Raw genomic sequence first — 72,089 nt, 5'->3', positions numbered from 1 at the left:
ACTGCTAACCCTAACGAGCCCTAAGTTAAGAATAGTGGCAAACGCTTTCTTTAACTAGGCCAAATCCCCCCTTTCCCACCATGGATTTTCTTCAAATCACTTGCAACCAAAATTACATATTCCCACGACTGCTCTAAGACCCCAGAACCCAGTTGCAAAAATCTAGAACACCCCCAAACACATGGAATACTGCTGCTAGTGCTAATCCTAACGAACCCTAAGTTACAAAAAGTGCCAAAAGGCTTTTCAACATGGATTTTCTCCAAACCACTTTTATCCGGTATTAGACCTTCCCAGCAATGCCCCAAGACCTGCCAACCCACCCACAAAAAGCACAACACCCCCAAACAGGCAAAAAGCACAAATGGAAAATCTCATAGTTACAATATTTTTCGGCCTTCTTTCAATTCTGTCCAAACGCGCTGTGCAGCTAGGCCCTAACTCCCCTTTTCCACCATGGATTTCCTGAAAAACAAATGCAATCAAAATTAGACTGTGCCAGCAGTGCTCCCAGACCCCAAAACTCACCCACAAACACCCAGAACCCCCCCAAACAGCACCTCAAAGACAAGCAAGTCAGCAAAAACGCTAAAAAAACTTCACCTCTGATTTTGTCCAAACCACTTTTATCCGGTATGAGACCTTCCCAGCAATGGCCCAAGAGCCGTCAACTCAGGCGGAAACTAGTAGAAGACCCCCAAACAGCCAAAAAGCAAAAGTACAAAAATGGGGACTTAGTAATTTTCAGGCCAATTTCCAAAATCACTCTGCTCGCGCTCTGCAGCTAGGCCTTAATTCCCCTTTGCCACCATGGATTTTCTTCAAACCACTTGCAATCAAAAGTATCCATACCCAGCAGTGCTCCCAGACCCCGAAACCCACCCACAAACTCCAGGAAGCCCCCCAAACAGGCCCCCGAAAACATGATAGTGAGCAAAAAGGTAAAAACGTTTTCAAGTCTGATTTTGTCCAAACCACTTTTATCCGATATTAGACCTTCCCAGCAATGCCCCAAGACCCGCCAACCCACCCACAAAAAAGCACAACACCCCCAAACAGGCAAAAAGCAAAAATGGAAAATCTCATACTTACAATATATTTTGGCCTTCTGTCCAAACGCGCTGTGCAGCTAGGTCATAACTCCATTTTTCCACCATGGATGTCCTAGAAAACAAATGAAATCAACATTAGACTGTGCCAGCAGTGCTCCCAGACCCCGAAACCCACCCACAAACACCAGGAAGCCCCCCAAACAGGCCCCCAAAAACATGATAGTGAGCAAAAAGGCAAAAACTTTTTCAAGTCTGATTTTCGCTAAACCACTTTTATCTGGTATTAGACCTTCCCAGCAATGGCCCCTGATCTGTCAACTCACCCGCAAAGAAGTAGAACACCCCCACAAGTGCAGAGTCTTTCTTCATTGGGCGTAATCCAGCCCTCTGCTTTGAGGGAAATAGGAGTCTGGAGGAGGAGGATAGAGGAGCATGTTCTTTTGAACTTGTGAACCTGAGGAATGCAGACTGTGGCACCTTCAAATCAATAAGCAAATAAGTGAAGACAGTTCTGCTGATGGGCTTGTTTTTGTGATTAGGTGACATACACACAGGAATAAAAGTGAATAAAGACGAAAAAGAAAGTTATTGATTCATTTCCTCATTTTCAGGGCTCGGTGTCAGGGAAGAAGAGTTTGTCCTCATACTCTGCGAATTCAGGCGGGAGTAGGTCACCTAACAGAAAAGAAATTCCCTCATCGAAGTTGGTGTCCTCCTCGTCTTCTTCCTGCGTGCATTCTCGTACTTTGTAATCTGGTGGTATGAGGTGCTGATTCATCTTGATCATTGTTAACCTATCCACATTTTTGGGCAAGAGGCGGGTCCTTTTGCAAGTTAAAATGCCACCAGCAGCACTGAAAACACGTTCAGAAGACACGCTTGCGAGTGGGCAAGACAAGTAGTTTATAGCCAGGTTGGAGATCTCTGGCCACAATTCTTTACCTCTGTTGAGTCATTCAGATAGTCCTGCACCATCGACTCAAGGTTCTCCACAGTTCCTCCACTTTGCTTACTTTTTGCTGGGACCTTTTGAGAAGCAAACCCAAGCTGAGTTAGCCAATCCTCTTCTTCACACAATGTTACTGTTGTGTCTGGTGCAGATGATGATCCGGTTGCTGGTGTCTTTAACGGCTGAGAGGTCACTTCTGCCACAGCCACAGGTGCAGAAGTGGATTCTTTTGACTCCGGATGGCCTGCTGATGCTGATGTACTGCCTTTTCCTTCAATTTCCTGCCGTTCTCTTTCAAAACTCATGGCTGACATAGCTAGCCAACGTTTGTACTTTAAAACTTCTGCGTCACCAAAAGGAAAGAATGCTCTGCCTGCCAGTGCCTTTTTGTAGCGTGGATCCAGAATAGTAGCACAAATGTAATGCTGTTCTGTGTGGATCTTTTGAAGACGTTCATCGTAAAGTAGGCGCTGTAATAATTTCTCCACCAAATCAAAAGCTTCTTACTTTTCGTCATCTTTTTGAAACGTAGAAGACACCACCTTCAGTTGGTGCTCTAGCATGCGCAACAATGGGATATCTTTTCCCAAACTACAGTCCTCCCTGCTGACTGCATGCGTGAAGACCTCAAAAGGACGAAGCATGACTGTCAGGCTTTTAACTAAGGTTGGGCGTAGTGGGCGTAGTGGGGCTTCACGAAGCTACGTGAAGTGGGCAAAACACTACGCCCACCCACGCACTTCGCGTAGCCCCACTACGCATCACCCGCCTCCCTCCCGCCCTCCCTAAATGCTTACATTATATAAAAGATTTATAAAACCACTTACCTTGTCCTGCCGCGCCCCCGGGGCTCCCGCTTGTCATTGCGCCGCCGGCGCGCGCATCTTGGATGGTAATGCGCATGCGGGGCCACCGGCGCATGCCATTTCTCGTGAGAAATGCGCATGCGCGGCCGCCCGCGCATGTGCATTAGCATCCAAGACGCGCGCGCCGGCGGCGCAATGACGAGCGGGAGCCCCGGGGACGCGGCAGGACAAGGTAAGTGGTTTTATAAATCTTTTATATAATAATGTAAGCATTTAAGGAGGGTGGGAGCGAGGCAGGTGGCGAACAACTTCGCTACGCCCACGAAGTGGGCGTAGTGTTGCCTGCTTCGCCTACTTTGCAAAGGGCGAAGTAGGCAACACTACGCCCACTTCATGGGCGTAGCGAAGTTGCCCGCCCACCCTTACTTTTAACTAGCTTCCATTGCTCCCCATGTATCCTCAGGTCATTCATAGCTGTACCCAGTGTAAAGAAATACTGGTCGACTACCGTAAACTGCTCATACAGACGCTCAAGCATGTAGAAGGTTGAGTTCCAATGTGTTGCCACCTCCTGGATGAGTGCTTTCACTGGTGGTCGACGTTCATGTAGCAGGCCCCTCAGATGCTTCCGGGCCTTAAAATAATGGCTGAAATGTGAGCACATTCTTTGGCAGGTGGTCAGTAACTCGCACACTGGACTTTCTTCACTCAAGAATTTTTTAACAACCAGGTTTATACAGTGCGCCAAACACGGCACTCTGAAATAGTTACCCATATCCATGGCCTTAACTACATTGGCGCCATTATCCGTGGAAACATAACCAATCTTGCGTTTTTTTTAGAACATACATTGAAAGACCTTTGTGTTAAACTCCTGCAAAATGTTTTCTCCTGTATGGCTTGTCTCCATGCCAAACATGGCTAGTGTTACATGTTTCCGAGCAGCTTTATAAACGTTGTCCGGGTCAACACCTGCCCTTAGCTTTGCTGTAACTCCTAAAAAAGAGACCCAGTGTGCAGTGATGCACATGTAGTCAGTGCCTGCGCCACTGGTCCACATGTCTGTTGTCAGATGTGTTGTGTGAACAGCACTCTTCTGCAAAGCTGCCCCAATCACCTCCAGCACATCTGCATGTAGTGCTGGAACCGCAACTCTGGCAAAGTAGAACCGTCTAGGAACCTTCCATTTAGGGCAGAGCGTTGCCACTAATTCAAGAAAACCAACCCCTTCCACAAAAGAAAAAGGGAGAAGGTCCAGAGCTAGCATTTTAGCCAGCTTAGTGTTATACAGACGCATCATTGGGTGGTTGCGTTCAAATGGCGCTTCTGAAAACAACATGCTTCTAATGGTGGGCTGGACCATGATTTTACGGGATGATGATGATGACTTCTTTGACCCAGTTACGCTCGGTGATGATGAACTTTTTCGCATTGGTGCCTCACTCTCTCCCACACTCTTAGTGTGGCTCACAGGGGTGTGCTGCTGACAGGGGTACTGGGTGTAAGTGAAGAAATGTTTGATGCTTCTTCCTCCTCGTCATCATCAGATGAAACATCAACGGATACAGTTTGTTGACTTCCAATTCGGGCTTCCTTGATCTCCTTTAGGTGCGCATGCCATTGGACAGTGTGCTGTCTCTCAAGATGACCTCTCTGGCCTCCGGTACCATAATTGGTACCAATCTTACCACGACTAACTGCAAGCTTACAAATGCTACAAATGGCTATGTTTTCCCTTGTTGTGCAAACACTAAAGAAGTCCCAAACTGCGGACTTCAAATGTCTGTGGGAGGTGGAGGAGGCGATACCGGTTATGCTGCTAATGCCAGATGAAGTGGAGGATGTGTGTTGCCGAACTTTACTACGTTGTGCACTTGAACCACCACTAATTGAGGTCAAGGTGGATGGAGGTCCCTTCTGGCGAGAAAAAAATATGGAAGCGGTAGGTGGTGGTGTACTAGTTAACTCCAATGACTGTGGTCCCATTGCCTCCTCGTCGAAAACATCACGCTCAGCAGATTTTCGGGGCTAGGGTAAAAATGTCTGTTTGCTGCATGCCCGCTGAGGCAGGAGCGACGTGTATGATGACTGCGTCGTCGTCGTGAGAGTCTTCATCAGCAGGAGTAGTATACGCCACTTCTTCTTCAGCACCACACTCCATAAGTACGAGAGACCTTCCTATTACGCTTTGCTACCTTTGTCAGATCATGGTGTGCCTCACTCTCAGACGACAGTGGTGGTTCCCAAGTTTGATCCATATCATCAGATGGAAGGGGGCTTGAAGAAGATGTAGACAGCATCCTTGATCTTTTCCTTGCTAAGGATGTGGAAGACAATGAATGATCAGGAGGAGTGGCTTCCTCAAATGATACCTCAGCTTGAATGTCGATTTCCTGATGTGCCCCTACTTCGGGAGGAACAACTATTGTGGGCACCTGTGCCCCTCCATGCACCTCTGCTTGCGCATCTCCTTGCGCTGCCTCTCCTTCCACATGTACTTGGGCTTGTACTTGCACATGTGGTTGTTGTTGCGGCTGTGGTTTTTGAACACTCTTCAGATGAGTTAGAACAACCTGTGTTGATTGAGGGACATTGCTGCTACTTTCTTGCGATGAGCCAACATCACTGGTTGATGGTGATTGAACAACTAGACTAAGTGCCTCTGCATCACTCAAGGGCTTGGACTTAAGTTGGCGTGGTGGTGGTGGCACAGAGCCCAATGGAGCAGGGGTGCTGCTCCCAGCTTGGTCCCCAGCAGATCCCGCTGCTGCTGCGGGCGTACTTTATTTTTTATACCCAAAAAATGTGGCGGGCGGCACACCAGTCTCCTTGGTAACTTGCTTCTTCTGCTCCTTAATGGCAACTTTAGTGCTAGAGCAGCTACCGGGAACTTTTTTTGGGGCCATCTTCTTGAGATGTCAGAACAGCAGGCCGCAGTTGCAGAGTTGTCTTGTCTGTGGCCACACGTGACGTCGTGTGACGTTATGCTGCACACACCGCTGCAGGACTTCCTCCTGGCACTGGTGGTTCTCTTGTGCACCTAAAAGCAATGGAAGACAGAGGAACATCAGTTATACACCCCAAAAAGTCAAACAACACATAAAAATCACCACAATCCCATGCCATCCCCACAGAAAGTCTAGACCCATGCACCACTGAGTACCCCTGGGCATAATGGAAGAAAGCTAGGCAAAATGGGTGCAGGCCTGAGAACACTGCCTTCCTTCAAAATGGCCCCTTGCCCCCCAGCACATGGCCAGGGCCTGCCTGTACCAGCACTCAAAATGGCCCCCACCCACATGGTCAATCCCCAACAGCAGCCAAAAAAATCGAAAAACACACAAAAATCAGCACAATCCCATGCCATCCATGCCCTCCATGATGTTTACATTTAAGAGACCCCAAAGGAAGACTCAGTCCATGCACCACTCACTACCCCTGGGCAAAAGGCCCCAACATCAGCCAAAAAAATTGAAAAACACACACAAATCAGCACAATCCCATGCCATCCATGCCCTCAATGATGTTTAAATTCAAGACACCCCACAGAAAGACTAGGCCCATGCACCACTCACTACCCCTGGGCAAAAGGCCCCAACAGCAGCCAAAAAAATCGAAAAACAAACAAAAATCAGCACAATCCCATGCCATCTATGCCCTCAATGATGTTTAAATTCAAGACACCCCACAGAAAGACTAGGCCCATGCACCACTCACTACCCCTGGGCATAAAGGATGAAAGCTAGGCAAAATGGGTGCAGGCCTGAGAACACTGCCTGCCTTCAAAATGGCCCCTTGCCCCAGCACATGGCCAGGACCTGCCTGTACCAGCACTCAAAATGGCCCCCACCCACATGGCCAGTCCCCAACAGCAGCCCAAAAAATCGAAAAACACATAGAAATCAGTACAATCCCATGCCATCCATGCCCTCCATGATGTTTACATTAAAGAGACCCCACAGAAAGACTCAGTCCATGCACCACTCACTACCCCTGGGCAAAAGGCCCCAAAAGCAGGCAAAAAAATCGAAAAACACACACAAATCAGCACAATCCCATTGCATCCATGCCCTCCATGATGTTTAATTTAAAGAGACCCCACGGAAAGACTCAGTCCATGCACCACTCACTACCCCTGGGCAAAGGCCCCAACAACAGCCCAAAAATCGAAAATTCCCAAATTAGAGTTGCAGCAACTGTAATGCCCCAAACAAACTTACTTGTGAAATTTCTAATGCAAAAGTGATCCAAAGAAAGTCAAAAAGGCCTCAAATCCAAAAATCCAGCAGCATCCACAAAAAGTAATCCTTCCAGGTCAAGATCCAAATGAAAGTGACCAGCACATGAAGAAAGCACTGGGAGGAGCCTGCTGGACAGGAACAGGAAGTCCGAGACTGTGGGGCACTTCCGCCTTTTCAGAAGGTTTATGCTGCTTGCTGGTGGATTTCTTGTGCAGAATTGCAAATTTTACAATTTCGCGAGTGCGAGATTGTTGCTGCCTGCCGCATCTACGTGTTCGCAATTGCGAACTCTCGCGATGCGTGCTGTGCAAGGTGGCAAGCCGCAATGACGTAATCGCGGTTGCCAAACACCCGTGGGATCCCGAAGCAAGATCCAAAATGGTGCAGCACACGCAAAATATCGAGAAAAACAACTCTGCAAACGCTGAATGACGGTAAGTGAACGCCGCGCGACGCAATATTGTATCACCAAGCAAAAAAATCCACTGCGTGCGAATTTGCGGATTTTCAGCAAATTCGCGAGAGTTCGCATATTGCGAATTTACCGGAAATCCGCAAATTCCACAAGTGGAATGGATTTTACGCCCATGCTTAGTATATGTATGTATTTTAACTTTTTTTTAAATCTTGCTAGTGAAAAATAGGGGAAGGCATATATGGCATCTAAAAAATGTGTAATGTTTTTTCTAGTAAAGTAAAAAGCCACAGGAGTATAACCCATAGACCGGGTTGAGATTGGGGTGAAAATATGCGCCATAAATTGCACTGGTTGACGGTGTTTCAATCCTGGTGAATCAGGATCATCATCAGGATCGGGTAACCAAGATTGCGAGTGCTGAAGCTCATTAGGTATGGGTTCCAGGACTGGATCAGGAAGGTGTGAGGGTGCCGTGAGCACATTCAGCAAGTCACTTGGAGTATCCCCCCTTTTCTTGTTGTCCTTCTCGTAATGGCTTGTACATACATATCTAGAAACCAATATTGAATCTGGTTGAGACCTTGTTGTTAGCTTGCATAATGTTTTTTCCAAGCGTACTGAACATGACCACTAGTGGCAGGGCAGGCAACGCCAGCCAGGAGGAAGCAGTGGATGTGGCAGCTGCCACAGGGGTGGGTGAGCCAACAGCAGTGGTGGGTGGTGGTAAGTTATATTTATATTCCTTACTTATTGACAATAGTTACACACTCACTGTAAGGGTGTTGTGTAAGTTGAGAGAGACTAAGTTGCTGTGAACAACGGTTGAAGAAGACACCCTTTACTAAGCACTTGAGCAATAGCATTAGTGGTGGGAGTAGTTGAGTAACTAATGGCCTCTTCTATGTGACTTCAACTCAGCTGTGAAAGTTTTATGGAGTCAGATCATATGACCTGAATGGATGGGTTGAACGAAAAGAAAAAGAAGGATGGAAGGAGGAAGGATGGGCGAGATGTAATATATATGACTGGCAGAGAAAGGAGCCTGGGATGCATGCATAGGTGGCTGATAGGAATCAGATGCATGGGTGGTTGAAGGATGGGTTGAAGGTGAAAGAAAAGATGCCTGCATGGGTGGGTGAAACTGTATGGGTGGATAGCAAAAATCCTCCGGGGTGTTTCATGGGTCAAATTCACAGGCAAGAAAGGAAGGAAAGACGCATGGGTGGAGGTTTAAAAAAATGTTTGTTGTTGGTGAAACAAACTAAGGTTTGTTGAGCGATTAAGAAGAATGATAGACATGTTTACTTTGAATCGATTGATGCCTGGGTGATATTAATCATAGATAGCATAGGTGGAGACTGTCACTGGATGAAGATCTTTGAAGAGAATGTAAAATAAAAAGAAACTGCGCCAGAGTGTCGAAGCCAAGGAGAATAGAAGTAGTATTTTCAGAATACTCCCTTGACTCACAGTAGTTTGCAAGCGCAGCATATATATTGTGAATGTGTATGTTGTTATCAAGCGCCTCCCTCTGACTCTGAGGTCCACTCCCTCCCTATGTTAATTTATTTTTGACTGTGTCAGCCTGCCATGGGTAGCCTATCAGCAGCTTGGTTACACAATCAATCAAAACAAAGTACCTCATGTCGTCCCATATATAAGCAATGATCATTTGGATCAGATATCATCTGCCTTGTTGTAGTATAGTAGCCAGGGCAGGGTGAAAGTAAAATTAAGCAGTTGCCCTTAATGTAACAGAGTATGGCCAGTGTCACCCATAATAGAAAAATAAGATGATTGTGTCGTAGTCAGCTTCCGCACATGCAGATAGTAGTAAACAAAACTAACGTGAGTCTGCATCACAACGAGTATGTGTCTTGGGCTGACTGAGCTGGCATGCCGGCTACAACAAGGTTACTTAATTTAGCTTATCAAGAGAGACGAAGAATGCTGGTGTACTCGAGTGAGTCCATAGTGCTAGAATAATGCCTGAAACTCCCACAAATGTTAGAGGTAGAGAAAGTGGGAGGATAGATACCACAAATGTTATGTACTGTGCTTGCTAGTGGTACTGTGCCACTATGTTCAGAATTAATTTGTCTTACTGTTTTGCTATGAGTATATTGGTTACAATATTCTTTTTTCTTCTTGTTATAGCTACTCCTTCCGAACCAAAATCACCTAAACCGGACAGGAAGGATTTGACAGCAATGGCCCTGTGCTGGAAGCTAGAGTCCACCCGTACAGAATAACAGCGGCTGGTGGTTCTGGCAGAGGAGGAGTAGAATGACCTCCTCCATTGCCCCGGGCCCCAGCCGGGCCCCTCCCGAAGTACGGCGCTGAGGTCTGGCAGCCGCCCGCCGCACTTCATCAAAACTGCTGCCCCCGTGGATGCAATTGTTGATCTTTTAAGCGCTGCATGCTCCTCCAAATGGCACACCTAGAGGAAAGGAACTAAAGCAGGAGGTCCTAGTGGTTAACCAGCGACTGCGAGCCTGCTGATAGGGAGATCTCGTTTGATTGCCAATTTTTTATTCCTTTTTTTGGTGGGTGGATATTAGGCGCATGTTGGGGAATAGTTGGAGTTATATAGATAATTTTATATTTAACTGGACATTGGTTGGACTATTCTTTTTGGACATCGGTTGTCGTTAGGGAGAGGGGTGGGTCAGGTGTTGTGGGATTAATTTTTACATAGTTTATTTTTGTTAGGGGATTACATTATATTTATACTTAAACTTTACATATGATGTAAATGCTTTGTGGGGGTGGTTACTCTTTTACATTACACGGTTTTTCTTTGTTGCTGCAGGGTTGCAGCCAGTGTTTGATTTAAATGATTCAGAAAAGGGGGTGGTGATGAACAGAGTGTCTGAATTAAGCAGACCACTCTTACCCAGACCAAAGATCAGGGCTTGATCCATCACCGTTTTTTAGCTCACTGCACCATCCCAGCTCAGAACTTGGCTATATGCAAATTAGCCTGACCCTGGCCCAGTGCATCATGGGAACAGGGCAGACCAAACTACCAAGCCAATTCTTATACTGGGAAGGAAACAAGCTACCGGGGACCAGTTTCTGGCATTTCAGCCGTCTTTGGCCCGGCTTGCTTGAATCCTGATGGTGCAATGAGCTAGGGAATCACATCTGAGTATACCCTTCCACGCTTATGGTGGACAAAAATGATTCAGAAAAGGGGGTGGTGATGAACAGAGTGTCTGAATTAAGCAGACCACTCTTACCCAGTCCAAAGATCAGGGCTTGATCCGTCACCGTTTTTTAGCTCACTGCACCATCCCAGCTCAGAACTTGGCTATATGCAAATTAGCCTGACCCTGGCCCAGTGCATCATGGGAACAGGGCAGACCAAACTACCAAGCCAATTCTTATACTGGGAAGGAAACAAGCTACCGGGGACAGGTTTCTGGCATTTCAGCCGTCTTCGGCCCGCCTTGTTTGAATCCTGATGGTGCAATGAGCTAGGGACTCACATCTGAGTATACCCTTCCACGCTTATGGTGGACAAAAATGATTCAGAAAAGGGGGTGGTGATGAACAGAGTGTCTGAATTAAGCAGACCACTCTTACCCAGTCCAAAGATCAGGGCTTGATCCATCACCATTTTTTAGCTCACTGCACCATCCCAGCTCAGAACTTGGCTATATGCAAATTAGCCTGACCCTGGCCCAGTGCATCATGGGAACAGGGCAGACCAAACTACCAAGCCAATTCTTATACTGGCAAGGAAACAAGCTACCGGGGTCCAGTTTCTGGCATTTCAGTCGCCTTCGGCCCGGCTTGCTTGAATCCTGAGGGTGCAATGAGCTAGGGACTCACATCTGAGTGTACCCTTCCAAGCTTATGGTGGACAAAAATGATTCAGAAAAGGGGGTGGTGATGAACAGAGTGTCTGAATTAAGCAGAACACTCTTACCCAGTCCAAAGATCAGGGCTTGATCCATCACCGTTTTTAGCTCACTGCACCATCCCAGCTCAGAACTTGGCTATATGCAAATTAGCCTGACCCTGGCCCAGTGCATCATGGGAACAGGGCAGACCAAACTACCAAGCCAATTCTTATACTGGGAAGGAAACAAGCTACCGGGGACCGGTTTCTGGCATTTCAGCCGTCTTCGGCCCGGCTTGCTTGAATCCTGATGGTGCAATGAGCTAGGGACTCACATCTGAGTATACCCTTCCACGCTTATGGTGGACAAAAATGATTCAGAAAAGGTGGTGGTGATGAACAGAGTGTCTGAATTAAGCAGACCACTCTTACCCAGTCCAAAGATCAGGGCTTGATCCATCACCGTTTTTAGCTCACTGCACCATCCCAGCTCAGAACTTGGCTATAGGCAAATTAGCCTGACCCTGGCCCAGTGCATCATGGGAACAGGGCAGACCAAACTACCAAGCCAATTCTTATACTAGGAAGGAAACAAGCTACCGGGGACCAGTTTCTGGCATTTCAGCCGTCTTCGGCCCGGCTTGCTTGAATCCTGATGGTGCAATGAGCTAGGGACTCACATCTGAGTATACCCTTCCACGCTTATGGTGGACAAAACTGATTCAGAAAAGGGGGTGGTGATGAACGGAGTGTCTGAATTAAGCAGACCACTATTACCCAGTCCAAAGATCAGGGCTTGATCCATCACCGTTTTTTTAGCTCACTGCATCATCCCAGCTCAGAACTTGGCTATATGCAAATTAGCCTGACCCTGGCCCAGTGCATCATGGGAACAGGGCAGACCAAACTATCAAGCCAATTCTTATACTGGGAAGTAAACAAGCTACCGGGGACCGGTTTCTGGCATTTCAGCCGTCTTCGGCCCGGCTTGCTTGAATCCTGATGGTGCAATGAGCTAGGGACTCACATCTGAGTATACCCTTCCACGCTTATGGTGGACAAAAATGATTCAAAAAAGGGGGTGGTGATGAACAGAGTGTCTGAATTAAGCAGGCCACTCTTACCCAGTCCAAAGATCAGGGTTTGATCCATCATCGTTTTTTAGCTCACTGCACCATCCCAGCTCAGAACTTGGCTATATGCAAATTAGCCTGACCCTGGCCCAGTGCATCATGGGAACAGGGCAGACCAAACTACCAAGCCAATTCTTATACTGGGAAAGAAACAAGCTACCGGGGAGCGGTTTCTGGCATTTCAGCCGTCTTCGGCCCGGCTTGCTTGAATCCTGATGGTGCAATGAGCTAGGGACTCACATCTGAGTATACCCTTCCACGCTTATGGTGGACAAAAATGATTCAGAAAAGGGGGTGGGGATGAACAGAGTGTCTGAATTAAGCAGACCACTATTACCCAGTCCAAAGATCAGGGCTTGATCCATCACCGTTTTTTAGCTCACTGCACCATCCCAGCTCAGAACTTGGCTATATGCAAATTAGCCTGACCCTGGCCCAGTGCATCATGGGAACAGGGCAGACCAAACTACCAAGCCAATTCTTATACTAGGAAGGAAACAAGCTACCGGGGACCAGTTTCTGGCATTTCAGCCGTCTTCGGCCCGGCTTGCTTGAATCCTGATGGTGCAATGAGCTAGGGACTCACATCTGAGTATACCCTTCCACGCTTATGGTGGACAAAACTGATTCAGAAAAGGGGGTGGTGATGAACAGAGTGTCTGAATTAAGCAGACCACTATTACCCAGTCCAAAGATCAGGGCTTGATCCATCACCGTTTTTTTAGCTCACTGCATCATCCCAGCTCAGAACTTGGCTATATGCAAATTAGCCTGACCCTGGCCCAGTGCATCATGGGAACAGGGCAGACCAAACTATCAAGCCAATTCTTATACTGGGAAGTAAACAAGCTACCGGGGACCGGTTTCTGGCATTTCAGCCGTCTTCGGCCCGGCTTGCTTGAATCCTGATGGTGCAATGAGCTAGGGACTCACATCTGAGTATACCCTTCCACGCTTATGGTGGACAAAAATGATTCAAAAAAGGGGGTGGTGATGAACAGAGTGTCTGAATTAAGCAGGCCACTCTTACCCAGTCCAAAGATCAGGGCTTGATCCATCATCGTTTTTTAGCTCACTGCACCATCCCAGCTCAGAACTTGGCTATATGCAAATTAGCCTGACCCTGGCCCAGTGCATCATGGGAACAGGGCAGACCAAACTACCAAGCCAATTCTTATACTGGGAAAGAAACAAGCTACCGGGGAGCGGTTTCTGGCATTTCAGCCGTCTTCGGCCCGGCTTGCTTGAATCCTGATGGTGCAATGAGCTAGGGACTCACATCTGAGTATACCCTTCCACGCTTATGGTGGACAAAAATGATTCAGAAAAGGGGGTGGGGATGAACAGAGTGTCTGAATTAAGCAGACCACTATTACCCAGTCCAAAGATCAGGGCTTGATCCATCACCGTTTTTTAGCTCACTGCACCATCCCAGCTCAGAACTTGGCTATATGCAAATTAGCCTGACCCTGGCCCAGTGCATCATGGGAACAGGGCAGACCAAACTACCAAGCCAATTCTTATACTGGGAAGGATACAAGCTACCGGGGACCGGTTTCTGGCATTTCAGCCGTCTTCGGCCCGGCTTGCTTGAATCCTGATGGTGCAATGAGCTAGGGACCCACATCTGAGTATACCCCTCCACGCTTATGGTGGACAGAAATGATTCAGAAAAGGGGGTGGTGATGAACAGAGTGTCTGAATTAAGCTGACCACTCTTACCCAGTCCAAAGATCAGGGCTTGATCCATCACCGTTTTTTAGCTCACTGCACCATCCCAGCTCAGAACTTGGCTATATGCAAATTAGCCTGACCCTGGCCCAGTGCATCATGGGAACAGGGCAGACCAAACTACCAAGCCAATTCTTATACTGGGAAGGAAACAAGCTACCGGGGACCGGTTTCTGGCATTTCAGCCATCTTCGGCCCGGCTTGCTTGAATCCTGATGGTGCAATGAGCTAGAGACTCACATCTGAGTATACCCTTCCACGCTTATGGTGGACAAAAATGATTCGGAAAAGGGGGTGGTGATGAACAGAGTGTCTGAATTAAGCAGACCACTCTTACCCAGTCCAAAGATCAGGGCTTGATCCATCACCGTTTTTTAGCTCACTGCACCATCCCAGCTCAGAACTTGGCTATATGCAAATTAGCCTGACCCTGGCCCAGTCTCCTTTCTGGTGAAGAATTGGCTTGGTAGTTTAGTCTGCCCTGTTCCCATGATGCACTGGGCCAGGGACAGACTGATTTGCATATAGCCAGGTTCTGAGCAGGGATGGTGCAGTGAGATAAATAACGGTGATGGATCAAGCCCTGATCCTTGGACTGGGTAAGAGTGGTCTGCTTAATTCAGACACTCTGTTCATCACCACCCCCTTTTCTGAATAGTGTTTGATTTAAATCATCTGCCATTTTTTTGTAACACACAAGCAGATAGCTGCGGTTCCCTCACTGAGTGACTTATCCTACTTGTACTGTCAGTCTCTCCTCCTAGTCTATGCATTCTGCAACTGGACTCAAGGGTGTGGATGTGTGAATTAATGAATTAATTTTCATTATTAATTATGCCTCGCCCAAACTTCTTCTCTTACCTGTGATTCATGTTTAAACTTAAGCACAGCGATGGCAGCGATGGCTGAATGGTGATGATGGTTTGTTTTCCCAAGATGCCATGGTTGTGGTGATAGTAGTAGACACTGGCAGTAACATTAGCAAAAAAAGAAAATGAGATAGTCCGTTGTCTGAAAGAGACTCTGGAAGGAGTAGTAGAACGATCTACAGTACAGTACACATAAATACTGCAAAACAATAAACCCTAATAATGTTGATTAGCAATGCTAAAGTAAAATAAAACATAATGGTGGTGGGGATAGCCTAGTAGAACAAGTTACAAACTGTAGTTGTGTTGAGTTGCTCAACACAAACGTAACCTTTAGTGCTGTAAAAGGAGGATGATTAATCCACTCGATGCCAGCAATTAATTATGATGGATTATGTTCCTTTGGGAAAATTGGCTTGCCAATATACTGAGCATGGGTGGGCAAGCAAAAGAAGAAGATCCTCTCCCTGTCTTCAAATTGAATTAGTGTTTCTTTCACCACATCTGCCCCAGCAAGTGTCTGATCAACTATTGGTGTAAATTTAATTTAGTCACACCTCAATATAAATCACACAGCCTGGGGGAAGAGGGTTAGAGTTTGATGAATGGTTGGGAAGGGGTATTTGAGGTAAAGATTTGACAAAGACGAACAGTACACATGGACAACAACAACACACACACACAATCTTGGCAGACGACAATAATATTCATAAATCTGTGCAGGGAAAAAAAGTAAATGCATGCATGATGATGCCTTAATGGTAAATGATAAGTAGTACTTACTAACTAGACTAGTAGATAGTATAGCGTTACAAAAAGAGGGGTTAACCCATGCAGTCTAGGGGACCTGGGCGCTATATGATACATATGAGAGGGGGGTCCCCATAGGAAGGAGTTGTGTATTGTATATAACAAACACAGCAGATTACACAAAACATCAAGCAAAAATTGTCTGGACAGAATTCAAATTGGCATATGTTATTTAATGACCAATGCTTTATGATTAGTATCTACAATCAAAACATCAAGTGGATTAACGGCCCCTAAGGGGGGAGAAGGGAGAAAGGGAGGGGTAGTGCTCAAGGGAGTGTCGAGAGGTCATAGCATAGTATAAGAAAGTAACAATACAAATTTGCAAAGGTTATCCAAAGATAATCTGAATACACACGTCCCAAATTAGGACTATAAATTCAAGAACAAATATGAACATAGCAATTCCACGGTCACAACTAATTATTAGTCAATTCAAAAGTGTGCCGGAAAGACAAATTACAAAAGGAACTGTCGACGTTTCGACCCCTATCTATAGGCCGAATGGAGTCCTTTTACGGGGTCTTCATCAGGACATCAGAATGGGGAAGAGAGGGGGCCATTCTGTATAAAAAAATGAATGAACACGTATTTGACAACAGTCCATATGGAGGATGAAGAGCATCATCCTATCTAAAAAATTAGATGCAAGACATTAAATCTGATTTACCATGGTTGTGTTCTCACAAAGAGGGGAGGTTTCTATACATGTGCGGAGGATACCCGCTGAACGTCGAGGTAGGTATGGCGGTAATAGAACTCAACGCACCAGTGATCTGTAAAAAATAAAGAGATCTTACTTTGATATCCTCAGTTTTGAAAGGAAAGGATCATGACAGGTGGCCTGATAATGCGCTTTATCGACGCATTCTATGACAGGACCTGAGGATTAAGCTGATGGGAAATGATCTGGGCTACATGGAGCATCTTCCGATTACTGAAATACTTATAGGTCGGATGATTGAGACCTACCCAGCGCTGAAAGTCGGGTACTATACTTGGTAAAAACAGGGAGTAGGATCAGTTGCATGGGTGATAGACATCACGTGTAAATGGTCGCAGTAAAATGATTACTCACAATTAGAGGTGCTTAATTAGACCGTTCACAACTCAGATGAGGCTATGCATAGTATAGTTTCAAAAAGACAGTCAATTCGGAATGTTGTTAAACCTGGTAATAAGAGGGATATTGTTAGAAGGACAGGCATTCTGTTATAGTCATCGATCTTGGTGAAAAGAAAAGGAAAAGGTATTACTTGCAAAGGTACATGGGCTTGCAAGTTCAAAAAACCGGCAGTTTGCAATACGGCGTCTGTCCGTAGAAACTGGAAATTGTTGTGCAGCGTAATACATCAGTCACTTAGTCTGCGAGAGAGTAAGGATGATTTATTAAAAAGGAGGGACTTGGAGGTTATTAATCAGGGAGAGGTGTAATCGCATTGAAAATTACTTACTGGCTCTGGCATCCATGATGCCTGCTACTTGAGTGTCGAACATAAACTTCGTTCGATTAGGTGGGTCCGGTATTTTATCTAAAAGAATTCAAAAGAGTGTGCTGTAATAGCGGGACTCGTAGGTTACCAGAGTAAGCAAAACAGTCAAAATTGACTTGAGGAGGCACTTACTTGCTAAATTACGGCAAACGACCCTGCCTGCTGCTGAACACACGAACGGCAACTCCGCAGTCTGAGCTACGCGGAGTTAGGGGCGGAGCTAGACTTCGTGCCGGCTCGGGAAATGGAAGAGTTACTTCACTTAGTATTTTGGTGAAGTTAGATACGATGTTAATACAAAACTCAAGATTTTTAGAAAAAGAGGAAACACTGTGATTGACAAATAACAAATAACAACAAATGTGATAGAATTGCAAAATGTAGCGAAATAGTGCAGCTCTCATGCAAGAGGCTGAAGACTATTTACTAAATTGCTGCAACAAATGTTGAATGGATAATGTTAATACTGATTCCACGCGACCCTTGTTGCACGATGTCGTGAATGGTAGCAATTTACAAAGGTAAGGTAAGCAGGAACCGCAAGATTTAACATTATATCATTTTAAACTACGTACATATTTTAAAAAAACACAAGCAGCATTAGCACCTTATGTATAGAGCAAAGGTTAAAAGGGACCAAAAGATTAAACATTATATCACTTTAAACCACGCACATATTTTAAATCAGGCTGCATTGACACCCTTTGTATAGCCAAAGCTCATAAGATTCTGTAGCAAAAAGAGTGATAGGTTAGGCAAAAGACATTTCGACAAGGATTAGTTTATATTAACCCAATGCTGCCAATTGGGATAGACTACTGTCTTGTTCATTCAGCCCATTATTAATGGAGTCCACGAGGGTCATCCATTTCGATTCTCGAGTGTTAAGTACTGCGGGGAGGTTGCCCCCTCTTCTACCTAGGACTACTTTTTCAACAACAAACCAACGTAAGTCTGAAACGATGTGTCCTGCTGCCCCCCAATGTTCCACGAGGGGCGCACCTGCCACTTTACATCTCAATCTACTGGAATGTGAAGATATTCGGGCTTTAATTTTCTGCTGAGTTTGCCCTACGTATAGTTGGTTGCAGGGACACTGGATGATGTAGATTACTCCCATGGAGTTGCAATTCGTGAAATGTTTTAGGTTGTAAGTCCTGCCTCCGTGGATGAATGATTTTGTCTGGATAGTGGTGTCACATGCCGTGCATGCACCACATCTGTAGTGGCCGATTACCGCAGGTAAGTTCCAAAGAGTTGGTAAAGTCGGTTGGCTTGCGAGCCTGGTACAACCCACGAGATGTCCTCCTAAATCCAGAGACGATGCCCCGAACTACGGCTGATCGAATAATCTGCGTCACAACTTTCTCCACACGCAGTAATGATCTCAAGAAAATCATTAACCAAAACTGGCCTTTGGTGGCAGACGTGATCGCTCAAAAGGATTTACCTCTACACTCGTTCAAGCGAGCCAAAAACATCAGGGACATGGTTGTCCACTCTTATTTAGAGTCAGCAAGCCAACCGACTTTACCAACTCTTTGGAACTTACCTGCGGTAATCGGCCACTACAGCTGTGGTGCATGCACGGCATGTGACACCACTATCCAGACAAAATCATTCATCCACGGAGGCAGGACTTACAACCTAAAACATTTCACGAATTGCAACTCCATGGGAGTAATCTACATCATCCAGTGTCCCTGCAACCAACTATACGTAGGGCAAACTCAGCAGAAAATTAAAGCCCGAATATCTTCACATTCCAGTAGATTGAGATGTAAAGTGGCAGGTGCGCCCCTCGTGGAACATTGGGGGGCAGCAGGACACATCATTTCAGACTTACGTTGGTTTGTTGTTGAAAAAGTAGTCCTAGGTAGAAGAGGGGGCAACCTCCCCGCAGTACTTAACACTCGAGAATCGAAATGGATGACCCTCCTGGACTCCATTAATAATGGGCTGAATGAACAAGACAGTAGTCTATCCCAATTGGCAGCATTGGGTTAATATAAACTAATCCTTGTCGAAATGTCTTTTGCCTAACCTATCACTCTTTTTGCTACAGAATCTTATGAGCTTTGGCTATACAAAGGGTGTCAATGCAGCCTGATTTAAAATATGTGCGTGGTTTAAAGTGATATAATGTTTAATCTTTTGGTCCCTTTTAACCTTTGCTCTATACATAAGGTGCTAATGCTGCTTGTGTTTTTTTAAAATATGTACGTAGTTTAAAATGATATAATGTTAAATCTTGCGGCTCCTGCTTACCTTACCTTTGTAAATTGCTACCATTCACGACATCGTGCAACAAGGGTCGCGTGGAATCAGTATTAACATTATCCATTCAACATTTGTTGCAGCAATCTAGTAAATAGTCTTCAGCCTCTTGCATGAGAGCTGCACTATTTCGCTACATTTTGCAATTCTATCACATTTGTTGTTATTTGTTATTTGTCAATCACAGTGTTTCCTCTTTTTCTAAAAATCTTGAGTTTTGTATTAACATCGTATCTAACTTCACCAAAATACTAAGTGAAGTAACTCTTCCATTTCCCGAGCCGGCACGAAGTCTAGCTCTGCCCCTAACTCCGCGTAGCTCAGACTGCGGAGTTGCCGTTCGTGTGTTCAGCAGCAGGCAGGGTCGTTTGCCGTAATTTAGCAAGTAAGTGCCTCCTCAAGTCAATTTTGACTGTTTTGCTTACTCTGGTAACCTACGAGTCCCGCTATTACAGCACACTCTTTTGAATTCTTTTAGATAAAATACCGGACCCACCTAATCGAACGAAGTTTATGTTCGACACTCAAGTAGCAGGCATCATGGATGCCAGAGCCAGTAAGTAATTTTCAATGCGATTACACCTCTCCCTGATTAATAACCTCCAAGTCCCTCCTTTTTAATAAATCATCCTTACTCTCTCGCAGACTAAGTGACTGATGTATTATGCTGCACAACAATTTCCAGTTTCTACGGACAGACGCCGTATTGCAAACTGCCGTTTTTTTGAACTTGCAAGCCCATGTACCTTTGCAAGTAAGACCTTTTCCTTTTCTTTTCACCAAGATCGATGACTATAACAGAATGCCTGTCCTTCTAACAATATCCCTCTTATTACCAGGTTTAACAACATTCCGAATTGACTGTCCTTTTGAAACTATACTATGCATAGCCTCATCTGAGTTGTGAACGGTCTAATTAAGCACCTCTAATTGTGAGTAATCATTTTACTGCGACCATTTACACGTGATGTCTATCACCCATGCAACTGATCCTACTCCCTGTTTTTACCAAGTATAGTACCCGACTTTCAGCGCTGGGTAGGTCTCAATCATCCGACCTATAAGTATTTCAGTAATCGGAAGATGCTCCATGTAGCCCAGATCATTTCCCATCAGCTTAATCCTCAGGTCCTGTCATAGAATGCGTCGATAAAGCGCATTATCAGGCCACCTGTCATGATCCTTTCCTTTCAAAACTGAGGATATCAAAGTAAGATCTCTTTATTTTTTACAGATCACTGGTGCGTTGAGTTCTATTACCGCCATACCTACCTCGACGTTCAGCGGGTATCCTCCGCACATGTATAGAAACCTCCCCTCTTTGTGAGAACACAACCATGGTAAATCAGATTTAATGTCTTGCATCTAATTTTTTAGATAGGATGATGCTCTTCATCCTCCATATGGACTGTTGTCAAATACGTGTTCATTCATTTTTTTATACAGAATGGCCCCCTCTCTTCCCCATTCTGATGTCCTGATGAAGACCCCGTAAAAGGACTCCATTCGGCCTATAGATAGGGGTCGAAACGTCGACAGTTCCTTTTGTAATTTGTCTTTCCGGCACACTTTTGAATTGACTAATAATTAGTTGTGACCGTGGAATTGCTATGTTCATATTTGTTCTTGAATTTATAGTCCTAATTTGGGACGTGTGTATTCAGATTATCTTTGGATAACCTTTGCAAATTTGTATTGTTACTTTCTTATACTATGCTATGACCTCTCGACACTCCCTTGAGCACTACCCCTCCCTTTCTCCCTTCTCCCCCCTTAGGGGCCGTTAATCCACTTGATGTTTTGATTGTAGATACTAATCATAAAGCATTGGTCAAATCCATAGTAGATAGTATAGGGCAGCAGTTTATTATTAATTATTATTATGCTATCTGCTTTTACTCTTTGCCCTCATAGAGAGAGGCCCAAATTACATACAGTTGATATTCTGTTGTACTGGGCTTCCTTTTAAAGCTAGCAAAGAAAATTAAAAAATAGCTGTAGGGTTCAATAAGTAAAGAGTAACAATAACAACAACACACAGTCATAATGATTGAAGAGAAAAAAATAATCAAATTATTTTAAAGATGATGATACTAAAGATACTGTATGATCCTGGTCAAATTGGGGAGTTGCATCTCTGCATTACTTTTGGTCCTCCCTTCCATGGACGCTGTGTCCATCAAACTTGGGTGCCACTGCCTGCCCGCCGGATGCAGATTTGTAAGTGAGTGTGAGTTGTTTTACTCTGTTTAGCAGAGGGTAAGGTCAGCTTGTAAGTGTAGATGGCAAAGCAAAATGGATATTGAAAAATCAAGGAGGAATCAAGGAGGAAAAAAAGCATAAAATACGGAGGAGTGCAAAACCTTTCAGAGGCGGCATGGCTAAATCATGTCTACTCTGCTGTCTGTTTCCAGCATTAACCTACAACAGCAACAGGACAGAGCAGGCACACAGTGCCACCCAACCTCCACTTAGCCAGACAGAGCACAATTATACAGCAACATAGCATTTTCCAAAGTAAGTAACTAAATCAATCTACAGCTCTCAGTCATACCACTACTACAGTCATAAGACTCGTGACTAGACTCTACCATCACACAGACATGTAGGTCTGCTGTGGTTGTTTTTGACTTGTTTACCTTTTATGCCACATATGAAAAACACCCTGAGTTATTCCATCAATCATCTCCGATACTACTGACTAACTGCGAAGATACTATGTCACGGTTGTCCTCATGATGGCATCGTCCAACTCAGTCTACAGTGTACCGAGTGAATCTAGATTCCATATTCAAAAATGCACTGGATCAGCCTGCAGTAGAAGTACAATTTTGTTACTAAACAACAAGAAGGGAAACATTGACTGAGTCACTTTTAGTGTGTAGATTAAATACTAGTACACTTTGACTTCACTTTGACTTCACTTCATCCACAACAAACAACAACACAAACACTAATCACTCAGAGTCAACGTCCAATGCATACCATTCATTACCTGTTCATTCTCTTCTCAAGTTAAGTGGCAGTCTCTCTCGCCTCGGAAGGGAGGATAGCTATAGTAATCATGTTCCACTTCTTTTGGACTGACTCAACGAGGCAACTTGTACTATTCTCCATCCAATCATCTGGCTTGAGGAAAAAGGATTTAGGGCGAGTCAGGAGGAGGATGGAGCAGGACTCGGAGGAGTGGACTTAAATGCACACAACTCCAATATGGCAATAAAAAGAGAAGACAGCGGTGATGGATTTGTTGTGATTCGAACCAGAAAGACAGAGAAGCACACAAGGAATAAAAGTAAGTAAGTAAGTAAGAAAGTAACATGTTGAAAGCCTACTTGTCAGGGATATATAGCTCATCCTCAAACTCTGGTGGTTCAACCAGAAGTAGGTAATCATCTAACACACTACTTCTGTCACCAAAGTCGCTGTCCTCATCTTCCTGCTGTGATTCACATATTTTGTAATTTGGTGGTATAAAGTGCTGATTCATTTCGATCATGGTTAACCTGTCCACTTGTTTGGGCAAGAGACTTGGTCTTTTCACTGTTACAATGGCACCCCCAGCACTGAAAACACGGTCAGTAGAGAAGCTTGCGACAGGGCAAGCCAGATAGTTTATCGCTTGCCTGCTGACCACTGGCAAGTGGTGCATTTTCTAATACCAATACACAAATGTGTTGTGATCAATAAAGACCTCTGTTGAGTCATCCAGATAGGCCTGGCCCATCTGCTCAATGCTCAGGTGTGCTGGGCCTCTTTTGCCTTTGCATCATGACCGCTAAACCTAATATGCTCTTGCTATACATACCAATCCTGTGCCGATTTTACTGGGGCTGATGATCCTGTTCTTGCTGTTGTTGGTGACTGCTGTGAAGTTGAACTTGACGCTGGATGCCCTACTGCAGTACTCATTGTGGGTTGGAGTAGCAGGCCTTTAATAAACAGCTATTCATTTTCCAAGTCATTGGCTGCCTTAGCTATCCAAGTTGTGTACTGGTCAACATTCACTTCCGAAAAATAAATTAATGTCTTAGTGTTCAGTGCTGATTTGTACCGAATTATGGCACATATGTAATGTTTGTCTGACACAATGCTAGTTTGCACCCTTCTAATTTCAGCTAAGCTCTCCACACACTCATATGCTTATTTTTTTCCTCCACACCTTTGTAAGATTCAGACACCGCCTTCATCTGTTGCTCTAGCATGTGCAACAATGGGATAGCTAGGCCCATAGTACAGTTCTCCTTGCTGACTTCACGTGTGAAGAGCTCAAAAGGTAGCCGCATCTCTGTCAGGTATAAAACTAGCCTCCATTGGTCCATTTCAATGGTTATGCCTTTCACAGTAGACAAGCATCCCCTAGTCTTTGCATGACATAATCATTGATTGGTCTGTACTGATCAAACAGACAATCAAGCATGTAATAAGTTGAGTTCCAATGTGTGGCACCTCCTGGATGAGTGCCTTGACTGGCATTGTATGCTCATGTTGAATGATCCTCATCTGCTTCCGGGCTTTAAAAGAATGGCTGAAATGTGTGCATAGTCTTCTGCAGGTGGTCATTAAGTTGGGTGATCTCTCTTTGTTTTCAGAAAGACTTGAACAATGATGTTAATGCAGTGCGCCAAACACAGGACCCTGAAATAGCCACCAGTGCGCATGGCCTTAACTATATTACTGCCATTGTTCGTGGCAACAACACCAATGTTAAGGCCTCTTGGGTGCAGCCATTCAAATACCTTGCTGTTAAACTCTTCCAAAATGTTTGCAGCAGTATGAGATTTCTCCATGGCGAATATGGATACAGTTGCATGTTTAGGAGTGGCATTAAAAATCTCAGCAGTGTCAACAACGCCTGCTGCAGATATCTTTTCTCTAACCCCCTCAAAAGAGATCCAGTGTGCAGTGATGCACATGTAATCAGTGGCTTGCCAACTGGTCCACATGTCTGTTGCCAGGTGGATATTGTGAACGGCACTCTGCTGCAAAGCTTGTCCAAGCAATTACAGCACGTTGTGATGTAGTGCTGGGACAGCAACTCTGGTGAAATAGGACAGGCTGGGAACCTTCCATTTTGGGTGGATGGCTGTCCCAAATGCCAGAAACCCCACCCCTTCCACAAAAGAAAAAGGGAGAAGGTCCAGCACTAAAATTTTCACCACCTTCGCATTGTACAAACATGCCGTTGGGTGGTTGCGTTCGAACTGCCCCTCCGACCTAAGGATGCTGACAATGGAAAGCTGGATATTTTTACTTTCTGGTATCGCTGATGCAGGTGACTTCTTGACCCCAGTTAGGTTCAACAGCGCCCTTTTTTTATTGCAGTACTCTGTTGCCTTGGTGTCTCAGCCAAACTCTTACTACGGTGCCACTGAGATGTTGCTGAGGCTGATGAGGATGAGGGTGGTACCACTGCACTGCTGGGATCAGGGCTACTTTGTGTACCAGAGAAAATATCTCCCTCTTGTTTACCTTCCAGTGCGATCATATCTTCTTCTTCTTCTTCATCCCCACCAACAGCAATGGGTGCAGTTTCACTTTTTTGGCCACTAAGGTGCGCCTCCCACTGGATCAAGCAGTGGTTTTTCAGATGGGTTGTTTAGCTTCCGGTACTAATTTTGTACAAAGCTTACCCCGACTAGCACATTGTCGTCAAATTGAGCATATAGCAACATTCTCCTCCTTATTGCTAACTAAAAAGAAGTCCCAAACTGGTGAGGTAAACTTTCTTGCGCTGCTGGAGGTGCCTCTTGCAATGCCGGATAAACTGGAGGGTGTGCCTGGAATTTGACTCTGTGCAGTGCCAGTAACACTATGTATTGAGGTGGTGGTTGTGTTGGATGTAGGTCCCTGCTGGGTCTTTGAAAATGTAAATATGGAAGCTGGAGGTGGTGTTTGTGTTACCTGTGTTGGTGGTATTCGTGCCACATCCCTCAAAGCAACTTGGGATGGGGTAATAATGTTGGTCTCCATCTCCACTGGGGCGGGAGTGATGTCCATGATGACTGGCTCGTCATCATCCTCCTCTTCTACATCTACCTTCATAACTCTAAGGTTTTCTGGAATCTTCCTTTTTCCTAGCCTTGTCACGTGGCATGCCTTACTCTTAGACTAAGCTGGTGGCTTCCAAGTGGCATCTAGATTATCAGAAGGGGAGCTTGAAGACGAAGTTGATGGACTAACCCTCTTTTTCCTTGCTGGGATATGGAAGACAATGGATCTTCTGAAAGAGTGGCTTGCTGTACATCTTCCTCTGCAGGAAGCTCGATTTCCTGAACTTCCCCTACTTTGGGAGGTAAAACTACGATTGTGGACAGTGGTTGCAGTGGTCGTTGCAGCTGTTGTTGCCCTCTTATCTGCTGAGTTTCCTCCTGCATTGATTGAGTACTAATTTGCGATAACAATAAGTCAATTTCAACATCACAGCTAGCTGACGTTTGCACAATTACACTGGCTGCCTCTGCGACACTCATGGACTTGGGCCTAGGGTGGTGGGGTGGGCCCACTGATGCAGAGGTGGTGCTCCCAGCTTGGGCCCCAGGCACCTCTGCTGCAGGCATAATTTTTTGTTTCCCAAAAAACATTTTGGGTGGCATACCAGTCTTGGTAAGTGCCACTTCCTTCTTCTGTTCCTTCTTCTCACTGGCAACTTTCTCGGTACTGGAGTACCTGGTACCTTCTTTGGGGCCATTTCTTCAGATGTCAGCAGGATGCAGTTGCACAAGTTGGAGGGATGTCTGTGGTCACACGTCACGTGACATCGTGCGCAGAATAACTTCTGTCTTGCAGTAGAACGGGTGATGATGACACCTCCTCCTCAGTCTTTTGTGCACCTAAAAGCAAAGAAGCCAGAAGAACATCAGTGAAATGTTGCGTTTGTTGTTGTAGTTTAATTACTACTAGTACAAACAAACAAATATAATATATAACTTAGTGTGTAGTGGTGGTCACACTTGTCATATATTATAAAATGTAGCCATTGGTGAGACTTTGATAACAAGAGTACACTCAGGAAGGATAGGAAAGAAGAAGCACAAAAACCAAATTACAAATGAAATGGAAGTGGAACCTGATTGCCATTAATTTGTGCATCACGTCATTCAGGAGCTGCAGCTGGAAAAAGGGGATGGAACTAAGCAGTAAGCCAAGAGGAAAAAAGGAAATACATGCAGGCCTATATGGCAAAAGCAGCACACTACTAAACTACCACCACAAAATGGCCACCAGCCACATGATCACTCACAGTCACAACAAGCAGGAGGCCTGGAAAACAATAAACTCAAGCATGCCTAAATGGCCAGGCAAAGGAAGCATGCTAAACAACAACACAGCTTTAATGCAACAATGCAAAAAGGAAAATCCACAGGGCTAAACAAGGTTTGCAAGTTACACAACAACCACCACACCACCCACACACACACATCCAACAAAGACATTTATTTAACACACACCAAAAAAATGAAATATCCCCCAAAACTAATTTTGCAGTTCAATCCAATACCATCCATGCCCTAAATGATGTTTGAATTCAACAGACACCGCAGAGACAGTTTTTTTCATGCAACCATGAGTAGCTCTGGGCCTACTGGTTACCCACTATAAATTTAAAAAACTGATTAAAAGCACAATAAATTGTGGTTGCAACCTGCAATGCCCCAATGAAACAAAACAACACCAATTCTACAACTTACTTGTAAAATCTCAAATCCAAAAGTCCTCAAATTCATTGAGATATGTTGCAGCAGACACAAAGAAAGATCCTTCCAGCTCCAAATCCAAATGAAAAGTGAACAGGATATGGACAAAGCACTTGGAGGAGACTGCTGGACAGGAAAGGAAGTTGGGGACTCGGTGGCCCCTTAAAAAAATAAACAAAAAAAGAAAAAGGACTCCTTGCACAAAAAAGTACAGTCAAATGTCAATCTGAGGAGTGTTTTTCCTCCAAATCATCATTTTCAAGAAGGTTTTATGCTGCTCGAGAGATATTCTTCTCCAGATTGCAATTTCTGCATGTTCAGCATCGCAAGCTTCGTCGAACTTCCGCCGGATGTCAAATGGTGCATCCAAAAGATGTGTTTGCGATCGCACACTCTTGCGGGATCGCGCAGCAGGTACTAAAATCTTGTGGTCCACGCGACCGGATAAGAAATCTCATCGGAAAATGCAGGGATTACTGTAAGCCGCAAACGCGAAAACACATTTTGATAACGCGAACAAGAAAAAAACTCTGCTGCGCTGCGGAGTACGGCATTATCGGTAACTCTGCGTTCTAAACGGAACGCAGAGTTGCAAAAAATCTGTACACTCTGTTCTCCCGCATGAAGCCTCAACTCCCTGACGGGGCAGCCTTGCACTCCTCCTTGGAGCACAAGAGCAACCCCACACTGTCCTTAGTCAGTCTCTATTCAGGCTGATTGCCACATACAGAATGACAAAGGGTGAGTCTGGGCTTCAAAGCATGTGGTGGGCCTCCCCAAGCCTCCGTCTAGGGCAGGGGTCTGTCAGGAGGAAGAAATACGCAAAACCCCCAATGCTGCTAGGTGAGAATCCAGTTCAAGGAAAGGTGGTTAAAGATGGTAAAAAGAAGGGGTTAGAGTTCTTTCTGTCTCATCATTTTAAAACTGATGTATTTTCAATATTACATTCAAAAAAGCTATGGTATATTTTATGCAACTAACAACCATTGACAAAGCCAATAGTTCTGGCTTGTTATAGGTGTAACGTCACTTGTTGTGTTATGAATCTGGATACAATGACGGATGAGGCAAAATACCAGTAGGGTGGCACAGTATACTTAGCATAGATTTTTAGCTTAGGTGTTTTATGCCACGCCCTTTAGTACATCGAACATCCCCTTTTGAGAGCCCCCCAGTTTTTTCATCCCACTTAAAGCCCTGGAAACAACACCAAGTCACAGTCACCTCATGGCCTGGCACTGTGTATCATGCGTGACTCATGATTTCTACTTTTTCAGATTGCCTATGTGCAGCAGCATTGTAAACCCTACAGCCCACCCAACCGCTTGCTTTAGGAACTACAGCAAGGGTGAATTTATTGATGGGCCTCTCTGTCTGCAACTCTGCAGGCAAAGGCTCAGCTCATAATTAATATGAAAAGACGGTGAGTAAGTGAAGGGATGGGTGGATGGTTGGATGGATTAGTGAAAGGGTGAATGGACAAATGAAAGTGTGAATGGGTGGATAATGAGAGAAAGGATGAATGGATTGATGAGTGAGTGGAAGGATAGATGAGAGAAAAGATAAATAGATGTTGTCTGGGTGGAAGGGTAGATGGTTAGATAAAAGGAAGGATGGATGAGTGAAAGGATGATGGATGAGTGAAAGGGTGGATGATGGGCAAGTGAATGGGTGGATGGATGAGTGAAACGATGGATTTATTGATGAATTGATAAGTGAAAGGGTTAATGGATGGACAGGTGAGTGAAAGGGTCGATTTAACGATGGATGAGTGAGTAAAAGGGAGGGTGGATAGACAAAAGGATGGAGAGATGAGTGAAGGAGTGAAAGGGTGGATGGATGTTAAAAAAGGATGGCTGAGTAATAGTGTTAATGGATGGATTCATGAGTGGATGAGAAGATGGATGGGTGTGTGGATGGATGGAGGAAAGGATGGCTAAGTGAAAGAGTTGATGGAGTGAGAAAGGCAAGATGAATGGATGACTGAAAGGGTGAATCAGTGGAAGGATGAGTGACTGGGTGGATGGATGAGTAAGTAAATGGATGGTTGGATGAGTGAAAGGGTAAATGGCTGGTTAGGATGAGTGAATTTATGGATGGGTGAAAGAGTGGAGGGAGGAGTGTATGGATGGATAGGGTGAAAGGGTAGATGGATGGATGAGTGAAAGGGAGGATGGAGGATTGGATGAGTGAAATGATGGTTAGAAGGATACATGAGGGATAGGTCTGCAAATAGTGGAATATTTTTAAATATGGATGGGCTTACTTATATACTATTGTGCGACCTCCTATGATGTGTCTGTAAAACTTACATTTTGACCTATGGTTGTGACCTGAATTTTGACCTCCTGTCCTGAATTTTTGTCTTGAATATTGACCCATTGTCATGTCTTTTTACACTCACTGTCCTACAATTACACCCATGCCAGTTGGTCACCCTGCAAACTGCACTTCTAAAGTTACTACAGATAAAAAGGGAACCAGTGAACAATACCAATAGTAAATTCCTCCTGCTCAGAGTTGAATTTAGCCAAGTATTGCACATAGCCAACCACTGGTTTGACAACACCATATCACAGAACATAATTAAGGCATGGACTTGAAATAAAACCCTTTAGGAAATAATGTTATTAAAATTATTAAAATTATTCAAAATAGCTCAGTATATAAATATATATCATTTAATGTTTAAAAAGATCTAACATGTATACATGTTTAAAATGTAATTATAAATTATTTGAACAACCTGTTGAATTAATCTTTTTATGGATGATTAGATATTGGTAAAAAAAAATACAGGACTTTTAATTAATTGGATACGCCACATATTAAAGCATATTAGAACATTGGAATGTTGGTAGCTCCATTTAAAACAATGGAGTAGCTCCGGGCTTATAATGGCTGGTGTAAGCCCGGAGCTCCAACATTCCAATACTTCCTTGTGGCAGTGAACAAAGGCTTCAGGGAGCCTGAGGGGATTTCAATCCCCTCACACTCACTGAAGACTTTGTTTAATTTTTTTGAACATTCTGCCCTCTAGTGGTAGAATGTTCTAATAGCCTTATAGCCCTTCGTAGCAGGGCTATGCCGGCTATTAAAGTCCCGCTGCCTTGTTAAAGTCCCTTGCCTTCGCCTCAGGCATTTAAGGCTTTAATAGCCGGTATAGCCCTCTACGGTGGGCTATAAGTCTATATTAAAACATTGGGCGCTCCATTGAAAACAATGGAGTAGCTCCGGGCTTATAATGGCTGGTATAAGCAGGAGATCTAACATTGCAATGTTTCTTTGTTCACAGCCGTGGCTGTGAACAAAGGCTTCAGGGAGCCTGACGGGATTTCAATCCCCTAGCGCTCCCTGAAGCCTTTGTTTTATTTGTTCAAACATTCTGCCATCTAGTGGCAGAATGTTCTAATACCCTTAAAGCCCTTCGTAGCTGGGCTATACCAGCTATTAGAACATTGTAATGTGGAGCACTCCATTGAATATTCATGCTTCAATGATCCGTTTGAACAGAGGCCTCTCAGGCCTTTAACGCTGGAGCGGGCGTTTAATATCCGCTAGGGAGGGCTATAAGGCTATAATAAAAAACTATTTGTTTTACTTCTTCACTATTTTATTAGGAATTTTTATTTTAATGACATATTTTTAAATTGAAGATTTAAATTGAAATTAGGCTAATAGTGCTACTGCATTTTTGTCATCATTAAAAATAAATATATGAAAGTAATTCACTATAGTATTTTATGTTACTAATGTTTTCTAAGTTAGATACATTTTTTTAATTTTGCCATAATTTCTGGTAGGGAAACTCCACAGTCTGGTGGAGATCTCCTTATTGTGAATAATAGGCACTACTAATTTAATTTTGAATAACATTCTTAATTATTTATTTATTTTCAATTGAATTGACATTATTATTCTGATGTTTAAATAAGAAAATGATTTCCTCCTAATGTATTTTTTGTTATGTATTATTATTAAAGTGGTGTGTAGAATGAACTAAGCATAATTTAATTATATTCTCTTAAAAGTTAATCATCAATTAATTTTTACATTCGCAAAATGTTGTTAAACTATGTTATAATTAAAAAATATATATATTTCTTTTGATTTGTTTTAATATATTATATTTTCTGGAAACAACCTTTACAACACAGTCATTATATCGCAACATCCTTTACATTGCATGCAATTACAACGCAGCCATTACAATGCATGTCACTACAACGCATGCATTATATCGCATGCCATCACAACGCATTATATGATTTCATTGAAAATCATTGCCCAGTTCGTTTTATTTTAAGACTGTTCCTTTGTCTCTTGTTTTCTATAGGAGAGTGATGCCATAACAAGATTAGCCATGTGTGGACATACTGTTGTTTCATTTTGCAATAGTAGATTACAGAGATACGCTTAGCTCCCCCCCCTCTTTCAGGGGTAGAGATGGTTGAGTATTCACTTTTGAATATCTTTATACTCAGATTTTGGGAATAGCCAAAAGTAATACAGTTAAACAAAAGTGTAAGAGTAAACTTACATGTATAAATTATCCTCAACTATAAGTAATATTTTTTGTGAATAGCCACAAGAATGTTAATCTGTTGCAGTAGAACATAATACACTTGATTATAATCACAAGGCAATGTATGGGAAATAAACATGTTTTACTACAAATAAAAATCTTATATTTTAGTACACATTTCAATGTTTTTTGCAAATAAATGACAAGCTTTAGTTTGGAGTGAAGCTCACCCATCACAATAAATAGAGGAGCATAGTGATAAAAAATTCACAGAGAGCAGCATGGTGCAAGTAGGACAGTTTTTGTGCAGATATGCACACCTTCCTGTAAAAAAAAATCCCCTGAGGTATTTTCCTCTTTCTATGTGGGCTGCAAAATGCAGCCCACATAGAAAGAGGAAAAACTAGGAGAAATAAACATATTTCTCCTTGTTATGCCTCCCCAGGGGAAGTGAAGCATTTTGATGTATTCCCCCGTCTACCAATAATGTTAGATCTGATAATGCACACAAATCCATAGTTGGATGCGTGGAAAAACCCATGCTAAACCTTTGGAGTGCCTCCCGTCTCTTACTCTAGATTTATCAAGCCACTCAGTTCCACAAAAGGTGTCCTTGCATGGTGTGATGACTTTAACTTAAGAGTTGTGTCACTCTTGCGTCCTGTTGATTGGCACACAGCTGATGCAACTATTTGACAAATTTGCCCCAGAATGTATGTGAAAGCAATATGTGTGTGTTTTCAGAAAATGGCAAGTTGATGCTTGCAGGCTAAGGCATAGATAGATGTACAAATCTTTTTTTGCTCTTAAATGGAGCAATTTGCGGGATTGTGCTGTCTGCGAACGCGAAATATAATTTTTGGCTATTCTGAGAAACCATAGCCTTAATATGTTACACTGCTCAACAACTCTGGGTAGGCTATCAACTGAATTTCTGCAGGTGAAAATTGCACCCAAGAGGGAGGAATTTCTAGATCTAGTGCAGCCTCCTCTTGCGAGAAAATTATATACCCAATTGAGGCATGGCTGCTTGCCCATTAGGGTGCTGACCTCTAAATGGACTACCTCAAATGAGGGAACCCGCCCAGCCTGTAATAATAGCATAGAAGATATTGTGCATGTCCTGTTCTTCTGCCTGGCGCATAGCAAAATACGGAAATGCTGGTTGGCTCCACTGTGCAGAAACTTGGGACTCAGACAATGTGCACAGGCTTGTAGAGTTTTAACATATGATACCTCCCCTCCTATTGTTTTTGCAGTCTCCTGCTTCCTACATGGTATGTGGCATAGAAGGACCACCTTTCTGATAAGGATCTAACTGGAGCAATTCCCCTTTATTCCTTTTTTTCTCTACTTTTGATAACTTGCTGTTTAATAACTTTTTAACTGCTTGTATTTATGGATTTTATTACTGTGCTTGTATGTATTTTATCTGCACTTTTATGGTCAATGACCGAAATAAAGTTATGAAATGAATGAATTTTTTAATGTACAAGGAGTAAATTTGCAATTCAGTAACCTACACAGAGGCAATAGGATCCTATATGTAAATGCTATTTTTCATCTTTTATTTAACCCCTTCCCTGCTCATGACTAGCTCAGCTCGTCATGAGGCGCGGTTGAGCTGTGCTTATGTCGAGCTGAGCTTGTCATGAATAGAGGCAACTCTGTGATTCCAGCACTGGGGGTGAAAACACTTAGCAGCCAAGGTATTAAAACCCTTCTCCTACCATCCAGTGATTCCTGGTCTTGTGCAGGATTACGTGTCTGATGATTTCTAGGGTAGAAAGGGAATAGATCAGAGTTTCAGAATACCCACAAACATGCAAGTTTGTGGTTGTTCCCAAACTTTCAAGGAAACTAAAAATTGTAATGCACACTTTCTCACCCTATGAGTGGGATTTTCAACTGTAGTGATCTCCATGTTTGTGGCAGGGAACCCAGCATATGTAAATGGGTCAACACCTGCCAGAAATTCATTTGGGAATTACTGGAAGAGAAAAAAGAAGGTAAATGAACATATGCAAATTTACCATTGGAAACATGCATCCCAGAGGCTAATTCACAATGACATTTAACCTCATGCACGCTAGCGGAATTCCGCTCGTACGCTGAGATTTTTAAAAGTGCATGTTACGTGACGAGCTGGGCTCGTCATCAGGGTGCGAGGAGGCTACGCCATGACGAGCCCAGCTCGTCATCAGCGTGGAAGGGGTTAAGAGTTGTCTATGCTACTTCGTGTATTCCTAAATTCCTTTGTGAATTGGTCCCATATTCTTTAAACTAACCGTGAAGTGCTTCGGTTTTGATGCCTTCTGTTTTATTCTCTTTTGTCATACATGAATTCCATTTTCCTGACTCCTCTATATTTCACGTGTTGAGGACAATTCATAATGACATTTATGAGTGCAAGAAGTAGTAGTCTGTGCTACTTCACATATTCATACACATTTTTCCGAATTGGCCCCATAACCTATAAGCTAACACTGAGATGTTTTGGATTTGAGGCCTTTTGGCCTTAGCTCTTTTGCTGTACATGAATATCATTTTCCAGACTCCTCTATATTCAACATGAAGGGGCCTGTTCACAAAGGCATTTATAAGAACGTGAAGTAATACTACAATAGTGTTGCTTCACAGACTCAGAAATGATTTTGTGAATTGGCCCTCTAACTTCTATAAAGAATTTGAGAACAGAAAATTGAACAGGTGTTATCCTGTGTGCCCTGTGTACCCCCATTGTTTGCTGACTGGTACTAGTTCTAACTGACTCTGACTGTTCCTGAGCTCCATATAACCAGGCCCAGGGCCAGTGCTATGTTCCAAACACAGTGAAAATACACACATGCAGTAGGGTATTGTCATGCAATTCCTATAAACATATATAGGATCTGCGCGTTCAGACAACATAGGCTCTGGTATTGGTGTCCAGACTGATCCAGACACTCCCACCAGATATGATCACCTGTATACCAGCTAGCTCACAGTGCCACTGTAAACTACTCTTACCAAGTAGAGATTAGTTCTTGGCAGCTATTGAATATGACAACCCTGTCCCATCAGGGATCGTGGAAACAGTACAGTACTTTTTCGCACAGCCACTCAGGCTCACTTTGTCTCAGAGAGATACACAGAATAAACGGCGGGGACGTTTTTAATAAGCTTTTACTGAACTAGCATCATTCTGGTGTAAAATAGGTGTGCATAAACAACCATGAGACACAAACAAATATAAATGATCATAAGCACCAATAGAGTAAATGAATGGTAGAATCCTACCATAGCGATAAACAAAGAATCCAGGCAGGTATGTAAATACATGACAATAATAATGTGTGCTCCTATGATACAACCCTCACTAGATGTACCTAAGTGTACCTAGCATGTATGTAGGTGTAGAGCTAAGAATCCCCCTAGGCTGAACCCAAACCCATTCCCTGAAGTGAGAGCCTGTATGATCCCGTCTTAGTCATGAGCTGGACACTCCGCAAGGGATGTCAGACCACTGTGAGCTGGAGTCTCTGCGTGCCGGAACCTCAGTTTGTCAGCATGGAAGTCTTTACCCTCTGCCGGCCCCAGAAAAGATATGGTGTGTATATATACCCAAAAGGTACCCTCAGGGGTTCTACCTTGCTGTGTCATGTTGGCTGAGGACGACAGATAGGACAACCCTTATACATAGTTAATATGCAGAAGATGGTAATCCTGCTGTGATTCTGAGAATTCTCATGCATTATACATGAGGCTAGTTTTCTTGGAAAACCACACAGCATTTATGCAGCACCTAACTAGGTAAAAGGTCAATACCAAAAACCGTTATGTAGTACAAAAGCAAGGAAATGTAGGTGAAAGTTTATAACGAGGTACATTACAAAACTTACCAGTATGCTATGTATTAGTGTACGCTTACCATTGGCATGATCTACCCTACTAATCCCTAGTAGAGAATAGGGCATTGCACTTTAGAAGCCATCAACCCTTTCTGCACTTTCATGTGTGCACTGCTGAGCGTCTGAGTTACTTTTGAAAGCAGCCCTGCCTTGCTTTTTAAAAGTAAATTAACTGCAAATTCGACTTTGGAGGTCGGGGCACTTCAAAACTGATCATCTACAATATTTCTGCATGTCCAGTACCCCTAGGCTCTCTCCTAGGTGTCACAGGAGTGGGGGAGGGTCATATAATCATGAACAGGGTCTTTATAAAAGATGCTTATATGCCCAGGGGATAGAAAAATTGCACATCTCACTTTCTCCACTGCAGTAAAGTACCTCCCAAAATCGACGTTGGTACTATGAGCACTGTGGAGTCATAATCTACAATATATGTGCATGTTCAGTACCCCCAATATCTCTTCTTGGTGTTCCAGGAATGGGACATTGAAATAGTTTATGAAGGCATAAGTATTGCTAGGAATTGAATGAAATATCATTCAAAGACTTAGGCGAATGGAATTGATAAATCCAACAATATGCTATTGATGAATTTATCCTAACTTGTACAGAAAAGAAGGTATAAGACTTTCCTGTATGTAATCCACAATACAGCCTTCCTGTAGTCTTCCCTGGTTGGTCAAAGTTAACAGGATTAACCAGGCTGCTTTGATGAAGCAATTAGTGGCTCACCCATAGAGAGGCTATTTGCTGGAGAGACCTCTACTACACAGGGAGGGCAGAGCATGTGGAGAGGACATAAAGCATTAAGCTTCAAAAGAGGAATAGGACAGGAAGGGAATGCCAGGTCTATCTACCCCCATCCCTGCTGACCCTGCCAGATTGGAGTTTTAAGGAACCTAAAGATAATAGGGGTTGGTGAGCTATGGAAATGAGCCATACTGAGAATCAGTTTAGTTAGCTCTTCATGCTCTACTGAGATTTCAGCCATGGGTAATTTTGGAGAAATAGTGGTTTCTGGGAGAAGATTATGCCACACTTTGGGGGAAGTGGTCATGCTTTAGGGTGTTGCCTTGCACCCCAGTGGTCAGGAGTGATCTCCTGCTTGACCCCAGAAAACACTGAGTAAATATGTGAGAGGTGCAGAGCCTTTAAGATGTGTCTCTTGAAACTAAGAGAAGAAGAAGGATTGTCATGCTGGAAAGTTGATTTGCACCACCAGGCCCTGCATTCTGACTGACTGCATCTGCTTCACAATCTGGACTTATAGCTCTGTACCTTGCTTCAAAAGGATTAAAGAGGGGACTCCCTGCAAGCTATAGGTTAACAGAGCTTACCTGCATCAACTCCACCAAGTCCTCTCCCGGAGATCATCCCAAACTCTCAAGGACCGTCTTGGAGCTTCCCGACTTTTGGATTGTGCTTTGGACCCCTTGGACCCTCAAGAGAAACTTCAGTAAGAAGTTCCAGTAGTTTGGAGAAATTTGGAGGAACTTTTGAAAAAAGCCTCAAAAGGTGACTAAGGGGCACATGTATCAACCAAAATATTGGTCGCAAACGGGCCTTTGTGTCTGGTATTTTGGCATTTGGGATGCATCAACCCAAATGCAAATTTTCCAAATAGATCATCGCAAAATTTGCGATTACCTAAATTGCGACTGCATTTCGGGAAGCGCAAATAGCGATTCCCTATTTGGAATGCCACAAGCCTTTCCTAAATTTGACTTTGCATTTAGGAATGCTAATTACCATCAACTATTTGGTACTCGCGAATTGCACATGCAATTCCCATTCATTCCTACTGGCCTCTAGGCCCACAGGAATGAATGGGAAGCTATTTCTTAATTGTGAATCCCAATTTGCTAGTCACATTTAAGGAATATGTAGGAATCGCTAATATATTAGCAAAACCTACATGCATAGGCAATTGCGATTCCATAATAGCGATTCCTTAATAATCGCAATTATGGAATCGCAATTGCGTACCTTGATGCATGTGCCCCTTAGCGCTTTTAAGTGTTTATTCCTCAAAAATTAATATCTCTGGTTCCTTAGATTGGATGTTTGTCATTTTGGTGTTATTTTAAAGATAAAAAGAATTCAATTTTTTTTTAAAATTGGTATGGGATTTTTTATTTTGCGTTGTGTATGACTTATTTACTGAATTGATGTTTTCAAATGCTTTACATACCTGTCTCATAAGTTAAGCGTGGGAATAATTTTTTGAGACCTCTACTGGACCCAAGACTGGGTTTGTAGCCTAATTGCGAGTGGTGGGTGCCAATTTGCCCCTACCAATAACCCACCTTCCTACAATGGGCTAAAAAGTTTATTTTGCTTTTGTTGTGCATCGGTATCCCTAGACGATACATTGCTTATTTAAAAGAGAAGAATGTTTTATTCTGAAAAAATCAAATCACCCTAGTAGATGTACCATTTATGTATGCACTAACAACTGTGTCTGGGCAAAATACTGAATTACGTATTTGCAGTCTTGCATTTTTTATAAATCATCACAAATATATCGGTTGTGGCAGATTTTTTTGTCTGGAGGACGCTAAGCCATTTTGACATTAAATGAGTTCACTTATGGCCTTCTGCTAAATGTCTATTTTATGTCCTCCCTTCTGAGTATTAGTGCCTTGATAATACGTATTGCCATTAACGCCTAGCTATTTTATTTTGAGTATATTATGTATTGGCTGTCCTTAGCATCGAAATCGCAGATTGCATTTTATTGTGCACAACTGTCATTGCAATTAATTTGAATAGAATACAATTTGGGATGATGGCTTGCATGGTCTGTTGCTTGGGCATGAGGGACATTTCAATTTAAGCAACAAAGACAAATGCACAAAATAGTTAAAAACATTCCCAAAAAACGTAGATTAAAAATGCTGTCAAAGCCTGGGTATTCATTAGAACAAAATTAAGAATTCTACAATTTGTGGTCAAATGGAAAAAGAGATAACATTGCACGAATCAGTGGCCAGAGTAAATGCACAATTGTGAGCATTTTCGACAAGCATCTGCTATCTGTTGTTAAGTACCATAACTGAACCGCAAATTCAAACAATGGACTTGAGGGAGAAACATAGTAATTTAAAGGAATAATTCATATATGTAAAGGCAATGCACAAAGTCTATACATATGACGAAATGGCAATAAATTAAAGATACATTCAAGAAATACACTTGCTAGAATGTTGGGTGGTTCTATGAGGTAGTTCTCCTTATTTAGGAAGCTTTGAAAAAGTTAAAAACAATGTTTCCATCAGCATTAGTATGTTTCTAACGGCATTTGATACAGTACCCAGCAAAGCATAAATATAACATTTTTATCAAAGGAATACACCAAACTACAATTTATTTTTAATGAATCCGTGAATTCTGATGTACAAACACAGGCATATTTATAAAGAAATGACGGAGAGCAGAGCTGTGGGAAATTTGCAGCGCCATGCTCTGTCATTTACAAAACACAGGGATACACCCTATTTACAACGATACGGAGCACTTCTGTGTTTTTCCTAGCGCTAGCGCTAAAAAAAGCTCCCTAGCGCTAACACAGACACGCTTACGCCATAGTGCAAGGGTGCCTGCATTGCAGGGAATGATTGTTTATGTGCATGAAGGTGTCCCTTACTGCATATAAACAATCAATAATAAAAAAAGTTGCAAATCGTCATTATTTAATAATTGTTTATATGCAGGAAGGGACACCTACATGCACATAAACAATAATTTATGGCATTTTGCTCTTTCTATCTGTGCTGAGGTATACAGCACACATAAACAAAGCAAAAACGAGGAGAAATAAAAGTAGGTCTCCACATTTGATTTGATTTTTGAATATATAAAGCGCACGACTGCCCATGGGCGTCTTGGCGCTAAGTAGATGTAAAGCAGGATTCTACCGAGAATGATGTTCTAACAGGAGGTGAACAGCCAGGTTTTTACCTCTTTCCTGAATGCAAGCAGGAATGGGCTATTTTTGATTGGAATAAGGAGAAAATTCCAGGCCTTGGCTGCCTGTTGCAGGAAACATCCCATGAATGGCTTTATAAGACAAACAGCTGGACTTAAATCATTGCATCATTCTAATGCCTTTTATTGCATGGGATTCGTTGTTGGCACTGCCTCAGATTTACACCTCTTTGTAAATCAGGGGCAGCGTAAAAAATCAATGGGTTTTGCAGTGGAACGCCCAAGGCACCACCCATTGCATGTCCCTTTAAGACAGATACCTGTGTGAAAGGGTACCATATTTACAAAGTGGCGTTAAGCAGCAAAAAGTAGCTAAACCCCATTTTGTAAATATGGTACAAGGAACCGCACCAACGGAACATCGAAAAAAGTTATTCATCCTCTTGGCCAAGGCTAGCACCAAAAACACTGATGCCCATCTATCTAGTATAAAACAACCGGGTTTTGCAAAGGGGTCACCTGGATTTTTGGTCCAGAGCTCAGCAGTCATCTAGGGAAACCTATCAAACTCAGACAGTTCCGATAACTAGACACCCGGAGAAGTCCAGGAAGGTGTGGCTTCCATGGTTCCCCCAATGTTTTCCTACCCAGATTCCCCTGCGCACCTCACATTTAGCTAAAAACATCTACTTTTCCTCAATTTTCTGTGTGAGAAATGTATGGGATCACCGGGTTGCTACATATATCCTACCATCTAGTGTTTCTCCAGGTCTCCCGATAAAAATGGTACCTCACTTGTGTGAGTAAGCCTAGTGCCCATGACAAGGAAATGGCCCAAAAAGTGCATTGAAAACTTAAAAATTATAGATTGCAAAATTACCTGGTTTTGCGACTGAGTCACGGGCCTTCTAGGTCCCGGGCTAAGCGGCCATCCAGGGAAACCTACCAAACCTAGACATTTCTGAAAACGAAATACCCAGGGGAGTCCCAGGAGGTGCAGCTTACGTGGCTTTCCCAAACACTTTTCTACCCAGAATCCTTGCAAACCTCAATTATAATTAAAAACATCAAATTTTCCTCAACTTTCTGTGTGGGAAAATTGAGGGATCACTGGGCCGCTACAAATGTTCAACCATCCAGCGTTTCCCCAGGTCTTCTAATAAAAATGGTGCCTCACTTGTGTGGTTAGGCCTAGTGCCTGCGACAGGAAATGGGCCAAAACATACTGTGGAGATTTCAAAATTATCAATCAAAAGACTACCTGGTTTTGTGAGGGAGTCACCTGATTATTTGGTCCCGGGCTCAGCACCCATCTAAGGAAACCTACCAAACCCAGACATTTCTGAAAACTAGTCACACAGGGGAGTCCAGGGAGGTGGGACTTGCATGTATTTCCCAGCATTTTCCTGAGCCTAGGACCGAAGACGCATGTGACATCGATAATATTGAACTCTCCACAGTTTGCTTTGGGCCATTTCCTGTCTTGGGGCACTAGACCTACCCACACTAATATGGTACCATTTTTATTGGGAGACCTGGCAAAATGCTGGCTGGTAGGAAATTTGTGGCAGCCCAGTGTAATATTTTGTATTAACTGTTAGAGTATTTAAAATCATTACAGTTACACGAGCTAAGAAGCAAAACCATGATTTTTTTATTTATTTCTAAAATCCTTCTTAGTTTCCTTGTGGATAAAACCATCCTCGATTGATCTTGTGCATTTTCAAGTACGTTAAAAGCATTCAACTGAGACAAAGAGGGAAATATAAAATGCTTCAAGCAAGTAGGGAACTTATAAAGAGCAATTTCCCCTGTTTTGGTTTGTTAGCGCATTTTACAAAGACCAGGAAAGTAGTGTGAAGTGCTTCAGACAGGTATGATGGTAAATGGGTGTGAATGCCCCTATCTAATTTTTTAAGAGGTTTCTAGGGGTGTTACCTAACTGCTGAAATACATGATTTACCTCCCTATCGTTAGTATTCATCCCTCGACTTTTGTTAGTCTGTAGTGACTGGTAGCCCCAAATGGTGATACTAATTCCACTTGTAGGTTCTAGGTGCATTGCTAAATCTTATATATGTGCTTTGTCATGTTTTTTGGTATACACATCTAAATTAAAGTGCTTTGTGCTAGTTAGTCCATGCAGTGTCTTAGTCCATTCCCAAACTTATTAGGCCTGTGACTGCTTGTCAAGTGCCAGTCTAATTATGTGCATCAACGTTGCCATTCTTGCTAAGTTGGTTGTGTCAGTTTCTAAGAAATACTAATCCAAGGTCTCGTTGCAAGTTCTCAGTCCCTTGCCCTTGATGATTGGACCAAACACCCGTTGGTGATCCTCAGCCACGATAGTGCAGCAACACAGCAAATGCAATCACAATTCTTTTCTCTATAAGCATAACCTGAATGTATGAGGCACGTTCCCCCTTACGCACCCATGTTGGTTAAACTCTGTTGGGGCATATTACCAAGCAATAGCGATAATTATCGCTATTGCTTGGTTAGCGTGAAATATTTACAGCTGAGCTGCGGCGATTTTTATCGCAGATAAACCTTGGTATTACCAGGGTTCATCGCAAATGCGATCAAAATCGGCCGCAATGCATGAATATCGCTGAAAAGTCAGCGATATTCATGCATTACCGAGCTAATGCTCTTAGCCATGTTATCCACCTCCCATTGGATAACATGGCTAAGAACTGCTCAGGGCAGGTGTTCGCTTTTGGAGATATTCGCGCTTAGCGCAAATATCTCCAAAAGTTGGTAATAGGAGATAGCGATGTTAGCGACTGTTTCCAGTCGCTAACATCTTGGCACGCCCACTTTGCATGTCATTAGTGATAAATATTACTGACATGCAAAGAGGGGCCCAAGATGGTCGCTATCTCCTACTAGCTGTCGCTAACTGGTGTTAGCGACAGCTAGGTAATAGGGAGATAATTTTATCTCCGCTTTCTTGGCTTTTAAAGCCAAAAAAGCGGAGATAAACCCCTTGATAATATGCCCCGTTATTCTTAAAGCTATGAGCCACATGTAAATAATTTTCCTGCGTGCCTGACCTGACAACGCTTCACGTAAATTAGGCTGGGCTTTCCCTGGATTATATGATGTGTCCAGTGCTGCTGTGATGGGTTAAAACTGAGTTGTTCTCAAATCCATTTCAGGTGAGATGATCTTTAACTGAATCTTCACCACTTTTTTTCTACATGCTGATATCAGGATTGAAGATAAATGCAGGCTTTAAGCTTGTATCCTCAGGCTGCCAGTTGCTTGCTCCAGCTCGAGACGCCACAGCAATTTTTCTTCCTTAAAGATCGTTCTCAAGTGATGTTTGAGTGGGGTTTCTGGAGCTCTCGAAATTCTGATGTAAAACTTAATTAAATCCCCCTGGAGCTCCAACTGAGAGCTCCATAGGCCTTGCTCCAGTCTTAGTTTTGCTCTTCTGGGTTGCCGCAGGGCTTGCTTCACTAGTTTGTAGGCTTGAGTCTGTACTGCTGTTATAAGACTGTTCAGCACATCCAGAAAGGCCAGATGACCGTAGCTATTTGCAGGTGTAAGTTTAGCTTTCAAAACTGTCAGCATTGGATCAGCTGTTGGACATAGCAATCCTTGCCCATGTTGCCTTAATGAGCGGATGGTTTGGTCTGCCTTTCCCCTTAAGTATTTTAGATGAGTGCCAGCTCTTGCATTCTGGGAAAATCACACCCCAGGTATTTAGAAGCTGTGGTTGTCCCAATTTGATAATCACCCAGCTGCCAATGTGCAAGCTTCTTTTTGGGGGTATTTTTCAAACACAATTATCTTGGTTTTGTCTTCTGACTCGCAGGTAGTTTTCCTACTTAAAGCCATGGAGTGCACGAAAGGCTCCTCGGAGGCCCACCCTTGTATGATCCATTATTACCGTATCATCTGATTTGGAGTAACTAGACTGGCTCCTAGATGGTCACCCCCCCAGGTCTGGGGTGTATAGACTAAAGAGTAAGGGGGTCAAAACACAGCCCTGCTTTAGCCCATTCTTAGTGGCCTTCTGGAGCTTAGTTGGGATCCCCAGGATGATAATTACCACCAAAGTCTTCCTCGGTCCAGCCTGTCGAATGCAGTACTATAGTATATAATACAGCACTACAAGGGTAGTTTGTCTTTCATAACTGCTTGTTGGCAAAATATGCCAGGGCCATGATATTATCCATTGTAGAGCTATTTAGCCTAAATCCTGATTGATAAATTGGGAGGATTTATTTTTCTTTTGCCCATGTCTCCAACTCCTTTAGTAAAATACAGGCAAATACCTTAGCTTCTATGTCAAGCAGGGCTACCAGCCAATAATTAGCTGGCTTTGCTCGATCTCTTTTCTTATGTATGGGGTGTAAGATTCGGTGTGAAATATGCCTGAGCTGCGTTAAATATTGGAGCTTGGATCCCGTTAGGACATGGAGCACCATCATTCCTCAGTTTTTGGTAAGTTTCATGACTACGCCCTCAGTCATTTCTCTGTCTTCAGTGTTGGAGTTAGCTGCTCCCTCACAGCTGGTATTGGGGTCAGTTACTTTGCCTTCCATGATTTGAATGCCTTTGGCTGACATCCACTGGACTATTCCCATCAACGGGGCCCTCGTCCGGTTCTTTCGTATATAATTGTGTGACGTATCGTTCCCAGTCTTTTTCGGCGGCACCATTCTCCTTTGACCAACCGTATTTTTCTAGTCAAATTATATACCTCCACATTCTTGTGTTATTATTTTCTTTTAGTATGGAAAACACTTTCAACCATTCCCCTACCATGTATTCCCTTTTGTTCTCCCAAAATATTCTTTAGTATGCTGATCTTCCACCAGCTATAGAGAGCCCCTCTTTCACTTTACCTCTTTTTTTCTTTGCTCTAAATGCCTTTCTGAGGGCACATTTTCTCTGGACCAGGCCTTTATTTTGATGAGGCCCACGAAATATCATTTCCATGTTCTTTCTCTGGGTCTTGCGTTAAAATGTTCCCTGGTTCAGCTGCACTTCTGCAATCATGGCTTGCCATTCGCTTACTGCTGAAATTGGAGTGAATGGGTTTGGGCTCTTTTCCGCGTTTCTACCCACACCCTGAGGTTATTGCTGAGATTTGTTGCCCATTTAATCCTTTGGAGAACCTTTTGCCTCTCTTCACCCGTTGGGCCCCTATCACTTGGAGTGTGCCCCCTTGGCTTACTATTAATTGCAAGATGATACGCAATGGCCTGTGATCACTTTCGCCGCTATCATTTACTTCAAATTCAACAATCTGTCATCCCGCTGTTTACTGACTAATATGTAGTGATTGTGGATGTATCTTTAAATGTGGGTTTATGGCACTAAGTCAGAAAAACTATTGCATTCAATGTGTGGGTTGGAAATAACTTTTTGTTGGGTAAGAATGTGAGGACAAGTTTGGCCTTGTTCGTATAATTATACGTCTTGATTTTCCTTTCCAGACCCCTCATATTAAAGTCCCCAGAAACGAGCACTTGGAGTCTATTACATGCAGTTAGTCTTCCAATGTCTCTATGAATAATTCAATGAAATCTTTCCTGTGGGTCTGTACTGGGTTTATGTAGCAATTTATTTGCAAAATTCGGAGAGGTTGTTAATTCAGCCTTAGACCTTCTAGTCACATGGTTTGCATCTCTGGTGATTTGACTGAAATGTCATTGGCAACGAGCTTGCAGGCTGTGTTTAGAAGCTCATAATACACTGCCATGGGGGTTGGTGTCTGTGCCCAGGGTCCCTGTAGGCAAACTATGTCTTCGATGGCCAGATAAACCTGAACTAACTTTTTTCACGTAATTTTCCTGATGCCAGCTATATTCCAGGAAATTAATTTCAGTTGTTCTCGTTCTCAGGCCACTCCCCTTGGGCCCGTGCTATTGACCTGGATTTGCCTGTTGTTAGGTATATCGCCTTGGTGGCCTGTGACCCTCAGTATATGCAGTCTTGGTTTGGCTTTGGTGGGCTTCCCTTTGATTGTTGCTATAAGTGATCCATTTTTTCGTGGGAACACCTAATCTTAGTTGTTTTTTACTACCAATTGAGTTTTTGGTGCCCTCAAAACATTGATGGCCCCCTTTTCCTTATCAGTACTGAATGAATGAATTTATTGTATAGTTAATAAAAACCATTACAAAAATAAAAATGCATTAGTTTAAAATTGGTCAGTATACATGCCTGTTTTAAAAAAAACATTATATCAGTAGGAAGAGGCACATACGGATATTTCTTTGGCCGAAAGGGTTTAGCATCAATGCCTTAATCGGCTTGCTGCTGCCCCTCTTCCAGCACTGCAAGTTGTAAGCACTGTTGCCTGAATCCCCCCAAAGTTGAATCCCCATGGGTGTCACCCTGGACTTGTAGAAATCTGACCCACACCAGATTGTCCGTCTCAATTGTAGCTAGGGATGCAATATGCTTAAATAGTCGGAGGATGTTGCTCCTGTTCAGATGTCATGGGGGCCCTTGATATCATATCTTGGAAAGACCACTACTTCATAGATATGAAGAGTTTCCTCGTAGACCAATAGGGCTTATGGGCTCTGAGCATGCTTGATTTGAGGATTTTCATTGAAAGCCAATGGAGCTTCTGAGTCCTGAGCGTGTGTGTTGGAGTAGAGGCGTGAACTTGGTAGATCTTTTTCCATATTTCCATTGTGCTTTCACCAGTAACCCTTGCTCGTGATCATAGTTGACTCTCCTTCATCTATGGTTCCATCCGAGCCGATGGCCTTTGCGCCGCGGATACCAATTGGATTAGTATGATGGCCTATGTACTTGCATCCTCTTTAACTGTGCTTTTTATCCGGTCTTTTTTAGGTCAAATATCCGGTTCCAACTTATCAAGGGCCTAAGGGGCCCTGATGTTACTGGTAGATGGCAAGACCTCTGGTCCTTGGGATTTTCCTCCTCCTAATTCCCCTTGGCTCACCCTCTTTGCGGCTGTGAATATTGGGCAGAGGGTCCTGCTTTTAGTCCTATTTTCTATAACAGGCTTTTTATGAATGAGTTGCCGTACGGAGCCTCCTTTGGCTTTCGCTTTATTTTGTTGCTGCTTTAATTTCTTCTTGGCTCTCCTGGATAACCTTGGCAGGACCATATGGCCACTTCCCCTTCACGTTTATGGGTCTCCTTGAAGGGGCTAAACTCTGGTTAGCATGACAGGGGTAGGCAGTGGGTGTTGCGGTGGGCATTTCACTGCAACACCCATTAGTTTTGACGCTGGCTCCTATGTACAATGTCAGAGTACATAGGAGGCAGCCCCAAAATTAGCACCAGGGAAAACCTGGTCTTAACTTGGCGAAACAAAGAGAAATGCATTATTTCTCCTCGTATTTGGTTTTTCCATGTGTGCTGCCTTGTGCAGCACATATGGAAAAGGCAAACTTCCAAGGATTGCTTATGTACAGGAAAGTCCCCCTTCCTGCACATAAACAATCTGCAAGAAAAATGTCATTTTGTGACTTTCATGTGGGCTGCATAAAGCAGGACACATAAAAGTGACAAAATTGTATTTTAGGATTGTTTGTGTGCATGCAGACACCCTTACACTATGGTGCAAGGGTGCCTGCATTGGCGCCACACTGCTAAGTGTAGCGCCAGCACAAGGGGAAATTCAAGGCTGGAATATATCATTGGTTAATGTGGTGCAGCCTTGCGTTTCTGAAGTGGGGGAGTGAGGCGTTAAGCCATGACGGCTAATGCCTCATTCTGCCACTTCCTCATACAAATGCACCTATATTCATATGCAATTTCAGAAATACATAGGTTTCCTTGATACCTATTTTTCACTTTTTATATTTTACCTAATGAATTGCTATATCCCCGGTACACAATGAAAAACGATTGCAAGGCACAGCTCAGTTATTGGGTCTTGATAACTTGGGTTCTTGTTTCGCCTTCAATTCCTATATATACGTGCAACCAGAGTGTTCCAAGCAGACACAATAATACATTGCTTTAAGAAATTTGCCAGACTTCCAAGAAGTTAGAGGTGAAAACGTTGGCACAATTGACTGTTTTTTTCAACTCAATGATAATATTTTTTATTTCAACTGTTAGTTTTTATTGGAAACCCCTTCAAGGATCTACACAAATGACCCCTTGCTGAATTCAGAGTTTTATCTACTTTTCGGAAATTATTAGCTTTTTTTTTTGGACCCATTATTGCTTTCACACCCATTTCTACCTCTAACTGGAAGGTGGTTGAAAGCTCAAAATATATGAAAAATAGGCTATGTCCCAAATAAATGCCAAAACTGTGTAGAAAATATTGGTTTTCTGACAAAAGTTTGCTTGTTCCTGAAAGCTGGGAAGATGGTGATTTTAGCACCACAAACCCTTTGTTAATACCATTTGCAAGGAGAGAACCAGACTATTGATCTTACCTTATGTGGAGAAAACGTTAAGAGGTCCTAAATGCTAACTACTCTAAATAGCCAAAGAAAAAAAGGCTTAGCACGACTTAGCATGTGTGTTACACTTGCCAAGAGTTACTGCTAGTGTACAAGCACCAGCATTTTGCTATGAATGTGCTTTGTGCCAAGAATTACCTCCTAGTGCTAGTGTTTCACCATGTGTGTCTCATACGCCAAAAACTATTCTTGTCTGCCACCAAAAGCCTTGTGACATGGCTGCTTCTTTTGCCAGGAGTTACCTACGATATGCCAGAGTCAACATTTTGTCACTGGTGCACAGTATGCCAAGGATTACCTGTATTATGCCAGTTGCAGCATTTTGTCTTAGGTCAGCAGCAGACAACCAAGCTTATAATAGTGGTACACTGACTCACAGTCAATCGATCTTACTTTCATTCGCATACATTCATTCTGACTCACACTCACTCATTTATTATCAGGTACTTCCATGCATTCCCTCTCACATTTTTTCTCACTTTCACTCACACACTCTCATTCTCACTAATATCCTCACTATGCTCCCAAACACTCACTTTCAAGCTCTCATTCTCCATCACACTCATTCTCTCTCATTTAGTCTAACTTACTCTCACTCCATGCAGCTCTCACGTAGTGCCATTCTAACTTTTAGAATGTCTGTTAACTTTACTCATTCCTACTCACAGTTGCAAGCACAGCTATTCACTCTCTATCCCCCATGTATTCACTTGCTCTCAATCCCCTATGTTTTTACTTGCTCTCTTTCATTTGACTTTCGCCCACTCCAGCAAATGCAACAGTAGGAAAGCGGAGGGGAATAATTTAGTAATGCCACTCCTGCAAAATATTTAACAATAATTAAGAAATAATTAATTGGTCAAAAATAATTTACCTCCCACCATATTACCATATAAACAACACCACTAATATTGTAAAATAATACACAATTAATAACAATTAATTCATTATTTAATTATCAGCATAAAAACAAGCAATTTATAAACCATCAAAAATGTATTATATCACACAATTAACACTATAACATAACCTTTAATAAATATTATATAAAAAATGTATTAAAATTACATTTTTCCTACTCTACTCCCCTATCAACTCACAGCCCACTCCTAAAAAAATTACACAATTAACATATTTATCAATTCATTATTAATAATTAATATCCAATTTGTAACTAATTAATAGCATTTAATAACTCAATATAAAAGAATAACTACATAAATATTAATTAATACAATTTTCAATTAATTAATTACAATTAAATTGCATCCCACCCTACTCCCCTATCAACCTACAACCCACTCCTAAAAAAATTACACAATTAAAATATTTACCAATTAATTATTAATAATTCATATCCAATTAATAACTAAGTAATAACATGTGTTTAACACAATTAACAATATAAAATATTAACTACATAAATATTTAGGTATTATAATTATTAATTATTTAATTATAACTAAATTACTTCCCACCGTACTCCCCTATGAAACCACAACCCTCTCCTAAAACCATTACACAAATATCATAGTTACCAATTAATTATTAATAACCAATTAAAAAAATATTAATACACACACATGCTCACACATACACATACCTCTCACACAGAGCACAAATTATTACCCACATGCATTCAATCATTTGAGAGATGCTTTTTAAGTTGCCTTTTTCTGCCTGCAGGGGTATGCTTCAGGTCCACAGTTGCCGGGTGCCACATGGACCCAATTGGCAAGAACACAGCTTCCTCCCACGGCAAGCACTGAAGTAGGAAGCAGAAAGCTGAATCCTGCTCCTGATGTCATACCAAACTGGGATGAGAAGAAAGGGGTCGTGATGGCAGCTTAAATGATGTTGATCCCCAGGCAATAGAGGGCTAAACCTAAAGCTAACTTAACCGGTGATATTGCAATATAAAGAAGGCCCAATGCTTTTCAAACCTCAGAGGCGGGAGGGGGGGCGAAGGGGGACTTTGCCAGCCCTGGACAATCTGTCTAGTGGCTGGCTTTAGCACTTCTATTGGCCAAATCCAGACATTAGAACCTGCCTCACATTTGATGCCCTGCTCACTTTGGCACTTTTTTTTATTGTTCTAATAGTGTATAATGGTCTACTATGGACAGTTCATTATAAAAAGGGGTGAAAAACGAAGAGGTCAGACCCCAGATGCACAAAAGTATCAGCCTTCACTGCGTTGACCCACTTTTAACGGAAGTGACACCTAGTACTCCACAATCTATACATATTTGTGCTCACAACAAGACGTCCTTAGTAAGTTCTGCTGAGTACATGAATGTGGAAAAATAATGTTACTGACTTTAGTGGGTAAAATATTCTCATAATAATTATTCACCGTAAAAGAGTACATCTTTCTCTGCTCGGCAACACTGAATTTAATAATCCTGTTTGCAGTGTTGAAATTTATGGGCTGACACTCTGCAAAATTAGACGATGAAATTTCAATTCTACAAGACATATAAACACACATGCTTAAAATTGACGATGTCCAGCTGTAATGAGAAACCTCACAAAGTTTTTCAATCAAAGTAAAAGCCATAATCTTTTACACGTGTTTGAACTGCAAAAAATGCTTTAGTGAGCAACTTTGGTCTGAAAGCAAACCAGGGATGGTTGAGATCCTTTGCTGTGCCAAGTAGAGATTCCACAGAATGAATTCTTTCTCTGCCTTTTGTCCCGCTGCTGAGATATTTTCCTTACAAGCAAAGAATTGTTTAGATGATAATCATTCGAAAAGCATTGAGATTTGTCAATGTTCCTGCTGAAAATTGTAATGCAATACTCACCCGAAAGCCTTCTAAAATCATAGATTCTGGCTCGTCACTTTAGACTGATGACCGTGGGCTATCACCAAAATGGTCAGTCGTATGTGCTAAAAAATATAATACAGGGATGACAAAAAAAATAAAATATCTCATTTGTTTTTTTTAGGAATTTCAAAGGGGTTCATCAGTTCCCTCCACTTCAGTTTTATAGTCTTTTAAATATGTCATTTATATCGTTTTCGCAAATCACATTTGCATAGTGTTTAACAACAAGGTATGTATAGAATATAATTTCAATACGGAAATAGAGCATCAACAATTACATGTCTTCCACCTGCCTATTCGTCTCTAACATAAACGATAAATGGCACCATATGGCTTGCCCCTTTCCCCAGACGTAAAGCAAACAGAATTCGAAAGTTAACGTGAGCTTTTCTCTTCCAACAATTACCGATCGGTCCCCCGCATATTACATGCAAGACGGCAGAACGGTATTCCCAAAGTCTTTCATTGCATAGCGTCAATGTGTTAATCTGCCTAAGCACCATCCATCTCCGTGGTCGTTAACTAATGCTTTGTCTGTCTTAACATTTAGCCAAGATGACACATGCATTTCTGCGAACCAATCAATCATTATTTAAAAACCTTTCCACAATGTATAGAAAAAAATCATGATTTGTCATTTATTTTATAAACTAGCATCTCATGTACTGCCATTTTTGCTATGTCCCTCTACCATTCAGGTAGGACAACAGATTTCCACTTCCTGAAGTTATATAAACATTTTCTCTGCATCCACCGTCGACACGAAGAATCTGTGCCAATGCTTGTTTCTACTCCCATTCCCAGTAAATGCATGCATTACTAAGCCCTTATAAAGGAAAAGCCATTCCCCTACTTGTTTCCATTTCGGCATAAACGTTGTGCGCATGCCCATTGTATATATTAGATATCCGCATTCCCTTAATGTTGGCGACTCCACTCCAACACTTGAAATTAAATTAAATCGATATTCTATGATACTATAGTCTATGAGTAGTTTGATTGTGGGGCCTATTTAAATGCTGACACCTGCTTGCATGGATGATGAAAGCATAAGTCTGTTGTATTCCCCACCTGTAAATATTGGCGTGTAAAAACTGTCCAAATTCACCAGGTGAAAAATACCCATGAATACCCAGGAAAACCCGAATGGAAACCACAAAATATCCGCATGATATTCGAACTAGTTATTGGAAATATGTATATAATTCAAAAAAAGAGGATCCACGGGGTATTGTTAGTTGTCGGGTACGATACATGTCCTTCAAATAGCAAGTCACTCATATTAAGACTTGTATTGTCCAATGCATAAATAACTAAAAGTACCTTTGTCATGTAACTTATTAGAAATGTAACTTAAACATATGAATAATTATGCCTAGAATGCTATGATGTTCGGGTTGGCATTTTGTCATGGTAAAATATAGTTTCTGAACAGTATGGAAATAAGAGACAGGACAATTTATTAGTTCCAACATGATTTAACAAACTTCGAATGTGCGTTATGGTTTATAATACTTCGAACAAGCAATCAAAAGAAGCTTCAGATTACAAAATATTTGCATCCATGTACCAGCTTCTTAATCATTTACTTCATCATTTCTCTCAAGGCAAAAATATCAAAACAATCGTTTTTCTTTCAGAGTACCGGAGAGTTTGTTTCAGAAAAACTCATTGTCTAATGTAAACCTAAGCACTGGGATCTCAGAACACAAACAAGGACACTGCCAGACCAGCGCACACTGTCTGCACAACACTGTTGCACTGTCGGAGACGGAGCTGTGCCTTGTAAAGTAGAATGTAACCACAGCTGTGTTCTCTGTCTCTAACCCACGTTGTCTACGTGCAGTTGTTAGATAACTCAAATGGAGTAAACGGACTAAGAAAACGAGAACTATGGAAGCGCAGCATACACTAGATTATGCTAATTCCGGCAAATGTAAAATTCTTGCGGAAGAAAGATCGTTGTTCTTTAACATTTTAGCTGATGTTTGGGGCATGCTGGAGGGCTGACGCCAGGATCGAGGAAGCAATGTGGGCGGAGACCTTCACAGCCTACTGCAGACACAAAAATCCCAGAGCAAGAATTGAGACACCTGAAAGACTGAATCATTTAGATAAGAAAGGTAGCATGGTCCTGGGTATGTGCAGTATGAATCCCCAGTTTTCTTTGCCAACACACCCTATTCCCAATAAGTGGGAACTGTAGTAACTTCTGTTGGATTCTGCGTGAATACGATTGTAAGTTAATGTTTTTTGTAAATGGGCGACAGACACCTTCAGTGTTGGAGCATTGGGGAGTTTCGAACCCGCATCATGAGGTAATGAGGTGAAGTGTGTTGATGGGATTGCCGGCATGTAGCACTAAAAGGAATAAATACTTAAAAGGAGGACAGATCCAACACAAAGGGTAGAAGGGGTGCCTGGTTCAAAGCACTAGTAAGGTGCAACACAACAAACCTAGTGCATAGGCCTGAATACTTCGGAACATCAAAGGGCAGGTCCTCAAGATTAAATGAGGCATCGTACAAAAGTTCCTTTACAGACAAGACCCATAACTGATTTTATTACAAGAATGGCATTTAATGGGAAACAAATGTGCCTTCTTGGTTTGTGGTATTTATTAAGTATTGGTCCACTCGGGATTCGCCTGAGGCTATCGTGGTATGGGAATACTAGTGCGCATATGAATATCACTGACCACAACACAAAGATGGACGAGAGACAAAAATCCCAGAGCAGGAATTGAGACACCTGAGAAACCGAATCATTTGGACAACGAAGGTACCATGGTCCTGGGTATGTGCAGTATGAATCTTCCCAGCGGTGGGTAGCAAAAGCCCCCAGTTTTCTTAGCCAACACACCCTATTCCCAATAAGTGGGAAACTGTAGTAACTTCTGTTGGATTCTGCGTGAATATGATTGTAAGTTAATGTTTTTTGTAAATGGGCGACAGACGCCTTCAGTGTTTGGGCATTGGGGAGTTCGAACCCGCATCATGAGGTAGTGAGGTGAGGGGTGTTGACGGGATTGCCGGAATGTAGCACTAAAAGGCTGCTACACGGCCATACAGGAGGTCACTAATCAATCACAACAGTTTACAGTAGGGAACACTTGGACTTTGGCACTGAACAGCAGTGGTACAGTGTCCAAAGCATCTAGACTAGCAAAAACATGGCAAAAACATAGGAGGCAACAGCGAAAAAATGGAAGGGAGACCCATGCCAATGGTGTCAGGTCTAATAGTTCCTATGCTAGGGATGCAGCATCCCATGAGGGAAGCCCGGGGAGAGGCCAAAGACAGAGTTATAATCTTTACCGGGATGTATTATTGGCGATATGCACTCCCTTATCCCATTGAAGAAAGTGCATTGGGATAAGTTGACTGCGTGTTGTCAGAAAAAGGATGAGAGTGTGTCGGATTTCTTCACCAGATTCAATGGGGTGTTTCTCAACTTCAGTGGTCAGGATTTGTCACAAGAGGGTGGTGTCCATTTGTTTGTGAACAGAATTGTTGCTAACTTACTCCCTGAGGTTGCCACTAGGTTGCAGGCTTTGGAAAGTACTTGGACGACATCCTCCCCATCAGTAATATTGAGCAAGGCACAGTACTATGAGCATAGAGAGAACGAGGATAAAGAAAGGTTGGAAAAGAAGTCGAAAGATTTGAAAACAAGGGTGTTAATGTAGCAAGTTGCGAGAGGGTGAGGTAGAGGCCGAGGTTCGGGTTTGGGTCCACGGCCACCGCGAACATACAGGGGTGGTGCCTCAGGTGTTCCCGTGGGACCCAACCAATGTGTGTACTGTAAAAAGGGGGAACATTGGCCGAATGAGGGCTGAATGAGTGTCCAGAATTGTTGCAGAAAGGTGGGGATCTGAGAGGTCAGGGTTTTGGAGGCAGAGGGGGAGGAGGAGGCCGAGGGGGGATGCAGTCAGAGGACGAATCTTACAACAGGCAGAGCAGGAATTATTTTGACGACCCTCGGGGCAGACAGCATAATCACGATGAATATGGCATGGATGAAGTGCCGGGGTTGTCTCACAGCTAGGAGAGACAATTGTAGGGCGAGGGACCAGTTCCGGTGCCTGTGGATCAGCGTGGACCGTATGTTACTGCAGATTTTCAAGGTACCTCTGAGAAATTTCTAGTCGACACAGTGGCTATGAATAGCTCTGTGTCCTGTTCACTGGTCCCAGCTGCAGCTCTGTCTGGCCAAAACAATGTTTCAGTGGATTTCTCAGGGGTACAGGTTGTTAGCCCCTTTTCCAAGCCCCTTGCTTTGACTATTGGCCCCTTTAAAGTTGACTCACGATTCCTACTGACATCCAATTGTGGGGAGAACCTACTAGGACTGGATCTGTTTAAAAGATTGCATGCAACAATTTACTGTTTCCCAGACAGTGTTTACATTGTCTGTTGGCCCGCGAGTTGCCCATGCTAAGCAATGCTTTGCAAAGGATGATCCTCTCCCTCCCGAGTTCTGAGATGTGCAGCGCACATTATGGGCGACAGGAGATACAGATGTGGGGTTGCTTCAGATCCCACCAGTCTCAATACAGATAAAGGAGAATGCCAGGCTGCCCCAAATTCCCCAGTACAAGATATCCCAGGCAGGAGAGAAGGCCTTGTTGCAAATAATACAGAAATGGATTAAGGTAGGTGTGATTGAAGAGACAGCAGCGAATGTATGCAACAGCCCTATATCCCCTATTCTTAAAAAGGCACCTTTGGACTGTTCTGACGCCCACCCTGATGTTTACCGTTTTGTTATTGACCTCAGAGAGGTCAATAAAATTGTGGTTCCTCAATATCCTGTGGATCCTGACATTACCACGATCCAGAAATACGGAGCAATTCACCAGTGAGCGTCAAACTGGACATGAGCTAACATTATTTGCTCCGCACATTACCATCAAAAGATGCGCTACCTGGAACCCAGCCGCATTACTACCCCTCCCTTCAGAAAAAAAGGACATTGCTGTCCATGATTGCTTATTCCAGACCGAAGAGGAAACAAAGGGACGGGTAGACCTGACTGATGTTCCCTTATCTGACCCTCAAGGGTGTCAAATTGCCAGATGGCACTACCACTGCAGCCTATGCAATCACCATGCTATGCACTGTAGTTGAGGCATCGCACATTCCATACCAGTCAGTCCAAGCAGCAGAGTTAGTCACCCTTCTGAGAGCTTGTGAGTTGAGTGAGGGACTGGTTGTTAATGTTTACACTGACAGCCAGTATGTCTTCAGGGTGGCCCATAATTTTGGGTACCTCTGGGCAGAGAGAGTGTTCCTGACATCCCATGGGCAAAGGATACAGCACTGTCCCCTAATACTTAGGTTGTTGTCAGCATTGACACTTCCGGACAAGTTGGCTATAATCAAGTGCCATGCACACAAGGCTGTTGTGGATGATGTTGGAAGGGATAATGCCTTTGCTAACCAAACAGCTAAGGAGACAGCTCGATAAAAAATGAATAAAATGTTTGAGGCAGGTCCTGCTAGATGGGTTCCAGGCGATGAGATGATTGAGGATACAGTGGAAAGTAGAAAGGAAATACAAAGAGAGGCAACTGTAGACAACTGGAAATGTGTGAGGTGAGGACAGGATGTTTAGAAGAGGATGGGTGCTGGACTGATTTGTCAGAGAAGTAGAGATGGTTGTTGCCAAATGCATTCGCCTCCACATAGGCACCTTGGCTCATGGCCCCGCGCACATTAGTGCCAAAGGGATATGTAAACTCTTAGACCCAGTATAGCAGAACGAGAATATCCCTAATGTTGCTGCACATTTGGTTAAGCATTGTATTATTTGCCTAAAGCACAATCATGGGAAGGGCACCCCTTCACCTGCTGGTAACTTTGCACCACCTTCCTTCCCTTTCGTGGTCTCCAAATGGATTTCATTGATGTGGAACGAGTGAATAACCTAAAATATGATCTAGTGGTAGTTTGCGCATTCAGTGAGTGGATCAAGGTCTACCCAACCAAAGAGAATACAGCCATTGTCATGCGCTGACCTTGGACCGACAGTATTCACAGAGCCTACCTGGTTTTGGTAGCAATGCTCGGGACTACATCTCCCAGAAAGCCTGTCATAGTTCCAGTTCTCCTTGTCCCGGGTCTCACGCGGGTTGCGTGGAGGCTCCCCTTCCTTGAATCAGCTGAGCAGTGACCTTCGCCGGAGGTTTCCGAACGTGCTGTCTCAGCGCGTTTCCTTTCTGAAGAAACTCTTTCTACGTTCGCTGCGCTGAGCACTACTTAAGACTTGAAAGGAAGACAGTTCATTTGTTTTTCATACTTTCAGATTCTACTCTTCCTGAATTTGGCTAATAAACTTCGCGCTGAAGGAAGCGCTTATCGGGACTACAATTCTGTTCGGGGTTTCGCGTTGACGTAAACGAGCCCCGACCTTGCTCATTGTTTGTTTATTTGGTGCCACTCACTTCTGCGCTATTGGAAGCTCTTGTATTTCAAGGGACCCCAGCCTTTGAAGTCCTTCATTCGGTGGCCGGGAAAAGACTGTTTTCTATTCCCGTGGATCAATTGGAACTGTTTCCTTTTTGTCTCGCGCTGAAGAAAGTGCCTAAGTACTATTTGGTCTTTCCTTACACTGAGGATTATATTGCTCCGTACACTTGGACCTGAGTTTCTTATTTTGTTCCCACGTCTCTGTTTGGAGATCTGCTCGTCATTAGAGCCGCTTATTTCCTTTGGGTTTGTTTTTACATCCACTCTTGGAGAGGAAGGAGGGCCCTTTCTTTTGAGCTGTGTTCTGTTTACTCTTGAATGAATGTTTGCAGGTTATGTATGCTCATACATCTTTTTCCCATTCTTTAGAAAGCGTATGAATGTCAATTGATATATGTAATGTTGTGATTTGTCATTGTAGGAAGGCTTTGAAGTCAGAAGCTGAATTATCACATGATTTATGTAAAGACACAGAATCCCTCGGCCAGTGGACAGGTACTAGCAAGCTCTAGTGAGAATTTATGAGAGTAGGAAGTTTAACAGGATTTGTATTAAGAATCTAGGAAAACCAAGTTACTCAAGCACTCTCTAAGATGTTGAATTTTCAGCACCACAAATTTCATCCTAAACATCTCTCGGATGAATAAGACCCTCCCGACTATTACACCTGACAAGAAATTTTATTGCCTTGAAAAAGCCTCAGAGTAGGCGAAACACGTGTCGGCGGTGCAAAGCTGGAAAACTTTTAATGTGTTTGAAAATAAAGATTTTGAAGTAATTAGAGGAGTGGCCTTGACGCTGACAGAATTACACTCCCAAGAAATACTTGCTCCTCTGGTTTCTTGTCATACTCAAACATGGCGTCTTTAGATGATGTTCTGCAAGCACTCGTGCTAGTGCAACAAGACTTGGCGGCCTCCAAGGGTGAAACCGCTGCTCTTAGAGAGAAAGTTGATAGACAGGCTTGAAACCCATTTGATGTCACACAGGGGTCTTCACAGATACAGGTTAATGTACCCCCGCCCATTCCATTGGCCAGTCCAGAATGATTTACGGGAGATCCATCAAAGAAACAGACATTCCTTACTCAGATATTGTTGCACTTTTCCTGTAAGCCTGCTTCCTTCCCCACTAACCACTCCTGAGTAGCTTTCGCCATCTCATATATGACCGGGGATGCGGCCAATTGGGCAGTACCCTTGGTTAAATATGACGATCCTCTCCTGTCTGATTGGGACTCTTTTCGCAGGGAGTTTGAGAGAGTTTTCGATAGGCGTGCTACCACCATGTCTGCTGACAGAGAATTACTAGAGTTGAAACAAGGAAAACAGCACTTGGTCACCTATTTAACTAAATTCAATAGGTTGATCGCAGAACCCGCATGGCCCGAAGAGAAAAGAATGTCGTTGTATTATCAGGGTTTATGAGACGACATGAAGGATGTTCTAGCTCAAATAGATCCCCAACCTAGAACATACACAGATTTGATGAATCTTACTCTGCGTCTCGATCACAGATTAGCAGAAAGGAAGGGCAAAAGGGCGTTCGGTCAGGGGGAGAGGACAGAGAAAGAAATTAGACCCTCATCCTCCTCATCTGATCAGAAAGCTGAGCCTATGGAAATAGGAGCAGTCAGAGCCCCGTTGACCAGAGCCGAGAGAGAGAACTGCAGGACATTGGGGTTATGCATGTATTGCGGCAAGAAAGGCCATTTCGTGAGAGACTGCCCCACAAAACCCAAGAAGTCGGGCATGTCTTACTATAACAAGAAAGTGGCAGTTACTACTGTGCCTCCCCCGAGTTCGTATAGTTCCCAAACAATGACAGACTTAACCTCAGAACAGTCCACTGGGTTGCGAGTCCCGTCTTTGGCAGGTCAGAATGTTACTCCATCCGTTTCACACATCATCATGCAAATGTGTCTCACGGATAACAAGGGAGCTCATGACATAGAAGTTATGGTTGATTCAGGGGCTACCGGGAACTTTATTGATAGCGGGCTGGTTCAACGTCTGGAGTTAAATCGTGTTCCTAGGGGTACTCCTGAAAGAGTCTTGACTGTAGATGGGAAGCCTTTGAAATCAGGTCCCATAACAGAGGTAAAAGAAGAGGTAGAACTGACCAGAAAGGGGGAAGAAACCATGCATATAGAGAGGATTACCTTGAATATCATTGAAGCACCTCAATACGAGGTGATACTGGGAATGCCATGGCTATGGAAGCATAACCCCAGAATAGACTGCACCCAAAAGACCTTAAGTTTTGAGTCAGAACACTGCCTACAATCATGTGTCCACCCTTTAAGTACTCATGTAATCGCGTTGGCACAGCCATATCAAGTGGTTACTGCTGCTGAAAAAGAGACTACGTTACCCAGAGAGTATGCTGAGTTCAGAGAGGTATTCAGTGAGACTAAGGCAGAGTTATTACCCCCTCACAGGGATTATGATTGTCAAATCAATCTGATTCCTGGATCCATGTTGCCTTCCTGTAGGGTATACGCTTTATCAGGACCTGAGACACAACACTTACGAGAGTACCTTGAGGAAGAACACAGAGAGTTCGTCTACCACCGTACAAGTCAGAGGCCACCGAAGTCATCTGCGGCGTCCCTCAAGGATCCTCGCTGAGCCCCACCCTCTTCAACGTCTACATGAGCCCCCTCGCGGCCATCGCACGCCAACACAACCTCAACATCATCTCCTACGCTGACGACACCCAGCTGATCCTCTCCCTGACCAACGACCCCGCCGCCGCCAGAGCCAACCTTCACGAAGGGATGAAAGACGTAGCCGAGTGGATGACGACCAGCCGCCTGAAACTGAACTCAGACAAGACGGAAGTCCTCATCCTGGGCCCCTCGCCCTCCGCCTGGGACGACTCCTGGTGGCCCCCTCCCTGGGCACCATACCCAAACCGACAGACCACGCACGCAACCTGGGATTCATCCTGGACTCCTCCCTAACATGACCAGACAAGTCAACGCCGTCTCCTCGTCATGCTTCAACATCCTGCGCATGCTACAGAAGATCTTCTGGTGGATCCCCACCGAGACCAGGAAGACGGTCACCCAGGCCCTCGTCACCAGCCGACTGGACTACCGCAACGCCCTATACGCCGGAACCACCCCCAAGCTCCAGAAGAGACTCCAGCGGATCCAGAACGCCTCAGCCAGACTCATCCTCGAAATCCCATGACACAGCCACATCTCCGGACATCTGAGAGACCTGCACTGGCTCCCCGTCAACAAAAGAATCACCTTCCGTCTCCTCACCCACGCACACAAAGCCCTACACGATCAAGGCCCGAGCTACCTCAACAACCGCATCAACTTCTACGCTCCCAAACGCCATCTCCGATCAGCCAGTCACACCCTCGCCGCCGTCCCCCGCATCCGAAGAACGACAACAGGAGGAAGGTCCTTCTCCTACCTGGCCGCCAAGACCTGGATCTCCCTCCCGACCGACCTGTGCCTGACCCAAGACCACCTCTCCTTCAGAAGCTCAAGACCTGGCTGTTCGAGCAGTAGCAGCACCCCCCCCCAAGCGCCTTGAAAACCTCCGGGTAAGTAGTGCGCTCTATAAATGTCTTTGATTGATTGATTGATTATGTGGAGATAGGATTCATACGGCCTTCCCGTTCCCCAGCAGCCTCGCCTCTGTTTGTTATTAAAAAGTCTAATGGCGAGTTGAGAACGTGCCTTGATTATAGGGCTTTGAATAAGATCACTGTGCGTAATCGTTACCCTTTTCCACTCATCCCTGTCTTGTTGGACCAGGTGAGAGAAGCCGTCATTTACACTCGACTAGATCTGAGAGGTGCTTATCGCCTGGTCCGGATATGAGAGGGTGATGAGTGGAAGACGGCTTTCAAAACGCGATACGGCCTTCATGAATACCTAGTGATGCCGTTTGGGCTTTGTAATGCCCCTGCGGCTTTCTAGTTCTTCCTGAACTATGTGTTGAAGAGTTATGTTGACAAGTTCGTGGTCGTCTATATCGATGACATATTGATATACTCCCAAAACACAGAAAGTCACAGTGGTCAGGTCAAACAGGTTTTGCAGAAATTGAAAGAGAATGGTTTGTTTTGCAAGCTGAGTAAATGCGAGTTTCATGTGCAACAAGTGGAGTTTCTGGCCGTGATTCTGAGCCCCTCTGGGTTATGCATGGCAGAAAGGAAAGTTATGGCGGTACAAGAATGGCCCACCCCAAAGAATGTAAGAGATGTGCAGTGCTTTCTGGGGTTTTCGAACTATCATAGGAGATTCATTGCCTACTTCTCTCAACTAGTCTCCCCCTTAACACGTTTGTTAAGAAAGGGGCTTCCTTTCTGTTGGACTCAAGAAGCTATGAGCGCTTTCGAAATTCTAAAAAAGGCGTTCACAACGGCACCCATCCTTCAACATCCACAAATAGAGGTGCCTTTCGTGGTGGAAGCGGATGCTTCCAATATCGCTGTTGGAGCGGTGTTGTCCCAGCGTGATCGCCTTTCAGGACAGTTGCATCCAGTAGCTTTCCTGTCCAAAAAGTTGAGTCCGGCCGAGCTCAATTATACCGTGGCTGAAAAGGAGTTGTTGGTAAGTATGGGCGGAAAATCCGTTACGCTCGCGGATTTTGCGGATTTTCGGTAAATTCGCAATCCGCGAGATTTGCGAATTTCCCGCAAAATCCGTAAATTCGCACGCAGCAGATTTTTTTTTTCTTGCTGATACAATTTTGCGGCGCGCGGCGTTGGTGATACAATTTTTGCGGCGCGCGGCGTTTATCATCGTTTGCCGAGTTGTTTTTCTCGATATTTTGCGAGTGCCGCGCCATTTTGGATCTTGCTGTGTGATCCCGCGGGAATTTGGCGAGCGCGATTACGTCATCGCGGCTTGCCAACTTGCACAGCGAGAGTTTGTCAACGCGAGTACGGCGAGATCACGTCTCGCGGTACTTCGCAATTGCGAGATTTGAGATGCGGCGAGCAGCAACAATCTCGCACAAGCGAAAATATTAAATTTGCAATTCTGCACAAGAAATCCACCAGCAATCAGCATAAACCTTCTTGAAATGATGATTTGTATCTGAATAACTCCTTAGGTTGACATTTGCCTGCACTTTTTTAGCGAGGAGTCCATTTTGGGGAGGGGGGGAGGGGGGTGGGAGGAAGGAAGTGCCCCACAGTCTTCAACTTCCTGTTCCTGTCCAGCAGGCTCCTCCCAGTGCTTTGTCCATCTCCTGGTCACTTTTCATTTGGATCTGGAGCTGGAAGGATTACTTTTTGTGGATGCTGCTGGATATTTGGATTTGAGGCCTTTTTGACTTTCTTTGGATCACTGTTGGATTAGAAATTTTACAAGTAAGTTTGTTTGGGGCATTACAGTTGCTGCAACTACAATTTTGGAATTTTCGATTTTTGGGCTGTTTTGGGGCCTTTTTCCCAGGGGTACTCAGTGGTGGGTGGACTGAGTCTTTCTGTGGGTTGTCTTGAACTTAAACATCATGGAGGGCATGGATGGATTGGGATTGTGCTGATTTTTCAGTGATTTTCGTTTTTTGGGGCTGTACTTGTGGCCTTTTCACCAGGGGTATTGAGTCTAGCATGGGCCTAGTCTTTTTGTGGGGTGTCGTGAACTTAAACATCATGGAGGGCATGGATGGAATGGGATTGTGCTGATTTTTCAGTGATTTTCGATTTTTGGGGGTGTTCATGGGGAGGGACAGGCCATGTGGCTGGGGGCCATTTTGAGTGCTGCTACAGGCCCTGGCCATGTGCAGGGAGGCACGTGGCCATTTTGAATCTAGGCATTGTTGTTAGGCCTGCAACCATTTTGCCTACTTTTCAACCTTTATGCCCAGGGGTAGTGAGTCTTGCATGGGCCTAGTCTTTCTGTGGGTTGTCTTGAATTTAAACATCATGGAGGGCATGGATGGAATGGGATTGTGCTGATTTTTCAGTGATTTTCGTTTTTTGGGGCTGTACTTGTGGCCTTTTCACCAGGGGTATTGAGTCTTGCATGGGCCTAGTCTTTCTGTGTGGTGTCTTGAACTTAAACATCATGGAGGGCATGGATGGAATGGGATTGTGCTGATTTTGCAGTGTTTTTCGACTTTTGGGGGTGTTCATGGGGAGGGACAGGCCATGTGGCTGGGGGCCATTTTGAGTGCTGCTACAGGCCCTGGCCATGTGCTGGGAGGCAAGTGGCCATTTTGAATGCAGGCATTGTTGTTAGGCCTGCAACCATTTTGCCTACTTTTCAACCTTTATGCCCAGGGGTAGTGAGTCTTGCATGGGCCTAGTCTTTCTGTGGGTTGTCTTGAATTTAAACATCATGGAGGGCATGGATGGAATGGGATTGTGCTGACTTTTCAGTGATTTTCGTTTTTGGGGGCTGTACTTGTGGCCTTTTCACCAGGGGTATTTGAGTCTAGCATGGGCCTAGTCTTTCTGTGGGGTGTCTTGAACTTAAACATCATGGAGGGCATGGATGGAATGGGATTGTGCTGATTTTTCAGTGATTTTCGTTTTTTGGGGCTGTACTTGTGGCCTTTTCACCAGGGGTATTGAGTCTTGCATGGGCCTAGTCTTTCTGTGGGGTGTCTTGAACTTAAACATCATGGAGGGCATGGATGGAATGGGATTGTGCTGATTTTGCAGTGTTTTTCGATTTTTGGGGGTGTTCATGGGGAGGGACAGGCCTTGTGGCTGGGGGCCATTTTGAGTGCTGCTACAGGCCCTGGCCATGTGCTGGGAGGCAAGTGGCCATTTTGAATGTAGGCATTGTTGTTAGGCCTGCAACCATTTTGCCTACTTTTCAACCTTTATGCCCAGGGGTAGTGTGTCTTGCATGGGCCTAGTCTTTCTGTGGGTTGTCTTGAATTTAAACATCATGGAGGGCATGGATGGAATGGGATTGTGCAGATTTTTCAGTGATTTTCGTTTTTGGGGGCTGTACTTGTGGCCTTTTCACCAGGGGTATTTGAGTCTAGCATGGGCCTAGTCTTTCTGTGGGGTGTCTTGAACTTAAACATCATGGAGGGCATGGATGGAATGGGATTGTGCTGATTTGTCAGTGATTTTCGTTTTTTGGGGCTGTACTTGTGGCCTTTTCACCAGGGGTATTGAGTCTTGCATGGGCCTAGTCTTTCTGTGGGGTGTCTTGAACTTAAACATCATGGAGGGCATGGATGGAATGGGATTGTGCTGATTCTGCAGTGTTTTTCGATATTTGGGGGTGTTCATGGGGAGGGACAGGCCATGTGGCTGGGGGCCATTTTGAGTGCTGCTACAGGCCCTGGCCATGTGCTGGGAGGCAAGTGGCCATTTTGAATGCAGGCATTGTTGTTAGGCCTGCAACCATTTTGCCTACTTTTCAACCTTTATGCCCAGGGGTAGTGAGTCTTGCATGGGCCTAGTCTTTCTGTAGGTTGTCTTGAATTTAAACATCATGGAGGGCATGGATGGAATGGGATTGTGCTGATTTTTCAGTGATTTTCGTTTTTGGGGGCTGTACTTGTGGCCTTTTCACCAGGGGTATTTGAGTCTAGCATGGGCCTAGTCTTTCTGTGGGGTGTCTTGAACTTAAACATCATGGAGGGCATGGATGGAATGGGATTGTGCTGATTTTTCTGGGTTTTTTTCCGATTTTTTGGGTGTGTATAACTGAACTGATGTTCCTCTGTCTTCCATTGTTTTTAGGTGCACAAGACTCAAGAGAACCACCAGTGCCAGGAAGAAGTCCTGCAGCGGTGTGTGTGTGCAGCATAACGTCACGCGACGTCACGTCTGGCCTCAGACAACTCTACAATTCGTGCAACTGCGGCCTGCTGTCTGACCTGCTCTGAAGAAGATGGCCCCAAAAAAAGGTCTCCGTAGCTCCTCTAGCAAGAAAGTTGCTAGTAAGGAGCAGAAGAAGCAAGTCACCAAGGAGGCTGGTGTGGCAACCGCCACGTTTTTTGGGAGCAAAAAAAAAAGTACGCCTGCAGCAACAGGATCTGCTGGGGACCAAGCTGGGAGCAGCACCCCGCTCCATTGGGTTCAGTGACTCCACCACCACGCCAACTTAAGTCAAAGCCCTTGAGTGCTTCAGAGGCAGTCAGTGTACTTCTCCAATCACCATCGACCAGTGATGTTGGCTCATCGCAAGAAAGTAGCAGCAATGTCCCTGAATCAACACAGGTTGTTGTAACTCATCTGACAAGTGTTGAACAACCACAGCCGCAACAACAACATGTGCAAGTAGTACAAGCCCAAGTACATGTGGAAGGAGAGGCAGCGCAAGGAGATGCGCAAGCAGAGGTGCATGGAGGGTCACAACAAGTTCCCACAATAGTTGTCCCTCCCGAAGTAGGGGCACATCAGGAAATCGACAATCAAGCCGAGGTATCATTGGAGGCCACTCCTCCTGATGATTATTCATTGTCTTCCACATCCCTAGCAAGGAAAAGATCAAGGTTGGTGTCTACATCTTCTTCAAGCCCACCGCCTTCTGATGATCTGGATGACGAATGGGTACCACCACTGCAGCCTGAGAGTGAGGCACACCATGATCTGACAAAGATACCGAAGCGTAAAAGGAAGGTCGTCGAAAAACTCATAGCTATGGAGTGTGATGAGGCACAACAAGAAGTGACGCATACTGCTGCTGGTGAAGCCTCTCACGATGACGACGAGCCAGTCATCATAAAGGTCACTGCAGCCCCAGCGGACATGCAGCAAAGAGACATTTTGACCCTATCCTGAGAAGCTGCTGAGCGTGATGATGATGTCGACGAGGAGGCAATGGAAATGGAAACACAACAATCATTAGATTTGGAGTTAACTAGTACACCAACACCTACCGCTTCCATATTTCTTTCTCGCAAGAAGGGACCTCCATCCACCTCGACCTCAATTCGTGGTGGTGAAAGTGCAAAACGTACTGCAGTTCGGCAATCCACATCTTCCACTTCATCTGGCATTAGCAGCAGGACCACCACCACCAGTATTGCCGCCTCCTCCGACCCCCAAAGACATTTCAAGTCTCCAGTTTGGGACTTCTTTAGTGTTTGCCCAAGAATGGAAAACGTAGCCATTTGTAGCATGTGTAAGCTTCGAGTTAGTCGTGGTAAGTTTGGTACCAACTATGGTACCGGAGGCCAGAGAAGTCATCTTAGGAGAGCGCACCCTGTCCAATGGTTTGCGTACCTAGAGGCGGTCAAGGAAGCCCGAATTGCACGTAATGAAAACGTTGATTTTTCATCTGATGATGACGAGGAGGAAGAAGACGATTCAAACACTTCTCTTACACCCAGTACCCCTGTCACCAGCACATCCCATGTGAGGCACACTAAGAGTGTGGGAGAGAGTGAGACATCAATGCGGAAAAGTTCATCAGCGAGCGTAACTGGGTCGAAGATATCATCATCATCCCGTAAATCCTTGGTCCAGGGCAACATTAAAAAGATGTTGTTTACAGAAGCGCAATATGAACGCAACGACCCACTGACACGTCTGTATAACACTAAGCTGGCTAAAATGCTAGCTCTGGACCTTCTCCCTTTTTCTTTTGTAGAAGGGGTTGGTTTTCTAGAATTAGTGGCAGCGCTCTGCCCTAAATGGAAGGTTCCTAGCCGGTTCTATTTTGCCCGAGTTGCGGTTCCAGCACTACATGAAGATGTTCTGAAGGTGATTGGGGCAGCTTTGCAGAAGAGTGCTGTTCACACTATACATCTGACAACAGACATGTGGACCAGTGGCGCAGGCGCTGATTACATGTGCATCACTGCACACTGGGTCTCTTTTTCAGGGGCTAAAGCAAAGCTAAACGCAGGTGTTGACGCGGACATTGTTTTTAAAGCTGCTCGGAAACATGCAACACTAGCCATGTTTGGTTTGGAGAAACGTCACACAGCAGAAAACATTTTGGATGTCTTTAACACAAAGGTCCTTAACTGGCTGTCCCCAAAAAAACGCCAGGTTGGTTATGTTTCCACGGACAATGGCGCCAATATAGTTAAGGCCATGAGGCTGGGTGACTATTTCAGAGTGCCGTGTTTGGCGCACTGTATAAACCTGGTTGTCCAAAAATTCTTGGGTAATAAAGGCAGTGCAGCGTACAGAGTATTGGACACCTGCCGAAAAATGTGCAACCATTTCAGCCATTCTTTTAAGGCCCGGAAGCAGCTGAGGAGCCTGCTATATCAATGTCAAATGCCAGTGAAAGCACTCATCCAGGAGGTGGTAACACGTTGAAACTCAACCTTCTACATGCTTGAGCGTCTGTATGAGCAGTATACGGTACTCGATCAATATTTCTTAACAGAGGGTACAGCTCAGGATGACCTGAGGATGGGTGCGGCGCAATGGAACATAGTTCAAAGCCTGACACGCATGCTTCGTCCTTTTGAGTTCTTCACGCGTGCAGTCAGCAAGGAGGACTGTAATTTGGGAAAAGCTATCCCATTGTTGTACATGCTGGAGCACCAACTGAAGGAGGTGTGTTCTGTGTTTGAAAAAGATGTAAAAAACCAAGACTCTTTTGTTCTGGCTGAGAAATTATTAGAGCTCCTACAAGGTGATGAACGTCTTAAAATGATCCACTCAGAAGAGCATTACATTTGTGCTACTATTCTGGATCCACGCTACAAAAAGGCGCTGGCAGGCCAAGCATTCTTTCCTTTTGATGATGAACATGTTCCAAAGTACAAACGTTGGCTAGCCTTGTCAGCCAAGAGGTTTGAAAGAGAACGGCAGAAAATTGAAGGAAATGGCAGTACATCAGCAGGCCATCCCCAGTCAAAACAATCCACTTCTGCACCTGTGGATGTGGCACAAGTGACCTCTCAGCCGTTAAAGACACCGGCAACCGGATCATCTGCACCAGACACAACAGAAACATTGGAGGCTGAAGAGGATTGGCTAGCTCTGCTTGGGTTTGGTTCTCAAAAGGTCAGAGGCACAGCAACAGCTAAGCAAAGTGGAGGAACCTTGGATGAGGACCTTGAGTCGATGGTGAAGGACTATCTGAATGACTCAACAGAGGTCTATGTTAATTCTGACCCATTGGCGTTTTGGCATGGGAAAAAAGAATTGTGGCCACAGCTCACCAACCTGGCTTTAAACTACTTGTCTTGCCCACTCGCAAGCGTATCTTCTGAACGTGTTTTCAGTGCTGCTGGTGGCATTGTAACTCCCAAACGGAGCCGCCTCTCGTCCAAAAATGTGGAGAGGTTAACAATGATCAAGATGAATCAGCACCTCATACCACCAGATTTCAGACTACGAGAAAGCGCGCCGGATGAAGACGAGGTGGCCAGCAACATAGATGAGGGAATTTCTACTCTGTCAGGTGACACTGAGCTCACCCTGCCTGAATTCGCAGAGTATGATGACGAAGCCTTATTCTCATTCCTGGACCGTGATACCGAGCCCTGAAAATGAGACAACGAATCAATAACTTTCTTTTTCGTCCTTATTCACTTTTATTCCTGTGTGTCTGTCTTTCTTTGTTGTGCACAGTTAATATATTTCAAACTTTAATCAGATAATCACAAAAACAAGCCCATCAGCAGAACTGTCTTCACTGGTTTGCTAATTGATTTGAAGTTGCCGCAGTCTGCATTCCTCAGGTTCACAAGTTCAGAAGAACATGCTCCTCTATCCTCCTCCTCCAGACTCCTATTTCCATCAAACCAGAGGGCTGGTTTACGCCCAATGAAGAAAGACTCAGCACTTGTGGGGGTGTTGTTCTACCTCTTTGCAGGTGAGTTGACGGCTCTGGGACCATTGTTGGGAAGCTCTAACACCGGATAGAAGTGGTTTGGACCAAATCCGAGGCGCAAATTTTTTAGTGTTTTTGCTGACTTGCTTGCCTTTGAGGTGCTCTTAGGGGGGGTTCCGTCTGTTTGTGGGTGAGTTTCGGGGTCTGGGAGCACTGCTGGGACACTCTAATCTTGATTGCATTTGCTTTTCAGGAAATCTGTGGTGGCAACCCTGACTTATGGCCTAGCTATGCAGCGCGTTTGGACCGAAGGCCGAGAAATATTGCAAGTATGAGATTTTGCTTTTGGCCTGTTTGGGGGTGTTATGCTTCTTGGCGGGTGGGTTGGCGGGTCTTGGGGCATTCCTGGGAAGGTCTAATACCGGGTAGAAGTGGTTGGGACAAAATCCAGGCCGATTTTGTTTTTGCTATTTCTGACATTTTGCTCAATGTAGCGTTTTCGGGGGCCTGTTTGGGGGGCTTCCTGGTGTTTGTGGGTGAGTTTCGGGGTCTGGGAGCACTGCTGGGACACTCTAATCTTGATTGCATTTGCTTTTCAGGAAATCCGTGGTGCCAACCCCGACTTATGACCTAGCTACGCAGCGCGTTTGGACCGAAGGCCGAGAAATTTTGCAAGTATGAGATTTTGCTTTTGGCCTGTTTGGGGGTGTTATGCTTCTTGGCGGGTGGGTTGGCGGGTCTTGGGGCATTCCTGGGAAGGTCTAATACCGGGTAGAAGTGGTTGGGACAAAATCCAGGCCGATTTTTTTTTGTTGCTATTTCTGACATTTTGCTCAATGTAGCGTTTTCGGGGGCCTGTTTGGGGGGCTTCCTGGTGTTTGTGGGTGAGTTTCGGGGTCTGGGAGCACTGCTGGGACACTCTAATCTTGATTGCATTTGCTTTTCAGGAAATCCGTGGTGCCAACCCCGACTTATGACCTAGCTACGCAGCGCGTTTGGACCGAAGGCCGAGAAATTTTGCAAGTATGAGATTTTGCTTTTGGCCTGTTTGGGGGTGTTATGCTTCTTGGCGGGTGGGTTGGCGGGTCTTGGGGCATTCCTGGGAAGGTCTAATACCGGGTAGAAGTGGTTGGGACAAAATCCAGGCCGATTTTTTTTGTTGCTATTTCTGACATTTTGCTCAATGTAGCGTTTTCGGGGGCCTGTTTGGGGGGCTTCCTGGTGTTTGTGGGTGGGTTTCGGGGTCTGGGCGCACTGCTGGCTATATATACTTTACTTTGCAAGAGGTTTGAAGCAAATCCATGGTGGCAGAGGGGAGTTAGGGCCTAGCTGCAGAGCGCACGCGGAGTGATTTGGGAAATTTGGAAAAAAATGACAAAGTCCCCATTTTTGTACTTTTGCTCTTTGGCTGTTTGGGGGTCTTCTACTCGTTTTCTCCTGGGTTGACGGCTCTGGGGCCATTGCTGGGAAGCTCTAATACCGGATAAAAGTGGTTGGGACAAAATCCACGTCGATTTTTTTTGTGCTATTTCTGACATTTTGCTCAATGTAGTGTTTTCGGGGGCCTGTTTGGGGGGCTTCCTGGTGTTTGTGGGTGAGTTTCGGGGTCTGGGAGCACTGCTGGGACACTCTAATCTTGATTGCATTTGCTTTTAAGGAAATCCGTGGTGGCAACCCCGACTTATGGCCTAGCTACGCAGCGCATTTGGACCGAAGGCCGAGAAATATTGCAAGTATGAGATTTTGCTTTTGGCCTGTTTGGGGGTGTTATGCTTCTTGGCAGGTGGGTTGGCGGGTCTTGGGGCATTCCTGGGAAGGTCTAATACCGGGTAGAAGTGGTTGGGACAAAATCCTCGTGGAAAAGCCTTTTGGCACTTTTTGTAACTTAGGGTTCGTTAGGGTTAGCTCTAGCAGCAGGATTGCATGTGTTTCGGGGTGTTCTAGATTTTTGCAACTGAGTTCTGGGGTCTTAGAGCACTCGTGAGAATGTGTAATTTTTGGTTGAAAGTCATTTGAAGAAAATCCAAGGTGGGAAAGGGGGGATTTGGCATAGTTAAAGAAAGCCTTTGCCACTATTCTTAACTTAGGGTTCGTTAGGGTTAGCAGTATTTCTATTGCATGTGTTTGGGTGGGGGGGTTTTCGAGTCTTGGAGCGATGCTGGCTATGGATACTTTTGCTTGGTTGCTTGCAAGTGGTTTGAATGCAATCCAGGGTGGGTAAGGGGGTACTTGGGCCTACTTTTACTTTCAAAGTACGTTTTGTCACCAGTTTTCTGCTAGGCCTAGTTTTTTGAGATTTGATTGGGGGTCTTCTACATTTTTGCGACTGGCTTTAGTAAGGGTCTGGGTGGGAGCACTGCTGGGAAGATCTAATTTTGTTCTAAAACACAGTTTACAGGACACCTAGCTTGAGGGGAAAGATCCGCTACATTAATTTGCCCATACTTATTTATCCTTCAAAAGGTGACTCTGACAGAGTACGCACTTTCAAAAATATTGTACTGTCTACTAGGAAAATCAAAGTGTGACTTTTTGCACTCCACAGCCTACATACCTTATATTTATTTATCAGTGGTGTTGTAATATTATTTCACTTCCTGTTTTTCGTTGAATAATTACAGGCCGGGTTTCAGTCTGTGCAATGGGGAAAAAAGGATGGAGTCAGGCTTCACATTAGCGAGCCACAATTCAGCATCAGGCAGGCAGTGGACAGGGTGTCTTCTGGTCACCAACATCGATGGACGAAGCGTCAGCTGCAATGGAGGAGTGCCGCTAATAAGAGGATTTTTTTTCTGCACGCAACTTACTTACCAAATTCAACAGGACAACTACAACAACATAAGGATACAGTATCCTTTGTCTTTTTCTCTGACTGTGACTGCATTTCTTGGATCTCTCTCTGCTTCTAAATTGATCCCTTAACAAATCACTTAGTCCACTCCACTATCACATCTGCACCACACATAGTCATTTGTAAGTGCTCCTACGTAATTCGCAAGTCGCAGCACGCCCCAGCC

Source organism: Lissotriton vulgaris, chromosome 9 (genome assembly GCF_964263255.1).
Source record: "Lissotriton vulgaris chromosome 9, aLisVul1.2, whole genome shotgun sequence".
NCBI classification, from domain to species: Eukaryota; Metazoa; Chordata; class Amphibia; order Caudata; family Salamandridae; genus Lissotriton; species Lissotriton vulgaris.
Note: the sequence above shows the minus strand (reverse complement) of the source record.